Here is a 72,089-nt window from a genome sequence, read left to right as displayed (position 1 = left end):
ATTGATCAGTGAGATCACATGGACACAGGAAGGGGAATATCACACTCTGGGGACTGTTGTGGGGTGGGGGGAGGGGGGAGGGATAGCATGGGGAGATATACCTAATGCTAGATGACGAGTTAGTGGGTGCAGCACACCAGCATGGCACATGTATACATATGTAACTAACCTGCACAATGTGCACATGTACCCTAAAACTTAAAGTATAATAAATAAATAATAATAATAATAATAAAATAAATAAATAAAAAGCACGTAACAGACAGGAATGAAATATCTGCAGCATCTGCAGCAGACAAACAATATCTATACAAATAAAATTGTCAAATGACATGAACCATAAATAAGTGAAAAGGCAATAAACTTAATTTACAGTTTTAAATGCAAATTAACACAATATTATCATTTCAGTGATAATTTTGATAAAAATGAAGTTTTGATAGAATTCCCCATGTTTAACTTCTTGTTCCTGGTGTTTATTGATAATTTGATAATTCTGTATTTCTTGTATGAAAATTTTCTAACTACATTTGGTTTCTTTTAGTAGTTGATTTTGAAAAATTATATTTTTCCTAGGAAATTATCGATTACATCATGTTTTTAAATTTATATGTATGGATTATGCAAATAGTTTTGATAAATTTTTAAAATTCTTTGTTCCGATGGTTATTTTCCTTATTTCATATTTTATATATTTGCGCTTTTTCCCTTTTTTCTTGATACATTTTCCTTGTTTGTCTATTTGATGATTTTAAATGATTTCTATTGAATTATTGGTTCGTTTTTCTTATTTCTAATTAATATATGCCTATGTTTTTATTAATTTCTAACTTCCAATTTCTTTTGTTTTTTTCTTGATTTTCTAACTTAAAATTTGTACCTTTATTCTTCTTTATTCGTTTATTTTTTCATATCATGGTTTGATGCTATTTTTTATTGTGCTCTGCTTTAATTGTACCTGACACATCCTGATTTGTAGCTTTCCATTGTCATTATTTTTAGAACTTTCTTAATTTCACTTTATATCCCCCTTTATTGCTAGACATGTTTAATAAATATTTCAAAATTTTTCTATGGAGGGTTTTCTGTTTGTTTTTATTTTATTATTATGTTAGATTTTTATTGTAGTTTGATCAGTTAACATTTTTGGCATTATTTCTACCTTATTAGAAAATAATTAATAAATTTCAAAATGGTAATTTTGAAAAAATAAGCAATAAAAATAAAACAAAATTTGATTACCTTTTGATCCATGCAGTCTATTCTCATCTTTCTATTACCACTTTATTACATCTCTATAGAAAGATTCACAAAATAAAGATAAAATACTATTCATTGTTTCAGATTTTGTACTTACATTTGTAAATTTGTAAATTTTTTACAAAAAAATTTGTAAATAATTTTTGTTCATCAATCGTTTATTTCATTCTTCTTAATGGTTGTATATTCCAAGGCATAGTTATGTTATATTATGGCTATAACTTCTCCAAGTGTGTTGGGTTACCTAAGTGAGGTATATGCCTATCAGTAGCATTAAAATTCATACAAAAATAACATATGAAAATAACATATAATATATAAAATTCTATATATGTTATATATTTGATTTATATATATAATATATTATAAATAGACCTAAAATATATGTAGGTCTACTTCATTCTTCTTATATTATATAATATATAATATTATATATATACTGACAATGTCCTTAAGGCATGTTAAGAAAGACATTAAAACAAAATCTCAAGAAAACATGTACACAAAAATACATTCAATTTTAACAATATATTTACAAATGTAATCATAAACACACGTAACAGAGATTGGGATTATTCACACCATACTATAATAGAAGTGGGACTGACAGATGTCCGGAAAGAGTAAGGGGAACAACTCTGGACTAAGGTCTAGAACCTCCCCCCTGTAGACCAGATCAATGCTAGAATTTTTCTGAAACCCCATTCTCGCTCAGAGCCTATTTTCCTTCTTCCTTTACGCCTTCTTTACAGCATTTTGTGAAGAGCACACTCAATAAACCATGGGCCCTCAAATCCCTATCTTGGTATTGTTTCTAGGGAAGCTCTCGTTGACTGGTAGGTATTAGTGTAAAGAGACAGGGCTAAAGCACAATATAGACTCAAATATAAGAGAGGCTAAATATGAGACAGATGGAATGTGGTGTGTAGAAGCTGTTTTTACGTGAAATCAAGACATTTCCCCAAAGATGACACTTCATCAAACAGTATCCCTGAAATACGAGAATAAAGTTTGCAAAAAGTACGTAATCACATAGACTGTCAATAATTTTTTTCAAGACTTTGTGATATCTTTTAGGGGATACATTGCTCTTATACTTTATACTACAAAGTCAAATTTTGTTCTAAGGCATGGATTCCAGCAGTCCAAGTTATTATACACATCACCATATTGAAAAGCATTAAACATGAGAAAATAATACTCTTAAATAGCTCATTAAAATAATTAGTTTGCCAGGATGGTGTACTTCTTGTTTCCTCTAAAACATTTTGATATATCTTTATAATAGTCAATTATTTTAATTAAAATGTAAAAGAACAATATGAACACCTCACTAAAACAAATTTTTAGAAAACTTAACAAAACTCAATCAGAGTTGAAAAGACAGTGTAGAAATCCTTTGTTTTTCTGGCTTACCTAGGAATTATTGTATTATATACTTTCACTTTTTTTTTTTTTTTTTTTAAGAAAGAGTCTTGCTCTGTTACCCAGGCCTTAAGTGCAGTGGCATGATCATAGCTCATTACAACCTTTAACTCCTGGGCTCAAGCAATCCTTCTCCCTCAGCCTGGCAAGTAGCTAGGACTATAGGTGAGCACCACCATGATTGGGAACTTTTATTATTATTATTATTATTAATTTGTAGAGACAGGGTCTTGTTTTGTTGCCTAGGCTGGTCTTAAACTCCTGGGCTCAAGTATTCCTCTTGCCTCAGCCTCCCAAATGGCTGGGATTACAGGTGTGAGCCATTGGGCTCAGTTTTGTAATATATTTTTAAAGTCAATGAATGGAAACTTATTTAGCATATTTGTCAGAGGTCAGAAATAACACACACACACACGCAGTCTAATGGAATACACCAAAAAAGTTCTGATTAGATGCTATGATTTTTAAAAATGTATTATTCAATTTTTTAAAACTTTTAGACATCACTAATAAAAGGTGCTTAGTCCTATGAAAGAAGACATTAAAGCAAATTTGCCATCAGAGATTACCTAGCAGAACTATAAATCACAGTCACTTAGTGGTGTATCTATAACTACTTAGCATGACAAAATCGGATAGCGATTAGATGATTTATGAGGTACAGAGAAAGAGAACCCCTCAAGGGGAATATTCAAAGATACCAAAATATTTGAACATAAAAAGAATGTTTTACTTTTCTTAATATCAATTCAGATCTATATGAGGGAGAAAAAAATCTAGTGGGTAATTTAAGCATAATTTTATGGAGTTAAATATGAAAAATAAAAACTGAAAATGGTTCTAAGAAGATGATAAACAATAACAAAAATTCTTACAGTACTATAAATACAGGGTATAAACTTTTTCCCTCTCAAAAAATAAAAAATCTAATCTAGCAGAATATTAAAATCAGTATATTTTAATAGATAAAACATAGGATTGTAATTCTTGTTTAAACTCAAGCTTCATAATCTATTCATTTTTAATCTTTGCAATATTATTTAACTTCTCTGAAAATCAGTTTACTCATTTATAGAGTAGGGATTAAAATACCTATTGCTTAAGGCTGTTTTGAAAATTAAACAAGTTATCAAATATAAATTTGGGAAACAGAGAATATCAACCATGCACATTTGGTTTTTCTATTGAAATGGCTTGAATTTTACCACTTCTGTTTTAAAAAATAAGTGGAGGACTGGGCACAGTGGTTCACACCTGTAATCCCAACAATTTGGGAGGCCGAAGCAGGCGGATCATGTGAGGTCAGGGGTTCGAGAACAGCCAGGCCAACAGGGTGAAACTCTGTCTCTATTAAATATACAAAAAAAATTAGCCAGGTATGGTGGCACGCACCTGTAGTCCCAGCTATTCGGGAGGCCGAGGCACGAGAATTGCTTGAACCCGGGAGGCAGAGGTTGCAGTGAGCCGAGATCACGCCACTGCACTCCAGCCTGGGACACAGAGGGAGACTCTGTCTCAATAAAAATAAAAATAAAAATAAATAAATAAATAAATAAAAGTTAAGTGGAGGTAAGAATATAAGTGTGTTGAGTTACCTAAATGAGGTATATACCTATCAGTAGCAGTGAAATTCATATAACTAGATAGTGGGCTAAACAGCTGATTTTCTGTTCAATACATTGTTTTGTTTCCCTTGGACTCCATTGAAACATAGTGGAATTAAGGCAAGAAAAACTTTCAAACAGCTCTCTGTATAGAAAACTATTGTATAAAGACCTCGATATGGTCAAGAAATCTAGGAAGAGTCTGATTTTAGACAACTCAGCAGTTGTCTCTGGTCTAGTCAAAAACAATGACAAACATTTATTAAGGTCTACATGCCTCACAATATTCAAACTATGTTAAATGCATTGATTAAATTGAATCACTAATAAGATAGTAATCACTTGTAAGATAGTAATATTATTCTAATCACTTATAAGATAGTAATATTATTATCATTTATGGTGGTCAAGATAAAGTTACATGGCTTCTGGATTCATGTCCTGCCAGAGTTAGAAGCAGATGTATTTAAAAACAAACAAACAAACAAATATGAAATAAAAAGTAAATGTATGAATACATAAATATACAAAATAAGATAATCTGATGTATACATTTTAGAAAGGAGCAGAGTTATGTGCTAATGAAGTCTGCTTGGAGCCTGGTAGGGTTCCCCTCTCCCCTTTGAAGCTTTTTAATCAATTTTCCTTCTGGCACTAAGATGTGTTTTCAGGTATCCAACCAGAATGTCTTCCAGGACTCTGGGACAGAAGGAGACTCAGGCAGAAAGAGGCAGCCACAGGCAGTCTCCTCTTGAATAGAAGGAATCAGTTATGGCCCCATGAGGACAATGAACATCTTGTTTTGTTTTGGATGGCTCTAATTTCAACACATTGCTTCTAAATAGTTGACTATAATTCTAAAGCATCTTTCCACCCCTTCCATTCATACTTGTAGAAATGCACTCCTTCTCCAGCCTAGTACTTAGAAAACAAGAGTATCTTCCGAGACAACCAAGCCATGACTTTCCATATCTTGGGGATTTTGAACTGTGAGAAAAGAAGTCTGTATACCTGGGCTAAGATGTGAAAGAAATTAAGATGAACTCTGCCGATTCCTGCTCCTTTTTTTTTCAAAGATTTAAAACTTATTTTATTCAACTCAGTGGAACTTTCTCTTCAATATCAAAAAATAGTGGGTAGGTTTATTTCCATATCCTTTAAGAAGCGTGGTTTTTATCCTTCCTTCAACTCTATTTTAACTACTAAAAACTGACAGTCTCCAAACTTAGCATAGAATTAAAGAATAAGTATTGCTTTTTCACAGAATGTGTGCTATGGCTCCTGATACCATTTACAATAAGTGCAGTAGTACTAACACAGCAGAGTCACTGTGTAAGGCCAGGTTGGTGGCCATTAAAGGACATGGAAAGAATGCCAATATCAAGGAAGATGTGGCATCTTTCTTCGTAAAGTCCTTTAAAAAAAGCAAAATAATAATTTCTAATATATAAAATAACTATAACTGATGGAATGAAGTTTTGATTTTGATGCCGCATGTAGACTTTTTTGAGTTGGAATAATTTTAATTCATTTAAAAATATATTGAAAATATTCATTTCCATGATAATATGGTATTGTTTTAAAATAATCCCTTTAAAGCAAAAAATATTGGTTTAAAGAAAATACAGATACTATTTAGAAAGGGCAATAATTTACAAATCTGAGTATAATCTAGGAAATGTTGGGCTAGACAAATACTATATCCAGGATTGGATTGGAAACTTTAAACTCTGTTCTTTGGAACTGGTTGCTTTTAGGCTGCAAGCAGATAGACTAACCCAACAACTCGTTTCAGATTCAAAGGTCGAAGAGCTGCATTTTAGCTGCTATTTTTCAAACATGCACAGACTTTTACATATTAGTAGCTACAGAGCAATGCCAGTATTCTCATTTAACTCTTCTAATAAATAAATACACAGTCCAAATGTTAGGAATATATTTTTACCTTGTCTCTGCAAACAGAATTTAGCATTTTAGCACTTTATTTGTCTTGATTTTACTCGTGAAAATTTTTGTTTGGGGGAAAGCAAAAACATCCTGGGACGCAGGAAAGGTCTTTATTTTTCATAAGTGGATTCCAGTAGCAGACATTTATCATTTTACCTGCATTAAAATCTCTTCCCCATGTGTGTCCCTGTGGTTTTTGTGGGGCTGAGCCCTTCCACCGTAATCAGCATTACTGGTGGGTGGAGAGGTAGGAATTACCTCAGGTCTGGACAATTCTAGTGCTCCATCTTCTTCATCACCAGGAGTATTTCAGAGATGAATCTAAGTAAGTTATTTAATTTCTCATTTCAATCTACTAACCACCATCATTGAGTTGTGTACAAACTAAATAACTTTAGAAATGAAGTTAAATAACTTTAGAAATGAAGTTAAATATTCAAAATGTTTGGAACAATGCCTGAAACACTTCCTAAGCACCCCATAAATGTTAGCTATTAATATTACTATTTCTAAATTGATAGGACTTGAGTTTTGGTTAGCAGCATTCCCTTATGCCCAACATAAAGAGGACGTTTTGAAACACTGGATTCACACTTATGACAGCCAATTAATTTCTCCTTATGCATTGATTTAAAGATAATACAAATATAGTTCCTTCTCATTAAACTAAAAAGGTCTCCACTCACACACACGCTTAATAATTTGTTTTCATTTTGTACTATGATCCAACAATGTTGTTTAGACATTTTGTTTCTGAACAATGATACTTATTTGAATATTTGGATATATATTAGAACATTATATGAGTCTGTACATATAATATATAAATACAAAATATATACATATATAATTAGCATGTACCAACTGCAGTGATTTTTCTTTGATTATTGTATATTCTAGTAGGAGACACATGCTACATTTTGCTAGATTAAACAATCATTGAGAGTGATTCTTCACATGATCAGAGCGATAAAATAAATTAATATATTTATCTGTAGACAAATACTTGAAGACAACATTAAAAGTGAAAAAATAAACATTTTATGACTAGAGTGGTAGGATTGCAGGTTAATATTTTCCTTTAAAACTAATGTTACATGATAACTTTTGTTATGGCTAACAAAAGTCTGAGGAAAAAAAGTATCATTTGTGGATATGTGCATTTTTCTAAACTACACTTCTATTGGTGATAATATGTTTGCTTAAAATGCCCACTTCTTTCCTCCTTGCTTCTCAAAATACCATTCATCTTTCAGGGCCTGCCTCAAATCCCACTTCAATAAAGATCTCTCTGACTCCTCAACCTGAAATGAATTCTCCTAGCTCTGAGCTCCCCTGAAATTCTTGTCTGCAAAGTGTATTTAGAAATTAATCATGCATTGTCTTGAGGTAGTGAAAAAAGAGCCTGGGCTTCCGAAGCCAGACAGATTCAGGATGAATCCTGACTCTACTACAAACAGCTGCAATGACCTTGGGCAAGTTATTTGTTTTGTAATAAAAACAGTAATGACCTGATCTTTACCACGTGCTAGGTATGGTTTAAAATGCTTTACATGTATTATCTCATTTAATCCACACAGTGACCCAATAAAATAGATGTTGTTATGAATCCCTTTGTGTAAGTAATGGCATTTGACACACAATGTTCTTATCTTTATATCTGTATCTATACAGTAAAGTATCCAAGGCCACATTGTAAGCAAGTAGCACAAACAGGTTTCAAACCCCAGTGACCTCACTGCAGACTCCATGTTCTTATGCAATATACTATATTGCCTCTAAATTTCTGTGCTAGCAGGTCATGATGCTTACTAAACTCATAGGCCTATGAAGTGGGTGAAATTTATATATATATATATATATACAGTGCATGACTCAGAGTAGGTGTATTACAAATGCTATTTACTGTGTCCCCTGCCTTCTTCCCTATTTATTGTTGCTTTGAACTACCACTTATATCTGTAGTGTACATTATAATAAGCCAGTCAAACACAAATTATTTCAACACACTGTGGCAAAATCTGGACGCAAGGACTTAATTGTAACCATGTTAATATTCCCAATATTTTGTACTTTCCACAATAACTGGAACTGTAGGCATTCTGTCAGTGCTTATTGAATTTTTGTGATAATAGACTTTATTATTATTATTTTTTTTTTTTTTTTTTTTTTTTTTTTTTTTTTTTTTTTTTTTTTTTTTTTTGAGACGGAGTCTCGCTCTGTCGCCCAGGCTGGAGTGCAGTGGCGGGATCTCGGCTCACTGCAAGCTCCGCCTCCCGGGTTCACGCCATTCTCCTGCCTCAGCCTCCCAAGTAGCTGGGACTACAGGCGCCCGCCACTACGCCCGGCTAATTTTTTGTATTTTTAGTAGAGACGGGGTTTCACCGTTTTAGCCGGGATGGTCTCGATCTCCTGACCTCGTGATCCGCCCGCCTCGGCCTCCCAAAGTGCTGGGATTACAGGCGTGAGCCACCGCGCCCGGCCAATAGACTTTACTTTTAACGATTTGCTCTAGAGAAAGTTTTTGGGAAAGGGATTCCTAGTAATAGTCTCTTCCAGGAATAATCCAAACATTAGCATTTCCTAACGTGTGTTCTGTACAGCAAGATGCTCTGTGGGGAAAAAAAAGGACCTGGGCCAAATATATTTGGGAACTATAGCATATTTTCACTCTCATTCTAGAGAATCACAGCTTGCATTAGGATATTTATTAAATCAATATTTATTGAGTACCCCACACTTAATATACAGGGGTAACTAAGGTATAAACAATCTAAGCCCTTATGATTTTATGTTTATCCAGTCTCTGAGAAGTCTTGCAATAAAGAAATAGGTTTTACCTTGTTCAGACCAACATATTTCAGTACATTTGATCAAAATTCTTTTTTTACAGACACACATTTTGACAAATAGAGCCCATCAGTGTTACCCAGAATAATGCTTTTTTCCTCTCCTAACGCAAGTTTTTCCCTGTAGTACTTCAGATTTTTATGGTAAATAAATAAGAGAAAAGGACGATTGAATAGCTAACAGTTCATATTATTATTTAATCAAATATTAAAATAGATTACTAGAAATGTTTAAATTGCAATTCTACTTGGTAGATACCTCATATAGTTAAAATCTTATACACTTGATGTTAAGGAACTGATAATAAGGTGAGGCAAAAGCAAAACATCATTGAAAATTCCTCCTAGAGGTAGAAATGAGCAATTTGTAAGCATAAATTTACAGATTTACCATTGCTAAATTAATGTGTGCAGGATTTTATATAATGTTGGGTCAAACTCATACTCCAGCCTTTGTCATGACACTATAACCTAGTTTCTATAACCTAGTCTAAAATCTCTTTCTCAGGCTGAAATGAAAAAATTAGACACATTTAAACAAATCAGTGACCACTTTTCTGTCACATGTAGATATTTATTGAGGCGATGAGGGGAAACTGGCCTAAATTATCTGGTCTGATCAATTGTCTTAATTCTTTTCCATTTACTCTAATGTATTTTTCATAACTACTAGCCACAAAGAAAGTTATTTTATCAGACTGAATTTATCTTGACACTTCACACTTTTAACCACCTGTTTTATATTCACATTTTCTCTCTCTTTGGTATTAGTGGCTTTTAATGTGTTATCTCCATCTACTTCCATGGATATTTATTCTCCTGACCCTCCAATATTACCCCTTTGCTATTCTCACCTTCTCACTGTGGGTATTATCCAGAATTTAATTCGGAGATCTTTTCTGTGTAACATCTCTATACTTATCCCTATATCATCAGGGATTAAATCAGCACCTCAGACACATCAGGTACTTATCATGCACCTATCAATCCTAAATGGAACTCTAGCCTTGTTTGAATTTCTTTCCAAAATATTCATGTTTGCAATAGGGACCATGTCTATTTTATTTACCTTTTTAGTCCTAGAACCTTGAACAGTGCTTAGAGAGCTAATGCACACTCAATAAATATTTGTTAAATCAGCAAATGAAACCAATCAATTGGACTTATTTAGAAGTAAAAATTTATCAATATCTTGCCCCCAGAATTTACTGTTAAGATGGTATACAGAAATATCTGTAATAGTCAATTCATCAAATCACAATCACTGCTCAGCCAAGTTATTGAATTTTATCTTTTTCATGTCTGATTTATTACTCTGATATGCAATTATTTAGGTTAACATTGTAGTAATAATTTGTCATTCTATAACTAAACATAAGAATAGGTTAAATATATGTATTTTGAGGTCCAAATTTCCAGATGAACACGAGATGATTACATATTTTGTTCAGTCATTCTCTATGCATAATATATCTCAAATTTTATTACTATTGAGGTTACATTTTAAAAATTCCTTAAAGATAGGAATAGTGTCACAGCTTAGCATATACAGTATTTAGCTTTTTGCTATTCACATAGTTGATGCCCAATAAATATTTGTTGACCTAATGAATGATCAACATTAGGATTTACTGAGACATTGTAAGTCATTTTGCATTATTTCTCAGCTTGAATCAATTCTAAAATATGACCGAGTCAGTGTTCAGTACTTCTTGACTCTGCTTGCCATGGCGGACTCCTCATTCTTTTTCCTAGTTGTTTAGTAACTATGATTCCAACTCTGAATATGCCACATACCAAAAAAACTAAATTTTCCTTTCTCACTTCCTCTACTAAAAAGTTGCCTATATTATCTCTCGTTTTCTGGAAGCCAGTTCTCTGAAATATGAGAATCATCATGCTCAATTCGCTGCATGGTTCTGTCTTTACCTATCTCCAGGTGCCATAGAGATACTGTGCATTGATATTTTATAAATAAAAATACTTACTAGGCTAAAACACAACTGAAGCACAATTAAGAAGCTAATACATAAGTTATACAATTGTATTAGCTAGCCGAAAGTGTTGAACAGATTGCTTCTCTCTAGAATAATCTTTTCATTATTTAACATGTTATTCCTCTCATGAAGTGAGATTCAGATACAGAAGGATTAACTGGAATGAACAGGAAGAGTTAGGGAAAGAGGAATGGCAAGTTCACATTATGTCAATTGTAAATCATCATTTTTGTCCGAAGAGAACATTGATTTTTGCCAAATAATTGCTTATTACTTTAAAAATAATTATAGATTAATTTATGAGGATTACAAATTCAGTAGTCTAAAACTTAAACATTAAATCCAATTAAAATAAAATTGGATGAGCATATTATAACATGGAATCAATTGAACCAAATATACAGGTGCCTTGTTTATCCAACTGGACATTTGATAATTCAAAAAAAAATTACTTGGCACATCTTTATGTTTAGTTATAAACTACACATTGTGTTTAAAATGCATCAATATTGTATGATAAGTTAGAACTGATCCCTTTTTAGTGTCTTCTCTAGCTTTCTATAAGTTCCTGGATGGATAATAAAATCTCTATTAATACTTTTATAATGAACTCTCACTGTGAGAAAAAACATGTAGCATTTGAAAACTGTCATGCAATGTACAAAATAGGGACTACATTTGTTACCCATTATCTGATGCTTTATAGCTATGAATTTTTCATATCCTTCTAGCTTCATGTCACCTCAGCTGCTCTGGAATATATCTTGGTTCAAATCAGGGCCAGCCAAACATAAATAAATAAATGAAATTGAACAAGTAGTTCTTGGAGGTCCTTTTCCATGATGTATAGAAAAATCCTTATCTTGTTGAAAAATCGTTATCTCATTTTTAGGAAGGTTGTAATCTTGTAGGTATTGGTTAAAGGTGTGGTTCATTAATACTAATAAATAATTCAAAATTGTTATATTTTCAAATAGTTATTGGATATTAGCAGTTGTTGGGCATAAGAAGACCAGAACACTCATAAATTATATGAGTTTCATAGAACAATAGAAGCTAAGTTTTTAGCTATCCATTTTGTTGTACTTTGGACATTATGTCCTGAATTATCAAAGTCATTTTTATTCTCTTGAGAAATATACTAAATTACAGTTCATAAAAGTCTCTCATGACTTCCACATGGAAAAATAATCTTTCTCTTGTAATGTCTCATTATTTATATTTCAAATATATTTTTCCAAAAGATAGGTGAGCTTAGAGGAATCTCTTAAATTGGGATAGTCTAAATTAGAGAATGAGGTATACTAGGTAGTGAGTTGGTTCTGTTTGCACTCTTGTTTTCACCATGACACCAAGTGTAATAATATTTACCTGCAAAACACACTCCCTCAGTGCTCTGTATTTCCCAAGACCATACTCCAGCTAATTCATCAACTTTTCTTATTCAAGAAAAAATATCAAAAAGTAAGGGTAATGATAGTATAAAAATAAATTGGAATGTATTTTTCTTTCTCTGTAAAATATATCACTCACAAATTTTTATATTTTACTTTTTATTAATAATAAACAACTTGGGGGCAGACCTTACATGACATTTTGCCACATGGTTTAAAACTGCTAATGTAATGTATATGTGCTCTAAGTTAGTTGAACTTTTTGAACCTAAAATAACTTACTGTGATATTTGAATCAAAATGGTACCCATGTTAAACTAATGTTTGTGTTGAACACTGATTGGCTCCTGTGTAGAAATGGGCCTGACTCCTTCCTGTTCTATTAAAGATGATCCAAAGTAGTTTCTTACCTCAACAACTAAATCAGAATTATACAAGTTTTCTCACATTTTAATAACTTCCAGATGGTGGAAAAACTAAAATAAAACTAAGAATTCAACAAAAGTGTGGGAAAATATTAGCATAGTACAAAAGACTAAGAACACTAAGGAAGTTATTTTCAAACTAGTTTTTCCTTGCTTTAAAAAATGCCACTGGCAAGAATAATGATGCTTTCATAATGTTACTAGAGTGCTATATTTGTAAAGCAGCATGTAAGCCTCATAAAAGGGTAATGAGTTCCTTAAGTGATAGTAAAATAAGCTTTCATGTAGAGATATGCTGAGGTACTACTGTTCATGGGCAGCAGAGAGTTGCATTACCTATTTTGTATTGCAATTTTCACTAACACAAAAAAAGGAATTGCAGTAATGGTCACATTTTCCTTCCTGTGACATTAAAAAAAGACTCTAGTGGAGCTCAACTAAGTAGAGAAAATGATAAAATCTTATATAAAATTTATGCTTATTTGGCCATTCTTCTTTATATAAGCATGTTATTTGAGTAGACTAGGAGTTCTTTCCTCTAGCTGATCATAGAATTACTTTCAGATAACAGTTTTCAGTTGATTTGCTCTCTTCTAGATTTTTCAATTATTGTAGCTTCATGAAATATGCATCATTCTTTGACATTTATATTAAATAATACTTGTATTCTCCCTTCCATGTTTACATGTAAAATAATAATCAATCAAAGGAATCATTCAGTATTAGTAAATCTTTTTTTTATAAAACACATATAAGAAAGTTCAAAAAGTCCCTCAATCTACCTCTTTCTTTACAACAGAAAAACTTTATCATATAATTGAAACCCCTTAGGAATAAAAATTTCACAGTAACTTCTATTGGCCAATTGCCTACAAAATCAAGAAGTCTATTCTCTCCTTTCTCACTATTCTTAATTGGATTTCTTGCTCTTTAGCAGCAACAGGAAACAGATGCTCACAGAATTCAGAAATCCCCAGTAAGTGACAGGTACATGAAATATCTTAGCATTTTGTTATATTAATTTTGTCAAAGCAACATGTTAGGGTGAGGGGAGAGATTATATCTACGAAGCTTGTGAGAACAATTCTAAAATATTGAAATGGAAATTATGACTTGTGAGGCAGAAATTTAAAAGCAAATATCTTTGGAGGATGGACTGCAAATAAATATGTAGACGACTGTGGTGAAGAAAAGCTCTCCTTCTAAAGTATATATTTCTCAAGAAAAAAGCACAACCCAAAAAACTAGAGAATAGACCTTTCTGAGGTTTCATAAAAAAACTTAGTCCATTAGCTCCAAACTATTGAGGTGACATATATAAACTCTTTGCATGAGTTAAATCAAGACAAATAAGAATGCTAAAATGTTAAATTCTGTTTGCATTGGACAGGGTAAATGTATATTCCTACCATTTAGATTACATACTTTATTTAATAGAAGAGTTAAATGAGAAAATTGGCATTGCTCTGTAGCTACAAAAGTATAAAAGTCTGTGCATGTTTGAAAAATAGCAACATAAAGGCAGCTTTTTAATCCTTGAATCTGAAACTACATGTTGGGCTGGGCTATCCGCTCAGCCTGAGAGCAACTACTTTCTCAGCATAGTCTCAGGCTAGAGGAGCATGTGTAGCATTTTTAAAAAGTTTATATTTTCAATCTTTTGTATAATTAAAAAATTAAAACTTACCAAGGAATTTTCAACTAAATAGCTCTTCCTTTCATAGGAGAAGGGTAGAGAATAAGACACTGACTTTAAGTTCTCCAAATAGACTGGATTTTTAAGGGAAAAAAAACCCTACATTTTGGATGTAATCATAGTTCATAATGATATTCAAAGCAAATTTTAACACCTTCTAGAAAAAAATTGTAAGCCAATTTCTCAATAAATTAAATATTTTAAACATACAATTGATAACAAATATAAAAACAGTTTAAACTAACATTCAAAAACAAAAAATAAATATTGAAATAACAAAAACATTCTATAATGAATAAGACATTATTCTAAACAAAAGGAATTAGTTTTAAAAACAGATATTAAGTTGCAAAAATAAGCCAGTAAGGAATGGTTTGCCTTAGGGAAAAAAATGACTGAATTAATATTTAGCAGTCATTCTGACAATAGAGGGAGCAGATAAAAATGACAAGATTCTTATCACCAATATCACTTTTATTCATTCACTAATTTAATATTCATTTACAAAACTATTATTTGGACAAGAAACCATATACAGAAATATGAAAGTGTTAGTAAAATATTTAAAAATACCATTTGACAATATTTCTTCGTGTAATTTTTGATTACCCTGATTCTTCCCCATAGGAGCAAACTCCTAGATCTCACATATCTATTACCTAAATATGATTTGAAAAATTCTAAGATAGCCTCCATGATCTTCATTCCCTCGTGTTATTCTAATGAGCATGTCACATAGCAAAAAATTTTTTGCAAATATCACTAAGGTTACCATTTAATTACCCTTAAAATAGGGAGGTGATCAGGGTGGGTCTCACCTAATCACCTGAGCTGTGTAAAATCACAGAGCTTTCTCCAGCTGAGAACAAAAGAGGAAGCCAGAGATTGGAAGCATGAGTAAAATTTGGTGAATTGCTGCTGGTTGGGAAATGGAGGGTACTATGTGGAAATAACTTGAAAGAGATTCCTAGAAACTGAGAGCAGCCCTGAGCCACTAGTCAGCAAGGAATCAGGAACTTTAGTTCTACAGTTGCATGAAACTGGATTCTGTAACAATAAGAAAGACTTTGGAAATAGAGTGTTTCCCAGAGCCTCCAAATAAGAACTCAGCCTGGCTGATATCCTGATTTTGACTTTGTGGGATCCCAAACAGAGAATATAGTGGAGCCCACCTTGGCTTCAGACCTATGGAGCTTTGAGCTAATAAACCGGTTTTGGTTTAAGCTGCTAAATTTGTGGTAATTTGTAACACTCAATAAAATAAATTTTAAAAATCACAACATTAGGATAAAGTTGCTATAGTAGAAGCTGAGAAAAGAATTTTAAATTTGGAAACCCTAGACCCTGAGACATCATGGGCCATAACGAATACATAATTAGTCAAGTTTAGGCTTCTAAGCTCCCGATCTTTCCAGGATGAGACCAGATAAAGTTTCTTATGAGCTGGGAAAGGAGGTTCTTAAGAGCAATGGTAATAATAAGTCCCATATCCAACACCTTAGATGGTAATGGGTTACTGAGAAGGAGGTATGGCATCTTTTCCTTCTCTAAGTTTTGCCTGAAAACAGGAGTTTAACAAACACATAGACAGCTTTGGGGATCTGAACTACAGAGAGATTGGTATCATCTTTCCTGGGAAAAATCACACAATAGAGTTAGTTGGTAATAATTATAAATCATGGCAAATAAATATTAACATGTTTAACTATTATGTGTCAGGCACTGATGTAAATTACTTTCATCCATTATTCCATTTAAACCTCATAAAAACTCTATGAAGATAAACCTACAATTTCTGCCTATTTTACAAATAGAAAGTGCAAAGAAAAACAATTTTCAAATCTTCTCAGCAAATAAGTATAGAAAGAAGGATGTGAATCCTAATAGTCTGGCTCCTTGGTTTATGCTTTTATCCACTAACCTAAGACTTCAAGAAAGTAGGAACAAACAAACAAAAAACAAGCAGAGAAATGTGTTTTCATGTTTTTAGGCAGATGATCGCAAGACAGCCTGTCACGCAACTGTTGCCCCCATCACAATACACACATTTCTAAATGGCAGGGGGAAAATACTTCTTGTGTCCAAATGTGTAAGCAGTGAAGGAGTCCAGATGGATGGCCTCGGCATTTTCCCAATATGCCATATACGGCGGGATGAGCAGGATGGCAAGATCATTCTGAAAGGGGCAAAGGCAACAGAGAAGTAGACCAAAAAGTATCTTAAAATCAGGAGAATGGACAAGACAGTCTCCAGATGTTGAGCTTATTCTGCCTCTGTTCCTACTCTGCCAATACAAAGGGTATTCTTTTTTATTTGTATTTTTTTATTTTTTTGAGACAGGGTCTCACTCTGTCACCCAGGCTGCAGTGCATTGGCATGATCTCAGCTCACTGCAACCTGTACCTCCCGGGTTCAAGCGATTCTCCTGCCTCAGTCTCCCTTGTAGCTAGGACTATAGGTGCACCCCGCCACGTCTGGCTAAATTTTTTGTATTTTTAGTAGGGACAGGGTTTCACCATGTCTCACATCTTATACTGAAATTGGAATACAATAGATATTTTACAAATAACAGGATTTCTTTATTGCTTTCATGAGATATTCTTCACAAAGTCAGAGATTTTTTTACTTATATTCATGTTAACTTTCTGAAAATAAGCTTCTGGGATTAAACAATGATAAATTTTACATTATGTATATGGTTCAATTATGTAACTGTGATTGGTTGAATGAGTATCATCAGATTGGTCTAGAATACGGGAAATAATCTGGAAAAGCTAAGTAAGTAACTATCCAAATTTATCAGAATTGCTTTCCTATATAAGTAGAATTTTAATCTACTTACATACATTATGAGTTTTCTAGCTATATATTTATCTATAATTGTATATAATATGTATACTTTTTAACTTTTTACCCTTATTTTGGTATATCTGTCATCACAGAAAACAAACACAAGTTTTTTGTATTGGAAAGACCAAATAGAAAGTTCAAATAGAAAGTGTGTATTACATTTATACTTCTGTTTAAGGGACCAGTTAAAAATGAGAACATCATATATTAACTTCATGTAATGATAAATGACGCCAGAATGTTTCTTACATTTAGTTTTAAAGTGAAACCTAGGAATTTTAGTTAGATCTAAACTTAGCTGTGTCTCCTCAGATTCATCACTTGCTACCATATGCTGTGTTTCTGATTACAATTCTCATAATCTGTGGAGTGGCTACAGATGTCTGCTTTTAAATAAAAACAACGATCAGTTTTCTAAAGAATGGACATGGGCCACATTTCTAATTTCAAGTTAGAAAATTTGTTCCATTTTACAGGTTTATTTTTGCACCTGCAGACTCCTAGCAAGATTTGCAGTCCGTGACTATTCTAGACAATTCTTTTTTATCATTTTTCCAATTTCAAGTAATATTTTTTAAAGATCCATCCTGAGGCTATGTTCTAAAATTTTATGCTGAAGTTACTTTCACTCATTTGAAAAAAATTTGAGCATAATAAGTAAATTTATAATTTATTTCATTTTGACGATGATTAGACATGGGTAATCTGAAAGTATTTTCACTCCCAATTATGTGAATCTATCATTGATTACGAAGAGTAGATTTTTATGTCCTTACATTCATTCTAGACATTCTTGGAAATTTAATCCTACAAATTATCAACTTTTATTGAATAATTCTATGATTGTTATTGAATAATTCATCCAATTTGCAGATAAAGAAACTTAAGTCTCATAAAAATTAAGAGGGTTGAGTCACAGCACTAGTGAGTGGGAGATTTAGAGCTGAATCTAGAAATATGTATGTACTCAACTAAGTCAGTCATCACCTTTCATTGATGAAGAAGTTGTACCTAGGATTTTTAGATAGTGTTATCCAACACAGGCATGTTTTGCATTTTCATTTTCACGTTTCCAAACAGTTTAATTATTTGCCTGGATTTAACCACTTAAAGTTTCATTGGACAGGAAATGGTGCTCTATACTATAAAAATGTGCACACGTGTACGTATATGTGTAGATATTCAGCAGTAAATAATGTTATGAATCTTTCCAAAGCTTAAATCTCAGAGAGTGTGATTCACACACCCATTTAAATATAGAAGTTTAATGAAAGCAATATTTCTGGGTACTGCCATATCCATTTCTAAATACTTCAATTTTACTTCATTTTTTCTGGAATCCTACATGGTAGTTATTTATTAACAATTGATTTAGTACTTCCTTTCCCTCTCTCTCTCTTACTCTATCTATCATTTCTCTATTCTTAATTCATTTCCAAGGAATGTATTTTTCCTGTGGAAATTTCCAATTCATGTATTTTGTATTGTTGAATAAAACAGGCAAATATTGAGTCCAGAGGTAATATATTAACTGCCTCAATGTTCAACTCTAGAGAACACATCTTATATTCCAACTTCATGATAAATTAAGAAATATTTTAAGTAGTATAAATATAATGTGGTTTATTTCCAGTATTATTGATATTCTTTGATAATATCTTAGAAGTATCATACAGCTGAAAATAGAACAAATCCATGACATAGTAAATGTAGGGTTCTCAAAAGCCAAGTTCACATAATTCTTCATCACTTAAATAAAGTACCACTGGTATAGAAAATTGCTAAATTCACTAGATACATGTGCCTTAAACATTTTGTTTTTCATTAATTTATTCCTTCAAAAACCCAAAGGGAGCATTATCTCTGTGCCAAGTTTTTACTCTATGAAAGTTTTGCTGTTACGCATATGGAAGAGCTCTTAGCATGGTGATCATTGTTATATAACCGCATTGTTATTATAATAAATATTACTGCCAGTAGTGCTTTTGTAAGTTTTTCTTACTCTCTTATTGCTCACATGCCTTTCTTCTTTACTTATTTAAAGACATAAAAAGGCACTGAATTTGCAAATCTGTGATAATCATTATTAATTTATCAACTTTTTTTTTTTTGGAGACGAAGTCTAGCTCTGTCACCAGGCTGGAGTGCAGTGGCGTGATCTCGGCTCACTGCAACCTCCGCCTCCTGGGTTCAAGTGATTCTCCTGCCTCAGCCTCCCGAGTAGCTGGGACTACAGGCATGCACCACCACGCTCAGCTAATTTTTGTATTTTTATTAGAGATGGGTTTTCGCCATGTTGGCCAGGATGATCTTGATCTCTTGACCTGATGATCGGCCCGCCTTGGCCTCCCAAAGTACTGGGATTACAGGTGTGATCCACCATGCCCGCCCCTCAACTTCTTAATTAGAACCACATTCATTGTAGGATTTCTTTTCTGTCACAGATTTGTTTTATCAGCTGTTTAGATGGTAGTTTGGAGGAAAAGATAGCATTTCTCTAATTGTGTTTAAAAAGTGATGTGTGAGGTTTTTTGATAAAGCGAGAGGCCATAATGCTCAATACCAGTTATTGGTATTTTCTCCTACTTGGGAGAAAATACCTCCTACTTGGGAGGTTAAGTCTTCAGAATCTTCCTTACAAGGCCTTTCATTTTATTAACATGATAATGACTACGATGATGAAAATAGGCAGATAAATAGATATGATATATATTTAAAATATAAAATTATATAGTTATTTAATATTAAGATATTAATTAATAATAATTAATAATACATGCTTATAGCAAAATTAGAAATATCTCAGGAATGTAAAAATAATTTAACATTAGGAAATATTGTAATATTTTCTTCATGTTAAACAAATTAAAATTATGGAGAAAACATATTCAGTTTGGGAGGCCGAGGTAGGTGGATCACTTGAGGTCAGGAGTTCAAGACCAGCCTCTCCAACATGGTGAAAGCTCATCTCTATTTAAAAATACCAAAAAAATTAGCTGGGCATAGTGGCACAGGCCTGTAATCCCAGCTACTTGGGAGGACGAGGCAGGAGAATTGCTTGAACCTCGGAGGTAGAGGTTGCAGTGAGCCAAGATTGTGTCACTGCACTCCAGCCTGGGTGACAGAGCGAGACTCCATCTCAAAAAAAAAAAAAAAAAAAAAAAAGAAAAAACAGAAAAAGAAAACATATTCAATAAAATTCAATATCCATTCATAATAAAACTCTTAGCAAACTAGCTGTATATGGAAATTTCTTATACTCAAGAAAGTTGTAATTTCAGATATCATTTTTAATTATGGCCTTTTCTTCAAAATTAGAATTAAGAAAAATTAAACTCATTGTAACAGCTTCTATTCAATATTCAAACAAGAAGTCCTAGTGTATAAGTAGAAAGTAAGAAATATACTTCCATATTTGGAACTTATATGAGTGAAATAGATAAATTATAATATTGATCATGGATTTCATCAGTATTTCTGGGAACAAAATCTACATATAAAAGACATTGCATTACTGTAGACCAGCAACAGTTAGAAAATATAATGATAGTAATAACAGTAATTAACAAATAAATTTTTAAAAAAATTATGTTCAGGGATATGGATATGAAAATTCCACAGTTAATTTTCTTAATGCAATATCATAGACTGTCACAATGCAATTGATATAAAAAATATGAGGGTCAAGGTTTCCCTAGATAATTGTGAAGAAGAATAACATGAAAATACTAGTTATCTAACTATGGAAACTATAGCAATTTAAGATAATGTTATTAACACAGGGACAGACAAGCCAATAGATAGAATCAAGAACCCAAAAATTGACCCATTTAATATGAAAAACATATCTATGAAAAATGTGGCATTACATATTGATGGTAAATACTGAGCCCTAACACCGTAAAGCAAAAAACAAAGACTTAGTATCTGTATTGGCCTGATCTGAATGTAACAAAAAGTATTTAAAGTGATTAAAAAGTCTATCTCTTGGCCGGGCACGGTGGCTCATGCCTGTAATCCCAGCACTTTGGGAAGCTGAGGGGGGTGGATCACCTAAGGTCAGAAGTTTGAGACCAGCCTGCCCCAACATGATAAAACCCTATCTCTACTAAAAATACAAAAATTTAGCTGGACATGGTGGCGGGTACCTGTAATCCCAGTTACTCAGGGGCTGAGGCAGGAGAATCGCTAGAACCCAGGAGGCAGAGGTTGCAGCAAGGCGAGATTGCACCACTACACACCAGCCTGGGAGACGAGAGCAAAACTCTGTCTCAAAAAAAAAAGTCTATATCTTTTTTTATTGTTTAAAACAAATACATAGATATTAAAATTACTGGTTTTTTGAAAGTCATTTTAATACTTAATAACAACTCTATGGAACTCATGGCCTTATTTTATGAAAGGAGTCATTACTTTGTAAACACTGATTAAATATGTTTAAGGACTATAGGTACCTTCAGTAATTTTCTTTCTTTTATGCAAATAATATTGTTCTAGGAAAAATATCAATGTAATCAAAATTTTCCATAGTTTTTGAATAAATTTCTAAAATGTTCTATTTTTCTCAGTCTGTGCTTAGGTCACTTTTGTCATTCATAACATTGATTGTGTTTTCTCTAGCTCATCCTAATGTTTTTTCCAGAAGTTTTCTATTTTATTAATTTTATAAAGAACCACATTTTTTGCTTTATGGTTCCTCTTCATTATAGATTTGCTTCTTATTTCTTTACACTCTGTTCCTTTTTTTCTACTGACAACTCTATTGTATTTGAGTTTATTCTGTCATATTCATTTCTTAGTACAATTTTCTAGCTTTATTCTTTAGTATATAATTACTTAAGATTCTAAATTTTCCTTGAAGCCCCACTTTAACTTTCATTCTACAATTTTTATATAAAGTATTTATATTGTTTATTTATATGTTTAGTTAAAATGTATGCTTTAAAATGTATGCTTAAAGGTGCATATTTCCAAATATATAAAATTGTTGAAGTTCTTTTTAAACTAAATGCCAAATTTATATTGTAGTCACAGAGGACTGTGTGATATAGATTTTTAAATTGTTCCTAATACTTATTGTATGCAAGAGCATAGAGTAAAATTTTAGTAATATTCTATGCTTGAAATAATGGCTATCTTGATTACTACATGATATGGTTTGGCTGTGTCCCCACCCAAATCTCATCTTGAATTGTAGTTCCCATTATCCCCATGTGTTGTGGGAGGGACCTGGTAGGAGATAATTAAATCATGGATGTTGTTTCCTCCATACTGTTCTCATGGCAGGGAATAAGTCTCATGAGATCTGATGGTTTTACAGAAGGGATTCCTATTGCTTTGATTTCATTCTCTCTGCCTGCCACCGTGTAAGATGTTCCTTTCACCTTCCATGATGGTTGTGAGTTTTCCTCAGCCACGTGGAACTGTGAGTCTATTAAACCTCTTTTTCTTTATAAATTACCCAGTCCAGGTATGTCTTTATCAGCAATGTAAAAACTGACTAATACAGTTAATTGGTACCGGTAGAGTGAGGTGATGCTGTAAAGATACCTGAAATTGAGGAAGCGACTTTGGAACCGGGTAACGGGCAGAGGTTGAACAGTTTGGAGGACTCAGAAGAAGACAGGAAGATTTGGGAAAGTTTGGAACATCTAGGGACTTGTTGAATGGTTTTGACCAAAATGCTGATAGTAATATGGACAACAAAATCCAGTCGGAGGTGGTCTCAGATGGAGATGAGGAACTTGTTGGGAACTAGAGTAAAGGATAATCTTGCAAAGTTTTAGCAAAGAGACTGTTTTACCTTTCATTTAATGATATTTTTAATCATTAATCAAGTAGAAAACAATTTTTTGTCTCAAAGTACATTTTCTCTGATGGTAATATAAGTGCAATTTTTTAGGTTAGTATTTGCTTGTTGTAGCTTTTTCTGTTCTTTTATTTTCAACTTTACTGTTTTCAAGATTTCTTGCTACATTCTCTTATTGGAAGCAGATATATTGTTTTTTTTTTCTTTTACTTTGTTAGTTTGGGATTTGTAAATGGAACTTTTACATGATATTGATTATGATTTCTAGTAGACTATTTTAATGATCATATTTCAATCTTGCTATATACCATGATTTTTCTATGCTCTTTTTTCTTTTTCTAGGTCTTCTTTGTATTGATTTATCTTAATTTCATTGTTTCCCTATGTTAGTCTGACAGTTAAATAATCTATTTTTGCTCTTTTAGTGGTTATCACTAAAATTTCAAAATACATAATATCCCTTAAAATTAAAAGTAATTAACATATTTGTGGTCCCCTTTCAAACAACACATGGAGCATAGAATCTTTTTATGTATGATCATTCTACTCCACTTTATTATACTTCTGCATTGATTTATGCCAAATCATTATATTCTCTGCAATGTACAAATATCTCTGTTTCCTTCTTATCCACCTTTGAAAGGTGATTCAATGATGTGGGTGAAGCCTATGTGACTAGAATAAGTACCTCTACAAAGGAGATCCTAGGGATCTAGCTAGTCATTTCCACCCTGTGAGGACACAATTAGAAGGCTCTATGAACCAGAAATTAGTCCTTATGAGACATCAAATCTATCAGAGTCTTAATCTTGGAATCCCCAGCCTGTGGAACTGTAAGAAATAAATTTCTGTTGTTTATAAACTGGCCAGTTCAGGGAATGTTTATAGCAGCAAGAACAGACTAAGATGATCTCTAAAACGCTTATGTTTATTATAAAGTTAAGACATATAACATTCCCCTTGTGTTTACTAATTTAATTGCTCATTTTTCTTCTTGTGTTATAGGCTCTTTTTAAGATATCATATTCTTCTTTCTGAAGTATGTCATTAGAAATTCTTTAATTAGGGCTGGCTTATCATAAAGTTTTTGGTTTGTTTTAAAGATTTCTTTATTTCACCTTTATTGGTAAAAGGTAGTTTTGTTGGATATAAAATACTGGGTTGCCAGTCATTGCTTCTCAGATTTTTGAAGCCATTTATATACTTTTATATTTTTACTGTGGCTAAGTGAGTTATCAGTTTCTAATTTTTTTGTTTTAAGAAATTTTTTATTTCACTTTGTTAGTCTTTTTATGTTATAGAGTTTTACTATTATGTAAATAAATGTTTGTTTCTTTTCATTTTTCTTGCTTCAGATTTTCAAAACTTTCTGAACCTGAAAAATTATGCCTTTCAATAATTCTGGAAAATGTTCAGTCATTCCGTTTTCTTCTCATGGCACACTAAATAGACATGTGCCACATTTCATATATGTTAACCACTTTCTAATAGTTTCCATTCTATATTTATTAAATTACATTCAGTGTAATTTCTTCAACTCTAACTTCTAGCTCCTTCTCTCTTTTGCTATGTCTAGCTGTTCATTTGTCTTTTTTATTATTATTTTAATGATGAGTTTCTTTATTTCCATATCTAGATAAAGATTTTTCAAATATATTGTATTTTAGTCCTATTATCTTATTTTCTCAGATGTGTGGTGTCTTTAAACTTTTAAAATACTTCAACAATTTTTATTATAAATTTTGTTCCAATAATTACATTAACTGAAGCTTTTGCCTCTTCCCATGGTGAATTTTTAATTTGACATTTGGATTTGGAACTCAAATCTAAACTCAAATACAAAGCCCTTTGATACAGCTTTATCTTTAAGAACACTGAGACACACAGGTTTAGAATGAGTCCTTTCAGATTCTCAAGAATATCCAATATGTTCATTTTAAATTAATTTTACAGACTGAGGTTTGAAAAAAAAAGCTATTAGTAAAAATTGCATCTTTAAACCCATAATTAAGAATTCCTGGATAGAAAAATTATCCTCCTAACCCATTCTCAGGAATTCAGGCTGAAACAAAATGTTTACTTTTTTTTCTTCTTTTGCTAGTAGTGTAACTTTTTTCCCTGTCCATGCATTTACTAAGATACAGCTCTTTAATTGTTTCTATTAATCTCACTGGAACTCTAAATGTTTACTCTTAAGCCCTTTGGCTATTAAAAGCAAGCCTCTTATTTACTATAACTGGCAAATACCTATAGACCATCTTTAGTTTCAGCTTGAACTTACTGTCATTCTACCCCACTAATATTTCAGGCTGTCAACCCTTGTTTTTTTCAGAACATTTATTGTTTTTCTTATTTACTTCAGAGCTCCATTGATTAGGTTATTGTATAATACTTTTCCTACATATTTTATTTGTTCTATCTTCTTAACACTTGCAGAAAAATTTAGGCATTATTTAGCTTTAAAGTATTAATTTATTTTATTCTAACATATTATGAGGTTAATACTATCATTACACTTATTTTAATTAATAGGAAACTGAGGTACAAATGTTAAAACAACTTATGCAGTATCATACACCTTATAAGTGGCAGAGGTAGCATTAAAACAGGCATTCTAGTTTGAGAATCATTATTCTCAAATTTTAGACTACATTTCTGTGTTAGGCCATTTTTGCATTACTGAAAAGAAGTACCCAAGACTGGATAAGAATTCAATTATTTCTGTTTTTATCTTTTTTTTTTTTTAATTATTCTTTCTTCTGTTTTTATGTCTCTTTAACGGAATCTTGGCTTATTTCTGTCTTTTCTACATTTTCATTATAAAAGAATGCATGACAAAAGACTATGTGTCTCAGAATACATTTGGGCGTATCTAGTAAATGTTGAAAGTAAGATAACTTTCTAAATAGTCTCCTGTTCCTCTTAATATCCTCCTCTGTTTGTGGTTGTCTCAATCCAGTCTCATCAATTTAGGAAGGAATTATTATAAATGATGGATAATTGAAATAAATCCATAGGAACTTCAAAAATTAACTTTTTTCATAATCTTATAGAAAATAAGCTGTAGACTTTCTAGAATAGTCACCGTTTAAAATATTCTGCCGTGCTATCTTACTATATAACTATGCATCTAGATTTTAATTCAAGAAATATATTCACTAATCTTACAGAGCCAATGAAAGATGAACACAGCTCTGGCCCTCAGGCCCTGTCAATAGAGTTTTAAATTCATAAAAATTAAAAGTACTAAAGTACTATTCATTTTTTTGCCTTTCATATATATATATGGAATAATTTGGTTCTAACCAACTTTGTAATGGTTTCCAAACCAGAGCAAATAAAAACTTTTGATGTTAATGACTTTGCTTACTTCATGCTTTTAAAGGAAAATTGAGAAGTATCTGTTCATATCCTTTGCCCACTTTTTGATGGGGTTGTTTGATTTTTTCTTGTAAATTTGTTTAAGTTCTCTGTAGATTCTGGAAAGAAGACATTTATGCAGCCAAAAGACACATGAAAAAATGCTCATCATCACTGACCATCAGAGAAATGCAAATCAAAATCACAATGAGATACCATCTCACACCAGTTAGAATGGCAATCATTAAAAAGTCAGGAAACAACAGGTGCTGGAGAGGATGTGGAGAAATAGGAACACTTTTACACTGTTGGTGGGACTGTAAACTAGTTCAACCATTGTAGAAGTCAGTGTGGCGATTCCTCAGGGATCTAGAACTAGAAATACCATGTGACCCAGCCATCCCATTACTGGGTATATACCCAAAGGACTATAAAGCATGCTGCTATAAAGACACATGCACACGTATGTTTATTGTGGCACTATCCACAATAGCAAAGACTTGGAATCAACCCAAATGTCCATCAATGATAGACTGGATTAAGAAAATGTGGCAGATATACACCATGGAATACTATGCAGGCATAAAAAATGATGAGTTCATGTCCTTTGTAGGGACATGGATGCAATTGGAAATCATCACTCTCAGTAAACTATCGCAAGGACAAAAAACCAAACACCGCATGTTCTCACTCATAGATGGGAATTGAACAATGAGAAAACATGGACACAGGAAGGGGAACATCACACTCTGGGGACTGTGGTGGGGTGGGGGGAGGGGGGAGGGATAGCATGAGGAGATATACCTAATGCTAAATGACGAGTTAATGGGTGCAGCACACCAGCATGGCACATGTATACATATGTAACTAACCTGCACATTGTGCACATGTACCCTAAAACTTAAAGTATAATAAAAAAAAAGTCAGGAAACAACAGGTGCTGGAGAGGATGTGGAGAAGTAGGAATGCTTTTACACTGTTGGTGGGACTGTAAACTAGTTCAACCATTGTGGAAGACAGTGTGGCGATTCCTCATGGATCTAGAACTAGAAATACCATTTGACCCAGCCATCCCATTACGGGGCATATACTCAAAGGATTATAAATCATGCTGCTATAAAGACACATGCACATGTATGTTTATTGCTGCACTATTCACAATAGCAAAGACTTGGAACCAACCCAAATGCCCAACAATGATAGACTGGAATAAGAAAATGTGGCACATATACACCATGGAATGCTATGCAGCCATAAAAAAGGATGAGTTCATGTCCTTTGTAGGGACATGGATGAAGCTAGAAACCATCATTCTGAGCAAACTATTGCAAGGACAGAAAACCAAACATCGCATGTTCTCACTTATAGGTGGAAATTGAATAATGAAAACACTTGGACACAGGGAGAAATATGTCACACACCAGAGACTGTCATGGGGTGGGGGGAGGGGGAATGGATAGCATTAGGAGATATGCCTAATGTAAATGACTAGTTAACGGGTGCAGCGCACCAACATGGCACATGTATACATATGTAACAAATCTGCACATTGTGCACATGTACCCTAGAAGTTAAAGTATAATTAAAAAAAAGGAAAATTAAAATATTAGTCACTCTAAAATTGAACTATTCACAAAGATAAATATTATTAGATTACAAATGAACATTCCATTATAGGTTATTCTACTGATCCTACCCACAAGTATTTGGAAATTTTCTTTATACCTTAGGGTTAGGATATTATTGACATATTCAAGTAGTTCTACAAATCTGTAGCATGCTGATTTCTGCTTGCTAGAATCAGTCTAAGTTTAGCAGAATTTGCCACTTAGGAAGTTAATCCCTTCATACATTAAAATTCTCTGGATAGTGTGATACATTTGGATATCAGATTGGATATTCTCTCATTATGAGCCTTGTTGGACTATGGAGACAACAAATTCATCATGTGGGCGTGCTACTCCAGCCCATTTATGAAATGGCCTAAAAAGCTGCAGTTTTGAGTGGGGCCCAGAACAAGAGAAGGCTCTGCAACAGGTCTAGGCTTCTGTGAAAGCTGTACTGCCCATTGGTCCATATGACTCAGCAGATCCAATGGTGCTTAAAGTAGCAGATAGGGATGCTGTTTGGGATCTATATTATATCCCTATAGGTGAGCCATTGAGCCTTTTAGAATTTTGGAGCAAAACTCTTTCATTCTCTGTATATAACTACTTTCCTTTTGAGAAATAGCTTTTGGACCAGTACTGGGCCTAGTGGAGATTGAATGTTTAACCATGGACAGCCAAGTGACCTGAGCTTTTCATCATGAACTGGGAATTATTTAGCCCACCAAGCAATAAAATTGGGCATACACGGCAGCACTCCATCATCAAATGGAAGTGTTATGTACATGATTAGGTCCAAGCAAGCCCTGAAAACATAAGTAAGTTACATGAAGAAGTGGCTCAAATGTTCATGGTCCTCATTCCTGTTACACTGACTTCTATCTCTCAGCCTGCACCTATGGTCTCATGTGGAGATCCCTATAATCAGTTCATTGTGGATGAGAAGACTTGGGCTTGGTTTACAGATGTTTCTTACAGATGTTTCTTATGCAGGCACCACTCAAAAGTGGCAGCTGCAGTACTATAGCCCCTGTCTAAGACATTCCTGAAGGATGGTGGTGAAAGTAAGTCTTCCCAGTCAGCAGAACTTCAGGAACACTTGGTTGTCCATTTGGCTTGCAAGGAGAAGTAATCAGATATATACTAATTATATACTGATTAACGAGCTATAGCCAATGGTTTGACTGAATGGTCAGGTACTTGGAAGGAACATGATTGAAAAATTGATGACTCTACATGTTCTGCACATGTATCCCAGAAGTGAAAGTAAAATTTAAAAAAAAATGACAAGGAAGTCTGAGCAAGAGGTATGTAGACAGACAACTCTGAATGGACAAAAATTATAGCAATACTTGTGTTCTACGTGAATGCTCACCAAAGTATGACCTCAGCAGAGGAGGATTTTAATAATCAAGTGGATAACATGACCCATTTCATGGATACCAGTCAGCTTTTTTTTTCTTCTAACTACCCCTGTTATTGCCCAATGGGCTCATAAAGTTGCCATGGTGGTAGGAATGGCAATTATGCCTGGGCTCAGCAACATAGATTCCCACTCACCAAGTCAATCTAGATATAGCCACTGCTAAGTGCTCAATATGCCAGCAGTAGAGAACAACACTGAATCCTCAATATGACACAATTCCCTGGGGTGGCAGTTTGGTTGCTTCTATAATAAAAAGGGCAGTGTTTTGTTTTACTAGAATAGACACTTAGGCCAGATGTGGGTTAGCCTGCCCTGCATACTATATTTCTGCCAAACGCGCCATCTGTGGACTTACAGAAGGACTTACTCACCATTATGGTACTCCACACAGCATTGCTTCTGATTGAAAACTCCCTTCACAGCAAATGAAGTATGACAATGAGCCTATACTCATGGTATTCACTGGTCTTACCATGTTTCCCATCATCCTAATGCAGCTTAATGACAGAAAGGTAGAATGTGGAAAAAAGCTTCATTAAAAAGATGCAACCTAACAAGCTGACAGAGGTGGACTTGTGATGGTTAATGTTATGTGCCAACTTGGCTGGGCCATGGTGCCCAGATACTTGGTCAAATATTATTCTGCATGTTTTTGTGAAGGTATTTTTCGGATAAGATTAACATTTAAATCTGTGGATTTTGAGTAAAGCAGAATATCTTCCATCATGTGTGTGGTTTTCATCCAATCAGTTAAAGTCCTCAGTAGAATAAAGAATGACCTCCCCAGAATAAGAAAGAATTTTCTAAGCAGATTGCTTTTGAACTGGAATCTCAACTCTTTGAATCTCCAGCATGCTGGTCTATCTTGCAGATTTTGAATTTATCAAACTTCTGCAATTGTGTGAACAAATTATTTAAAATAACTTTCTCTCTCTCTCCTTCTCCTGCTCCTGATTCTGTAATTCTGCTTCTCTGGAGAACCCCTAACTACTGCAGATTTTCATAATCATAATTAAGAACACATTAGAGTAACCTCTAGAATTAATTTAAAAATCAGATTATTCAATTCAACAGTTTGTTAGTAAGTAAAAAACACAGACAATATTCAATTATTTTATCTGTAAAGCCATAACAGGTGCATATGTAAGCCATGAAAAAAGAAAATGACATCTTAATGCACAAAATTCCAAAAGTATATTCTTCTTAATTGAATCAGCTTCTAATTATTTGAGATGAATAAGAAAAAATGAACCAGAGTTCAGGTACATGCATTTCTCACACGTATAATGCATTTTTAACATCTTTAATTATTCTAAATATTTATTTTTATTCTAATGCTTAAGATAAGAGTTGATTTCTGAAGTTTTAATACAAGGGAAATATCTTTTATGATAGGATGTGACCAACATTTTGCCCGAATACTTATGGTTTTCTTTGAAATGACAGTTAAGAAGATTCAGAAAATAAAATGTATATTACTTTGACTTTATATATATATCACAAAAACAATTTAGAGGTTTTCCTTTTATGAATTCCTTGTATCACAAATATAACTTGTAATTGGTAAAATTTGTATTAACAGAATTTAGTTAGATACATGAGCTGAACTAGAAAACTATCATCAAGAACTGCTTTAGTGATGGGCTAGATGATCTTTGTAGGAAAAACAAGGGGATTATTATCTATAGAACAGAAGACAAGGATTTAGAGATACTAGCTAACTTGTCCAGGTTTTCACACTCTGGAAGTGAAGGAACCACTTAAACTTGTGACTTATTAGGAGGAAACAAAACAACAGCCAACCTTAGGACATACAAGAGAATAAACTATGGTTTCTGTCCACATTAAGCTTATAGTCTACTCTTGCACACAAGATACGTAGTTAGTGCAATTTAATGTAATCTAAAATGGTATCAGTAAAGAAATATCTTTGATACACACATACACACATACAGGCATACTTTGGAGATACCACGAGTTTGGGTCCAGACAACTGCAATAAATATATCAATAAAACAATTAACAAAGTTTTTTTTTGTTTCCCAGTGCATATATAAATTGCATTTACACTACATTATAGTCTATTAAGGGTGCAATAGCATTACATCAAAAAATGTACATACCTTAATTTAAAAATGTTTAAATGCTAAAAAATGCTAACAATTATTTGGACCTTCAGAGGGTCAGAATCTTTTCACTGGTAGAGGGCCTTGCCTCAATGTTGATGGCTACTCACTGATCAGGGTGGAGATTGCTGAAGGTTGGGGTGACTGGGGCAATTTCTTAAAATAAAACAAACAGTGAAGTTTGCTGCATCAACTGACTCTTCCTTTTATGAAACATTTCTCTATAGCATGCAATGCTGTTTGACAGCATTTTACTCACAGTAGAACTTCTTTCAAAATTGGATTCAATCTGCTCAAAACCTGCCATTGCTTTATCAACTAAGTTTATGTAAAATTCTAAATCTTTGTCATTTCAGCAATATTCATAGCATCTTCATCATGAGTAGGTTCCATCTCCAGAAACTATTTTCGTTGTTCATCCATAAGAAGTAACTCCTCATCGATTTAATTTTTACCGTGAGATTGCAGCAGTTCAGTCACATTTGCAGGCTCCACCTCTAGTTCTAGTATTTTTGCTCTTCCTACCACATCTGCAGTACTTCCTCCACTGAAAGGTTGAACCCTTCAAAGTCATACATGAGGGTTGGATCAGTTTCTCCCAAACTCCTGTTAATGCTGATATTTTGACCTCGTCCCACAAATCACAAACCTACTTAATGGCACCTAGAATGATAAACTATTTCCAGAAGGTTTTCAATTTACTTTTTCCAGGTCTACCAGAGGAATCCATATCTATGGCAGCTATAGTCTTATGAAATCTATTTCTTATATAACAAGACTTGAAAGTCAAATTCCTCTTAATCAATGGGCTTCAGAATAAATGTGTTATCAGGCATGAAAACAACACCAACCTCCTTGTACATGTCTATCAGAGCTCTTGGGTCACTGGTTGCAAACTTAATAAGCAGTAATATTTTGAACATAATCTTTTTTTTCTGAGCAGTAATTTTCAACAGTGGGCTTAAAATATTCAGTAAATTATGCTATAAACAGATGTGCTGTCAGCCAGTCTGTGTTCTATCCATGGAGCACAAGTAGAGATTAATCATAATTCTTAAGGGTCCTAAGCTTTTCAGAATGGTAAATGAACATTAGCTTCAACTTAAAATCATGAGCTGCATTAACTCCTAACAAAGCAGTCTTTTTTAGCTTTCAAGCCAGGCATTGACTTCTCCTCTCTCACTATAAAAGTCCTAGATGTCATCTTCTTCCAATAGAAGGCTGCTTCATCTACACTGAAAATCTATTTTTTAGTGTAGCCACCTTCATCAATGATCTTAGCTAGATCTTCTGGATAATTTGCTGCAGCTTCTCCAGCAGGACTTGCTGCTTCACCTTGCACTTTCAGATTGTGGAGATGGCTTCTTTTCTTAAACCTCCTTCTATTTGTCCATTCTTACACTGCTACAAAAAACTACCTGAGACTGGGTAATGTGAAGAAAGGAGGTTTAATTGACTCACAGTTCTGCAGGCTTAGTGGGATGAATAACTGGGAGGCCTCATGAAACTTACTATCATGGCAGAAAGTGAAGGGGAAGCAAGGACCTGCCTCACATGGCAGCAGGAAAGAGAGAGAGAGAGCAAAGAGGAAAGTGCCATATATTTTCAACTGGATCTCTTGAGAACTCACTCACTATTATGAGAACTCTGATATGGTTTGGCTCTGTGTCTCCACCCAAATCTCATCTCGAATTCTAATCCCCACATGTCAAGGAAGGGACCTGTTGGGAGGTGACTGGATCACGGGGACAGTTTGCCCTATGGTGTTCGCATGATAGTGAGGGAGCTCTCACAAGATCTGATGGTTTAAAATTTGCAGTTTTCCTCAAACTTTCTATCTCTCCTGTTGCCTTGTGTAGAAGGTGCCTGCTTTTCTTTCACCTTCCATCATTATTGTAAGTTTCCTGAGGCCTCCCCAGCCATGCAGACCTGTGAGTCAATTAAACCTCTTTTGTTTATAAATTACCCAGTCTCAGGTACTATCTTTATAGCAGTGTGAAAATGGACTAATACAAATAGCAAGGGGAAATTCTGCCCCCATGATCCAATCACCTACCTCATGGCCCCTCCTCCAATTCAACATGAGATTTGGGCAGGAACACACATCCAAACCACATCACTCATGAACCATATCCTCTGCAATGGACTGAATGTTTACAATTTCTCTTTAAACTTTTCTTCTAGTTTTCGTCTTTTCTTCTACAGCTTCCTCACTTCTCTCAGCCTTCATAAATTGAAAGGATATAGGCTCTTGCTCTGGATTAGGCTTTGGCTTAAGGAAATGTTGTGGCTGTTTTGATCTTCTATTCAGATCAGTTAAACTTTCTCCATAGCAGCTTTAAAACTATTTTATTTTCTCATCATTTGTGTGTTCACTGGAGTATCATTTTCAATTTCCTTCAAAAACTTTTCCTTTGCATTCGCAACCTGGCTGTTTGGTGCAAGAGGTCTAGCTTTCAGCCTGTCTCAGTTTTCAACATACTTTCTTCACTAAGATTAATCATTTTTAGCTTTTGACTGAAAGTGAGAGGCATGTGACTCTTCATTTTACTTGACCTCTCAGAAGCCATTGTAGGGTCATTAATTGGCTTAATTTCAATATTGTCGTGTCTCAGGGAATAGGGAGATCTGAGGAGATGGAGAGTGGTGGGGAAACGGCTGGTCAGTGGAGCAGTCTGAACACATACATTTATTTATTGATTAAGCTCATCATCTTATATGGGTGCTGTTTGTGGTACCCGTAAGAATTATAATAGCCACACCAAAGATCACTGAACACAGATCACCATAACAGATATAATAGTAATAATGTTTGAAATAATTTTGAGAATTACCAAAACGTAACACAGAGAGATGAAGTAAACACATGCTGTTGGAAAAACAGCACCAACAGACTTATTTCATGCAGGGTTGTCACAATCTTCAATTTGTAAAAAACACAAATTTGTGTGTGCAAGAAATCTGTGAAGTGCAATAAAGAGAAGTGAAATAAAATGAGGTATGCTTTCATATAGCCTTTCTGAGAGATTCTAGGAAAGGTAAAAAATCAGCAACAAGGTAAAGAAAAGAAATAACAAATAACTTCAAGGTTACCATACCTGGGAAATGTGAAAACACAAGTCATGTTTTAATTCATTAATTGAGACAGAGTCTCACTTTTTCATCAAGGCTGGAGTGCAAAGGCATGATCACAGCACACTGCAGCCCCAACTTCCTGGGCTCAATTGATCCTCCCACCTCAGCCTCCTGAGCAGCTGGGACTACAGGCAAGTGCCACCATGCCCAGCTGGGTTTGTGTGTGTTTATGTGTGTGTGTGTGTGTGTGTGTGTGTGTGTGTGTATAATTATATGTAATATATATATAAATAATATATATTATATATACACTATATATTATATATATAGTATATATACACACATATATACATACACGTACATATATATATAATATAAATACATGTGTGTTTATATGTGTGTGCATGTGTGTATATATATATATGCACACACACACGCATATGTATATACATATGTATATATTGTTTTGTAGAGATAGTGTTTCTCCATGTTACCCAGGCTGGTCTCAAACTTTTGGGTTCAAGCTGTCTGCCTGCCTCAGCCTCCTAAATTTCTGGGATTACAGGCATGAGCCACTGTGCCCGGCAAGTCATTTTTTTTTAACAGGTACTTTGAAGCATGAGGGAAAATATTAGCTCTAATATTTGATGTCTTGGAACATCAGCTCTAAGAAAAAAAAAAGATAGTGAATTAAATGACGGAATTATAGAATAGTATGTTTCTTCTGAAGATCTGTATGAAATCAAAATTACGTACAATGAGTATCCATTTTATAATCAGGGAAAATAAATACTTATTTTAAAAATAAAAGATATGAACTTGGGACTTCTGCTTCCAGCTATGGCAATGCTAATGGTACTGGACTTTCCCTCTTTCTATAAATAACTAGAAACTGGACAAAATATATAATACCACTGCTTTATGACTTTATACAATAGACAGTGATGGACTATGAGCTCCAAGAGAAGGAAACAAAAAAGATGTTATATATAGTTTCATCAACTTTTTCTCTGGTGGCATGTTTTGGACTGCTGTGCCCAGAGAAGAAAGAAAAGTAGAACACTATGTTCAAATAGTTGATAATCTAGACATCGGAGATTGAGAAAGCTGAGGGGGCCTGATTTTGTTAGTCAGACCAGCGCAGACAAGTGAGCTATGCAAGAAAAAAGACCCATTAAGTCTACTGATCTGCTTTTGATTCTGGCTGAATAATAAGGAATACATTTGTAAGGTGAAACTCCATGACTCTGGGCACAGAACACCTTCTGGAGACATGTCTGCAGAATAATTCTCAGGAATAACTCAGAGCTGGGAAACATACATGATCTGACACAATGAGTGGAGCAAGCTTGATGAAGACCAGAGATTTCACTAGAGATCCCTGCAAGGCCAAGCTTCAATAGTAGAACTAAATTAGCCCTAACGTAAATGTGATTCTAGATCAACCTTACAATGACTAAGACCAATGCTTAAAAGTATAAAGAAGATACATAGTAATTTAACTGCCTGCAAAATAGAATGTAAACATAAAACCAAGCAAAAATATTAGTCAATAGAAACAGGCCCCAAAATCTCAGAGGTTATAAAATTTGCAAAGAGTTTATAAAACAGCTACTGTAAGTATTCTTTAAGATTAAAAGTAAAAAAAAAAAAAAAGTTACTAAATAAGGAGAGAAATAGATGACTCAACAACAACAACAACAAAACACAATGAAACCTATAAAACTAAAAATCTGTAATATATTAAAATTCACTGGAGGGGAAAAACAGAAGACTAAACACTACAGAAGAGAAGATCAGTGAAGATAAACACATTGTGTTAAAAACTACCTAAAATAAAGCCCAGAGAGAGAGAGAGGGAGAGAAAAACGCTAAATAAGACATAAAGAGAGTTCAGTGACCAGTGAGGTAATACCAGTCAGTCTATATATCTGTAATTGAATCCCCAAAAGAGAAAATGAGAAGAGTAGGGAAAATACTTAAAGAATTTAAAGTATTTCAAAGCTTATAAAAATGATAAATCCACAGATCCAAGATACTCAAATGAACCCAGCATGATAGAAAACAAACAAACAAAACATGTCCAGAAACATCAATTTCTGGATTGATTTGAATTGTTGAAAACCTTTAACAAAGTTAACATCTTAAAAGAAGCCAGAAAAAAAATACACAGGTACACAATGCATATATACTTTTGAAAGATTCCTATTTTAAATATAAAGTTGGATAATTGATATGGTTTGGCTGTGTCCTCACCCAAATCTCACCTTGAACTGTAGTTCCTATAATCCCCATGTGTCCTGGGAGAGACATGATGGTAGGTAATTGAATCATGGAGGCAGCTACCTCCATGCTCTTCTCATGATAGCAAGTAAGTTCACATGAGATCTGATGATTTTACAAGGGGTGTTTGCTACTCTTCACTCTGGATGGCTCCTTGCTGCTACCATGTGAAGAAGGACATGTTTGCTTCCCCTTCTGCCATGATTGTAAGTTTCCTGAGGCCTCCCCAGCCCTGCAGAACTGTAAGTCAATTAAACTCTTTATCTTTATATCTTTATAAATTATCCTGTCTCAGGTATTTTTTCATAGCAGCGGGAGAATGGACTAATACAATGAAACTATTTGAATAAAGACTATGAAAAGATACAATATGAAAAGATGGAAAATAATATGGCACATATTAAAACCCTACAGCAATCACTGAATTATATTAGACATAGCTCTAATAAGTGAACATAGGATATAAAGTGAAGAATTTTTTAAAAAATCTGAAAGAAGAAAGCGAGAAGGAAAAACATAAAAAGAAAAAAGATAGGAGATGAATGGAAAACAACTAGAAAAAATGGTAGATTTGAGCCCAAGCATATTAGTAACTACTGTAAATATAAATCATCGAATTAATTAAACGTTAGGGATTCTTAGATTGGATAAAAGGGAATGCTCAACTGTATGCTGTCTTTAAGGAACAGACTACAGTCACAAATACAAAAAAATGGTTAAAGTGAAACTTTTGAAAAACACACACCACGCAGATACAAATATCAAGAAAGAGTAGCTATATTAACGTACAAAATTGACTTTAGCATAAGAAATAATTCTGGGTTTAAAGAAGAAAATATCATAATAAGGAATCAATTAATTAAGATCACATAGCAAAACTAAATACTTACATAGGTAAAAAGAGAAATTGAAATATGTTTGTAATATATATCATCAGTGTGTATAGAACTAAAGAAATAGATAATTTTATGATAATAATAGAAATTATATCTTTTTTACTCAGTAATTGATACTAAAAGTGAATCAAAAAATTTCAATAAGGATATAGAGAAGTGGAATTTTAAAAATTTGTAAAACAAAGAATTTATAAAGCACTACACTCAATAACAGCAGAATGTACATTATGTGTTACTGTACTTAAAATATTCATCAACATAGAACATGTGCTGAGTCACAAAATAATTCAGTGAATTTGAACAGATTGAAATTATTATAAAGATCTTCTCTGATCACTATCAAATTATGTGAGAAATAAACAAAGTAACAACATCAAAAGTCCCTCAGTTTGGAAATTAAGCAGTATATATCAAAATACTCATGATGGAGAAATCACAATCAATATTAGAAAATATTTTTAAAAGTGATTATGAAAGCACAACATATAAAAATTTGTAGGATGAAGCTAAAATAATGATTAAAGGAAAATTTTAGCTTCCAATGATTGCATTAAAAATAAATAAATGTATAAGATTAATAATGTAAGCTTCCACCTTAAAAATCATGGGGCTAGATAAAAAATTAATCACAAAGTAGGTAGAAAGACACAAATAATGGTGATCAGAACAGAAAGCAATGGACTAGACAGTGGGACAAATAGAAAAAAAATCAATAAAACTGAAAGTTAGTTATTTGAAAAGAACAGTAATTGTTTAGTCTTTAAACTGAGCAAGAAAAGAGAAGACACAAATTACAAACATAGGGCTGAAAAAAGTGCCATCCTATAGAATCTGTAACTGTTACAATGATATAGGAGAAATATTACGGATAATTAATACTAATAAATTCAACAATGTGAATGGAAGGGACAAATTCCTGGAGAGAAAAAATTACTAAAATTGGCATGAGAATAAATAGAAAGTATAAATACTGTTGCTGCTATTAAAGAAATTGAATTCGTAATTTAAAAACTTTCTCACAAATGAAACTCAGGACCATATGATTTCACTGGTCATCAAATATTCTATCAAATGTGAAAGTAAGTAATTATTCCAAGTGTACACAAACTCTTTCAGAAAATAGAGCAGAAAAAAGATATTTCAAGTCAATTATGGAGAACAGCATTATTACCTTGAAAAAAAATCAGAAAAGGACGTCCTTGATGCAAAAATCAGGCAATTACCTTACAAGGAAAGGCAACTACAGACTTTATAAATATAGATTCCAAAGTCCACAGAAAAATGTTTGCAAATTGAACCTAGAAAAATATTACAAATATATATATACACATACACACACACACACACACACACACACACACATATATATATATATATGAAATTTCCAAAAGGGTTTTATCCCAGGATCTTCACATTGAAAATTACAAAACATTGCTGAGAGAAACTAAAAAAGACCAGCAATTTCACTCCTCGGCCCCTACCCAACATTTTTAAAAACACATATCTATGTAAAGCTTCATGCATGAGTACAGCATTATGAATTATTCTTCACATTATTATGAATAATAGCAGCATTATTCATAATAGCTGCACAGTAAAAACAAATTAAATTTTCATCAACAGGATAATGGATGAATTTTGGTATAACAATAATCCAACATTAATCAGAAATAAAAGGAAAAATGCCATTGATAAATGGAACAATTTGGATATCTCTCAAAAACATCATTTGGAGCATAAAAAGCTCAGGCCAAAATAAAAACAAACTGCATGATTTTGTTTATATGAAATTATTGAACAACCATAACTACTCTACAGAACAGAAATCAGATCAGTGGTTGCCTAACTCCATGAGTTGGGGAGATTGGTAGAGTAACAAGGATACACTTTGAGGTGATAAAAAGTTACATATCTTGATTGTGGTGGTGGTTGCACATTGATATATACATTTGTCAAACTTCATCAAACAGTACACTTAAGTGTATTTTTAAGTGACCTATACATCAATTAATTTCATAATAAAAAATAAAAATAATAAAATTAATTCATTTGTTTTCTTTATTTTGGTAAATTGTTAGAAAATATTTAAGGCAAATTTGTTGAGTAGAGAACTTGTCTATAAGAAAACTCTCTTTAAATAAATCATGCAATGGAAAATTGTTTACTATGATTTACATAAACAAAATTCTTTAAGATATAATGACTAATAATGAAAAACTGGCTAATTAAATATGAATAAATTTTATGTTCCAAGTTCCTTAATAAGCTGTTTTCTCCCTCAGTTTTGAGCTTTTGCTTTTACATTTGAGAATGCTGAACAACCGTAACTACTTTTACATTTGAGAATGTAAAAGAAAAAGCTCAAAACTGAGGGAGAAAACAGGGCCTAGATGAAGTAGCTTTCCAAAGGCTATCATCATGAATCTCAATGTTTATAAACCCTGACTAGACCCGACTGGACAAACACCTGTAAGCAAAATGATCATAAATAATTGTCACTTACAGGGCAATATTTAGAAAAAAAAATAATTTTTAAATTTATTTAGACCCTGAATGGCTTTAGGGAACACTAATCTAGTTTACAGACTACTATTTTAGAAATCAAACATTTAGATGTTTTCTGTAGACATGATATGTTCTAGAAAAGCATATTGATGTTTTCTTCTGAAGTTTATCTAAGCCTATTCAATACACAAATTAAGCTTTAATATTAAATGCCTGATTTAATGTATTATTATGAAATTACCAGTAATATATATTTAAATATATATTTACATGTAAAATACAATATATTTAAATACACAAAAATAACATCAAACTGTGAGCATCATTAAAACATTTAATATAGTTATTCTGAGGAATAGAACCATAAGTTAGATCTTGTTATCTTTAGGTGTAAAAATATGCAGTATGTATCTAGTCAGGCAATGCATTTTAAATAAACCTTCTGAGAGATTTCAAATATAATGAACTTAATGAAAATTAACACAATGTGAAACAGCAGAAATGGAATCATGACCAGCACAAATTGATCTTCAGTCTAGAAATTCTAAAAAGATCATATTATAATTTTGAAAACAATTATCTTAAGAGGTTTTAATAACAGAAAAGCAATAAAGCTATTATGGTCACTCTCAGGAGTGTTCCCCTTCACCTTATTATTGAACTGTTAAAATAAAACACCAAAACTATGCTGTAAGCTCAGTGACCTCTCCATCAGTTAACACAAATGCTTTGTGTTCTGAGGCAAGGTCAAAACATCAAGTCAACCAAAGATCAAAAAGGTTTTGTGGCATAAATAACATATATTATGTAATTCCAAAGAGGTTGTGACCTGACTCAATTATAAGCAAGATATAAAAATGGATTTTTATTTGACTTCAAAATATTATGGATTAATTTAAATATAGTGACTGTAATCTCTTTTCCCATACATTGTTCCCAACCCATCTCAAGTCTCAAAATCTTTATTAGAAAACACTGGCTTCACATAAACAAAATAGTACCTCCAGTCTAGTGTGCATATACTTAATAAAAGCCTTTCAATTGCAAATGAACATTTTTATTTAACTTTGGATGATTGATACTTATGTTCTATATTTCTACAGATAGCACATCTGCTGACTTCAAAAGTGTCACACATTTGCTGAGAAAAAAGGTCTTAGCTATTCAGAGTTCATGTACTTACCAGTCTTACTTATTTCAAGTGGCTTATAAAGAAAAATGATATACTTGCTCTTTTCCTCTGCATGAGATGTGTATCTTAGTAACTTTATGCAAAATTTATTACTCTTCATACTCAGTTTAAGAAAAAACCTCCACAATATTTGTTTTTGAGCAATCGGACACCAATACAATTTCTTTTCAAGAATACAATACTCACTTTTGTTTTTATACTTCTATTAGGAATTATTTATGAAAATGCAGTCTCATTTATGAAATGATGTTTAAGATGTTAGATGAATGAGCAAACATGAACAAATTGTGCCTAAGGGGTGCTCTTTCATACTCTGCAGGAAAATTAGCTAAATTTAGATTTCATAAAACTCACCTTTATAAATATTAATATTGTATTTTTCAAGAGCACTATTTTGCTTCCCTTTCTCAGATGTATCACACATATTATCATAATAATAATCTAAAAATAGAGTGAAAATTGGCTGGTAAAATTGCCTGTAGGCTAACATTATTGTGAAACCATCAAGAATGAAATGCTGAATCAGGGGATATGGGATAGTGTCTTCTAGAAATTAATTCCAGTTGAGACTTTGTGAAACCTTAATCACATAATCCTGACTTACCAAAAATCATTCTTAAAAAAATTTAGTGTTCAGGATAACTTCTGGGAATAAAATTTTATGATAATCTGTAAGAAAGGCAAAGGCAACATAAGATGCACAGACTTCGCTTTCTGTGAGCCTCAAAAACTTTAATGATGACTCTGAGGACTGAAAAATTAATTTGATTTCTTTATCCACTCAGTTTGAGGCCTCTGTTGAAACTGCTGGTTAATAGCAATTGATGGTCTTTTCCTCTTACCCATTTTGTTCACTGAGAAGTGAACTGGCAGAACCAATTACTTCTTATTGTTAACCACAAAGCCTGGAGTCTCCATTTAGTTGGAAGACTGGATGGTATAAAGTGACCATAGGCCATGATAACATATTCTACCTATGCTTGCTATGTTATTCTAATACTCAATTTTTGTTTGGGAAAAATAATCATACAAGATACTAAGCCTATGCATGCAAACAAGTGATCAATTCAATAAAAATGAAAACAGTAAAACTATCTAATATTAATATGAGACATGAAAGGTTTTTCTGTCTCACATACGGTTTGAACTATAGTATTAAATATCAATTACCTCAATTTAACAATTTTACTCACATAATTTCACTTAACAATTACCATTCAGTGGTTTGATTGACTTCCACAGTTGTTTGAGAATTTTCAAAGTGGCTGTCACTTTGGAAGATTTTAATATTTTTTTTTCTCAGGGTAGGTTAGTTGTGTAAAGAAAGTGTGAATAAAAATTCTTTATTATACAATAGGATGTTCAACTGGAATGACTAAAGGGTGAGAAACTCATCTTACATCTTACATATTTGAATATTTTTAAATGTCTAGCATAGAATCTGGCATATACAGGGTACGCAATGTTTACTGACTTAATTCAATTCACTTTTGGGAGAATATTTTGCCTGACATATAATGCAGTGAAATCTAGTTCTAGCTTTTGTTAAAGAACATGGTAGGAAGTACTTTGAAGTCAGCTACTCATGGAGAGTGTTTTCTGGTTAGAGTTGCAATGCTACTGAAATACAGTTTTGTGCCTAGTTTGCCTTGTTTTATGCAATAATAATCATTATTCTTACATACTTTGACCTTATTTTTTATGGAGCGGATTCCTTATTTTCTCGTTTAATAGAAGCTCTTCCTAATTCTCGGTACAGAAATCTTTGAAATTTTTTAGTATATATATTTACATTTTGAGTGAGAAGAGAAATATAAAGAAATAAATTAATATTTATAAGCATATGTATATGCATATAATATCCATATCAAGAACACAAGAATAACTTTAAATATGCAAGTAGAAATATTTTTTAAAATACAGAGAATTTATAAAATACATGCATAGTTATTTATAAAACTGTATATAACTTTGGCACATAGAGTCTCAAAATTTTTAGTTTTAGTAACTTTCATGCACTGCTAATATAATTAATTATAAAAAACATATAAAATAAAAATATCCCATTTACATTTTTCTTTATCTAACTTTGACCGGGATAACATTTCAGAACAAAAGTATACCTACATCTTCACAAGGAAAAAATATAAAAAGAATGTGTATATGTCTTCATAACAAAGAGAAAAAAATTCAGAATTCTTTTTCTCTAAACATCTTTTGAAAATCGGATTATAATCTAACCAATCTGCAGTGTAAGGTAAATACAGTTCTGCACTATTTGAAGCACCAGACTTCAAACTTAACTATATCTAACTAGGAAAGTGTATATTTATACACATACATTCACACCATAATAAATATACAACATGTATATTTATGTACATACATGTGTATGTACATACATTCACAAGAACATTAATACTGTTACAACTAAAATTTATTTGTAGTACAATTCTACAAGCACATAAAATATTTTTAAACTCAGTCAAGACATAGTGTTTTACTGGCTACTATTTATGTCTTTTCGTATGATTTTAACAACTAAATGTTCACGAGAATGGGATAGTCAGGAACGATTTACCTTCAACCTTTAGTCAATATTTATTTTTTTATTGCTTTCAATATTTGAAATTGCCATTTTATGGAGTTACATTTTTACTATAAGTTCTTCTTATCATCCTATGTCTAGGTGTCAAAAAAAGGCTAGACGTCTAATACTCAATCATAGGTTTGTCTCAGATAAAAATACCTTCTTTTACTAAAACATATAAATCATTTTTGGGGCTATTTTATATAAGGAAATATAATAATATAAAGGACCTCACTATCCAGAATTGTCAATCCAACACTTTTTACAAACAAATGACTCTTCTAAAACTTATAAGCAAAAACAATTTCTAAGATTCTCATTGAATTAAGAGAAAAAAGAGGAAACAATGTAAAATATTCTATCTAATGTTAACACTCTTTTATATATTCTATCATATATTATAATTCTTGGATTTTTTAATAATTTTAATAATAAAGTATGTTAGTATATTTCGTGGCTTCACAATAAAATGGTCTACTCTTTATCAATCTGTTTGCTTTTTGTATGGAATTAGGGATAATCAAATGCCTGATTTATTGCCCAAAAATGCCCACAAAACATAGAGTAGTTGCAGATAGTACCCACACTTTCATAAGTATTTGAACTGTCACTTACTTTCCATTCTTTATAAAATTAAAATTACGTGCCTAATTATATTCACTTTTACCAATATATATTTAATTGATCAAGAACACTTATAATATCCAATTACCATACTAACACAGGAATAATATCCTTGGGAAATCATTTGGAAAACTCCAGGTCACCCACTTATATTGAACTAGACCACAGCACCAAATTTCAGTGCAAAAGTAGGATTTTATTCTGTAGTTTTTCTTTTCCAATGAGAAGGGGATGAAACATCCTAAACATAAATTCAATGTTCTCTTAACCTTCTCTCAGGATATATTATAATGCAATTATAATATATATTCCCTCAAATACAAAAGGAAAATATCATGAAGAGGTTTTTAAAAATTATGAATCCTGAAAGATAATAATAAGGCACTAATGTAGCAGATTATTTACTGTGAGAAAGAGAAATATGATGCTAGCATATTAGACAAGTGTCCTTACCCAGGCAGTGATCTCATCCTATAATGTTCCTTACTTTACTGCAAAGTTTAAATGTTTCCTCTGGAGTGTTAATACTATTGTGGCATCAATTTCTAACAAATATAAAGTACCCTACCTTTAAAAAAATGGATTAATATAAGGCATAATGCTGAAGTATGTGTCAAGTGTAACCTTTATAACTTTGCTTGTCAGGTTTTTCCATTAGAGACCTCATAAGCAGCCCCTGCATATCAGTCACAGTGTTCCCTGACAGGTTTAACCTTCCCAAGTGGCTGAATACACCATCTTCACTGCAGCCTATTGACCAAGGCAATAAGCCATTCTATATAGTGTATTAAAGTCATTTTCCACATGCTACCTCAGCACGACCCATTGTTCATGCCAGCTCCTGCTGACCATGGAAAACCTGCACTCCACACTAAATTGCTACACTTTACACCGTTACACCAGTTAAGCAATAAGCCCCCAACTGAATTGTTTTTTTCCTTCATAGTCTAAAAAGCACAGCGATTATCACAAGTGCTCAAGATGCAATTTTAGACTGTCAAAAATCCCTGCAAATAATTTAAACACTTAAAATATACGCTGACTGTGGAAACTTTATTTTTGTTATAATTCACCAATTCTTTGTTCCTGGATGCCTAAGGGTGGCAGGCCATCTGTGCAACTCTGAGCAGCCCTGGGCACTTGGTGTCAAAGGTTGTGTTTCAGCCCCATGAAATTCACCCCATCTCTGCTGAAATCAGCTTTGTTGCTAGACCCTGTGACAAATGAGTCCAATCTAGGCTGGGTGCCCTTGACTTGACCCTAGCCAAGGCAAACAATAGGGCAGACTCAGCCAGTGGAAAAGATGTTCTGCACTAATGAACCCAGCGGTGGCCACAGGTCAGTTAAAAAAGAGGGGATAATGTTCAGTCTTTTCAGGTGCACATTTATAATGAGCGAAGCACACAATCTCTTTCAGGATGGAGCACATAACACAAAGAACGTATTTGTACACTCATCAAGGCTAATGGACCCTGAGGGTGCAATAGGAATATGTTTTTAATTTAATCTTTATTGAATGACCTTACACACTTCATTTTCTCTGCATGGCACCATGAAATGGACACACTCTTATCAAGTTGAGAACTGAAAACAGATGAATATATAAATGACTGATACCTGCTGGGTATGTAGATGAATTTTCTTCCCTTATTTTCACCTCTGTCCATCCTGCTGCTGGCTCTCAGTACCTCCTAGGGATAGTTACCCTTAAACTCTTGTCTAGATTAGCCAGTCATGTAAACAAGAGAACAGCCCCTCAAAACCTGGCTAGACTAAACTTGAAAATGTTAACTGGTGAAGAACTAAACAGCTGTGTTCATTATGCTAAAAGAAAATGTCTTCTTATTTCTTCTAGAGCAAAGCCTGAATGCAAGTAAGTCCTGGCGGTAGAGGGAGAATTGTACATAGTGAGTCCAAAGTACATTACAGTAACTTCTCTTCACGATTAGAAATTGTTTTTTAGCCTAACAACCAAGAGATCGATTAAACTTCCTCAAGAATCTGGTTTTTCAATATATTGTGCAATTCTTTAGATGAACAGCACAAAAGTAAAACAAATTTTATCTACCTTTTACAATAATAGCAATCACTTCCTTCTGTTATCTGATGCCGGCAACTTTGGTATAAAACCCTGGTATTCTATAACATTACCTTGCAAAATCAGGCAAGAGTTTAAATGCAAACATAATCTCATCTTTACAATACTCAACTCATGGAAATATTTAGAATTGTGTGCTATGGATGCCAATGTCATTTTAGAATATCAATACACCTTCACCCTAATTTTTGTATAGCTGATATAAATTTTTAAAGAAAGTGAAGCCAATCCTTTAACAATGAAACAGGGAATGTAAAAGGCTTTATAGGCTTTTATTCTTCATCTCCTTAGCTCCTGCTGTTAAAACCCCATTTATGGGATGCATTATATTTCAAAGACACAATTAGAAAATTCTCTTCAGTGATGCAGAAGGCAGTACAGGTGGGTAGGCAGGTGTGGGAAAGTAAAGTTTGTGAGCTTTTTTCTTATTAAAATTATTCCTATTATTTATGGTCTTCATCAATCTTATGACATGTTTCATTCGTATTAAACACTCAGGCCTTGGCAAATGGTTAATTGCTAGCCCAAGGCAAGTGACTTCAAGCTAGCTAGGCATACAGAAGTTCAGTTTACCCTGTTAAGAAACTAATGGGTAAGTTGTAAATCATGGTCAGAGTTATTTGCATCCTATTCCTTTTAGCTCAACTGCTAGTTGATGATAAACTTTAATAGGCTTGTCTGAAAAAGTGGTTTGATTTCACTTGCGTTCAGAAGGAATTCATATACAGCGTTAGAGAAACATTAGGTAAAGTTTACAATTATTTTCTTATTTTTAAAATATGTTAGATCTAATTTGTTATGGGATGAAATAAAATTGAAGCTATTTAAAAATGTCATAGACTTAATACTTGGGATTAATGTGAGAGAAATTCATATATGTCCATTTTGAGTAATATCTAGTGTTGGCCATTGGCTATTGGGATTACTAATCTCTAAAAGGAAGATTAGCTAATTTTTTTTCACTTAAATTTGTAAGGGCAGACATCTTTATCCTTACACACTATATAACTAAGTGACTATTACTGTTGGAAAATTAAAGTCACATATTAGAAAGAGAAAGTGTTAACTGAAACTGGAAAGCAAAACCACTTTTTAGTTACAATTATTTGGTTTTCTGCAATTAGAAAATTTATGTATATTTGATCTCTAATTCCTCAGCTTTTCCACAGCACTCTGTATGTGTATTTGTGGACTTTTTGGTCTCTAATATGAAGACAAAAATTTTGGGACTGGTGGCCAATGAATTCTAGCCTAAATAGATGTATTCTCTAGCACAGAGTGAAGTGTCTCTTTTCTTAACGAGACTACTGTATACAGATATGAAATTCTCCCAGTCTGAATGGCTTGCTCATATATACACTGTAAATTGTGAATGGCTTCAGGAACTACAAAAAGAGTGCTTCTTCTGGTGTAAGATGAGCTGACCTACTCCTGTTGACTTCGAAGGCCCTTGTTTTCTTTAGTGAGAAATAAGGAATTCTGGTGACATAAGTGGCTACCTCACAACAGGTAGCCGTATTGCCTCTGGATTTGGCCTAATGCAGAAGAAATGAGCTTTGGTCAGGTATACATACTTCCTGTTCTGCCAGAACTGAAACTTCCTTTTATCAATTCAGTTATTAAAACAACCCAAGCAGTCTCCCTCTCACAGCAATTTTCCTACCACCTACTTTTCTGAGAAAATGAAAGTCAATAGCCACTCACTGTTCAATCTATATTTTATGGTTTCTATCTGCACTGTTCTACGGAAACAGCTCTCACCTGAGTCCCTAATGACCTCCTTGATATTAAATCAAGCATAATTTTCATAGCTGTAGTAAAAAGGAGGGACTTTCAGAGTGCAAATGCTTGATGCTACACGTACTAGCTGTGTGACCTTGGGAACTTGCTTCACCTTTCTGCTCCTCTGTACTCTTAAATGCAAAATTGTGAGAATATTAGTATTCATCTTTTAAGGTTGCTGTAAGTATTAAATAAACTAATCTATATAAGGTGCTAAGGAAGTACTTGGCAACTTGTAAGCATTAAATTGGAGTTAGTTCTTTTTAATTGTTGATGTATTGATTTTATCAGCATTCTGTACCAATCACTCTGCGTCTTAAAACACCCTTTTTTCCTTACTTCATATCAAGTCAATTCAATATCACAAAAGTCTCCTGAATTCTTTCCATATATATATGCACTCAGTGAAGTGCAGACTACCATTATCTTTGGCATGGTTATTACAGGCCTATATGTGTTTATCCACACAGCTGTACCATTTAGACAAAGTCCTCTTGCTGTCATGCAAATCTGATTATTCATTGCTTTATTTAAAACTATTCAATGTTTTTCTACTGGTTTTTCAATAATGCAAAATTTCTTAAAGTGGCCCCAAATGATCAGACCCAAATCTCTATGTATTCAGCCTCTTTTCATAGCCAGCTTACTCCTTTCTCTCATCTCTAGTCACAGTAAACACTCTTTTAGTCCTTTTTGATGACCATCTCTCCTCCTACCAATATGCCTGAAATGCTTTTATCTCCCTTCTTTGACTAAAAAATCCTTACTCATCCTTCAGACCTTAACTCAATGACCTGACTAAAAAATCCTTACTCATCCTTCAGACCTTAACTCAATGATGACAGTTTTAGAAAGGTTTTCTGTGACCTTCCTGTCTATTCCAAATTCTACCATTAAATGCACTGAGGAAAACATGTGTTTTTCTTTCTTATTAGCTATTATATTTGCAAGCTTATATTTTATTTGTGTGATTTTTTTAAAAGTAATATTTGCTTATCTGCATGAGATTATAAGTCCCATGGGAGCAGAGTGGTGTTGAATTTTGATCTTTACTATATGCTTGAGCCTAGCACCATGGTGAATTAATGCATTTATTGTGCCCTTTGTCATTGAATTTACTAGATAATAGGCTGAATTCAGCAAATGTTAGATCATTTCCTTTTATACATTTGTCATATTCTACCTTGCAGAAACTCCATGTACACCCAGCTTATTTCCTATGCCAAATGTAAACTCTTTGAAGGCAAATATTGTGTTTTTTTGTTCAACATTTGTGCCATGTATTAATTTCTTACTGGTGGTATAACAAAATGCCATAAATTTTGTGGCTTAAAAACACAAATATCTTATATTTCTTGAGGTCAGAAGTCAGAAATGGGTTCCACTGGGCTGAAATAAAGGATTGTCAGGATTATGTTCCTTCTGAAAGCTGTAGGGGAGAATCCTCTTCCTTGCCTTTTCCAACTTCTAGAGGCTGCCTAGTTCCTTGCCTTGTGGCTCCCTTCCAACCTCTTCCAACCTGCTGTTCAAAAGACAGCAACAGCCATTTGAAATTTTCTGACATTGTATCACTCTGATTCTCATGGGTCTGCCTGTTCTTTCACTTATCAGGCCCTTGTGATTAGATTGAGCTCACCTGGATCATCCAGCTGACCCTTCCGATCTCAAAGTCAATTGATTAGCAATCTTAATTTCATCTGCAACCTTAATTCCCTCTTATCATAAGTTCAGGGAATCATGGTGGGTCATTTGTGGGCTATTATTCCATCTGCCACAGACCTCAATATCACCTTACATAGTGTTTTACGTAGAGTACATGATCCAGAAATTTTTCACATAAAATGTAATCTACAAGGAAACTTGAAATCATATAATTATTAAGTCATGTAACATTGAGGCTTAGAATGTAGCTTAGCGGCTAAATAGATCTTCATCTTATATATAAGGGAAGACGGGAGACTTGAGAAAGTACTCTATGTCACATGTTTCATTAATGGCAAAAGCGAGATGCCACATTAAACTTTTAGTCCCTAGCCTAGGAGTCTTTCATATAGTTTATTAATGAAAGTTGGGAAGAATATGTGACAACTCATTGTAGCTCATAAATTTTGACTTCAAGCTCAATTACCTTTAAATTTTTCTATGAAATAGAATAATATTTTTCTTACAGGCCACGTTGCTGGACAGGAAAAGAAGAAAAAACAGATTTAACTTATAATCAAAGGAATTTAAGTGACATGTAATAATTATCCTCTTAAGACCTTTTGATACACAGACTGAGGGATTTATTACACAACATTTTTTGTAAAAGTATTTCAAGGATTATTAGAATTTTTAAAATATTTTAAATTATTCTATGTAAATACGTATTCACAAAGACTTTAGACAACCAGATACAACTTTTATATTTGCTAACAGGCAGAATAATTATTTAGAATTGATGTCAAATACAAAACAAAATTGGATGTTTTTTAAAGAGGAATAGGAGAGCATTGTATAAATAAAATGGAACTAGATCTTGATGATAATCATTTCAGCCACCTAACCACCATTTATTCAACTCTGCATTGGACATAAAATTATCTGCTTCAAAGAATGTTATGCTTATGAAATGGATTGTTGTACATGGAAACAGCAATGAAATGCTTAGCTTATGTAAGTCACCAAAAAATTTTTTTTTAGTTTCCCTTCTTTCTCTTTCCACATCTAAAGATAAATAATGGGTAATTCAAATCAGTATAAATTATGGAGGATTTTAAAATGTAATTACATCTTTGATGTATAATATGTATTTTTCACTTTTGTCTCTTTTAACTTCCAAATGATGAAGTAATATGAAGTAATGGAATCAGACAAATCTGGATTTGTATCCTGGCTCCTTCATTTTCTACTCAAATAGTTCAGTTTCTATATCTCATTTGGAAAATTTCTCATGGAAGTTATTGTGAAAATTAAACAAAATAATCCATACATAGTCCTTAGTTCTCTCTTATTTTTATCCTACACTACCTGGCATCTTCCCACTCTTCTGCTTTTCTATTCTTGCTGTTCTAATTAATCTGCTTTCTCCTAAATGATTTTGAGAGTTTCCCAAAGGACTGCTTCTACTTCTGATTGTCCCTCCCTCCAATCATACTGAGGTTGGATGTATGTTCTCCAAGCATAGCCCTGGCCATGTGATTGCTCTGTCCTCAAATATTTTATACTCCCACTATCAACGAAATACATTTGTAGATGTTTTTTGAAGTGTCAGCCCAGCTCCACCATCATCTCAGAGAAATTCTCCCATAGAAATGAACCTAGGCATAGAACACTCACCCAAGTTGAAACTATAAAATTTCCTCCTAATGGAGTTTGACAGTGAGATGGAAGCACACTGGTCATGCTCTTATGCTAGAGATGAGAGATTAAAACATTGACGAGCAGAACCAGTGGTTTGTGAGGTACACCTGCAAATTGATAACAAATTCCCTCTTTTGCTTATGATAATGGGGTGCACTTTAGTTACTTCAAACTGAAAATGACTAAGACAATAATAAACCAGATACTGAAATCTTACCGATCTTTTTTCATACTTTGTTTGTGTCAATCAGATGTTTCATTTTTAGGCCTTTTGCTTCCTTGTTTCTGTACTTTGGCAAATATATTTCAATTGTAGTTCCTTGTCCAGAATGTTCTTTTTTGGTTCCAAATTTCTCTGAATATAAATATAATTTCTTTTTAACCATGCTCTAACACAATAAAATGTTTTTCAAGTGAGAGAACATACCTTCTTCTTTTGAGCCTCCATAACCTATGTTTTTATTACTCTATATTATTCTGATCTTTATTTTTGGTTCTCCCCAAGTTTTTCACATTTATCTTTATAAGACAACTTAACCCTTTTTTGTTCTGAAAAGAAACACAAAAATAAATTACTTAATGATAGCCTTATATTACTAAAATTTTATATCATTTTATATGACTTGGTTGACTATGAATTCCTTGAATATATATTCCACATATTATTCATTATTTGATATTGTCAAATGATGCCTAGAATAGGCATTATAGACATTTAGAAAGTTTGCTAAACTGTTCATTTAAATAATATCCATAAGAACCTTTATGGTTTTGAAATGCAAATATAAATTATTTCATTAAATTTATGACTAATGTATAAAAGATGTGAATTTTCTACTCTAAAGTTATTAGATTCAGACATAAATAATTTTATACAAATTCATATCATTCTATATTGACTTCCTAGGAAGCTCTCATGCTTGGTGCTTTAGTGACAATGGCTAGTTCTTAAAGAGATGTGACAATGAAAATATAACTTCCCCTAAGGCTTCTGTATTAGTCACGGTTCTCCAGAGAGACAGAACCAACAGGAGATAGATTAGATAGATAGATAGATAGATAGATAGATAGATAGATAGATAGATAGATAAAGAGGGGATTTGTTAGGGTAATTGATTCACACAATTATGGAGGCTAAGCAGTCACACAATAGACTGTCTGAAAGCTGGAGATCCTGGGATGCTGATAGCATAGCTCACTTCAAGTCTGAAGTCCTTGGGAAGTCAATGGTGTAACACTCAATCTGAGGTCAAAAGTCTGAAAACTCGGGGGCCACTGGTGTAAGTTCTAAAATCCAATGGCCAGAGAGCCTGGAGTTCTGAGAAACAAGGGCAGGAGAAGACAGGTGTCCCAGCTTGAAGGAGAAGACAAAAGAGCAAATTCTCCTTTCCTTTGCCTTTTTGATTTATCCAGGTCTCAACCTATTGGATGTTGCCTCCTCACATCTGGTGGGCGTAGTTCTTACTCAGTCCACTAATTCAAATGCCAGTGTCTTCCAGAAACATTCTCACAGACACACCTAGAAATAATGCTTTACCGATTATCTGGGTATCCCTTAACCTAGACAAGTTAACATTGAAAATTAACAATCACATCTCTCTTTCTCATCTAGTATCTCTCTATTTGAAGGAAAACTATTATTCTTATTAATATCTGTTGGATGAATAAAAAGAATATATAATTACAAAAATGGAGTTATCTTCTGTCTTAGATATTCATATGTGATAATATAATAATTTCTTGTTATATCTTCTTTCCACTCCTTACGATCCTATCCTATGGGATAGTCTCACTTATTTATTGATCTCCTTAAAAGAGTATGATATCATAGCTAATTTTTATCCTCATAGAAAGAACAATTTATTAAAATTGGGATGTTTTAAGAAAAAGAACCTAAAAATGTCTAACAGTTTTGTCATTACGTTTGTTTATTACTGGCATATGACTTTTTGTGTGAGTACTATAAAAGTTCAACTAAAGAGTTTGTAACAAATTGTTTTAGTTATTTATTTCTGTGTCGCCAAGTATCTCAAAATATACTGGCTTAAACCAATGACTATTTCAATATTTCTTGATGGGCACTGCTCAGCTGGGCAATTCTTCTGGTCTTGTGGTGTTGACTAAAGTCACTGGTCATACTCAACTGGCAGATGGGCTTGTCTAGAGGGTTTGGCATCTGATGAGGATCACTGAGAGGCTAACTTTAGCACCAGAGGCTTCTCCAGTACGGTAGTGTCAAGAACTGTGAAGGCTCTGGGATTTTACACAAACTGTAAGCAACTAGCCTATGTCAGTTCAGTGGATGTTAGTAGAAGACATTAAACTTGTAGATCACAAATAAATGACTTCCTTACTCAAAACACAAGAAATAACATCAGCATAAGCATATTTGTATCCATTTCCCATGCCTCCGAGTCCCACAGGGTAAGGCAGACGGTCCTAGGTGGATACCAGCACACACAGTGGGTTGTATTTCAGAAAAGAAATCCCAAGCTTAGGTAACCTGAATATTTTACAATGGTTGGTAATCATGCCTGCCCTCTGCTCTGAAGGGAGATACTTTCTGTATCTTTCAAGCAATAATGGATCAACATTTTCCAAAATGTGATGAGAAAACATGAACAGAAGAAATTCAAATTAAACCATACCTAGTAACATCATAGCAAAAACTGCTGCAAATAAAAGATAAAATAAAAATCTTAAAAATAGTAAAAGAAAAAACATGCATTGTATTCATAAAAACAATATGATGTAAATGATGTATGATATAAATTATGGCTGAATTCTTATAAAAATAATTTTGGCCAGAATAAAATGTAATGACATTTTTGAATAAAGAAAAATGTGCCATAAAATTTTATATCCAGTGAAAATACCCATCCAAAATGAGTTGAAATGAACATATTTTCAGATGAAAAATAGTTGAGAGAATTCATTCCCAGAAGACCTAAACTATATGAAATTCAAAAGGGGGTTCTTGAAGCTTATGGAAAATTACAGCAGGTGGAAATTCAGAATGATTGGAACTAAATGAACATCACTGGGAATGGCAAATACGTGTGTAAATGTAGAAAACTACGCAATCAATATAGACTGACACATCAAGGAAACATATTGTAATATCAGCAATCATGAAAAAATAATAAAGATAGAAATAGGAAGAGAAAATAAAGTCATTAAAATGAAACACTAAAACTTACTAGGTTTATCTAAATAAAAGCAGGAATGAGGGACAGAAGAAAAGAGAAAGATTAAATTAGTTTTAAAACACACTGAAAAAAATAGCTGACTTAAATCCAAACACATAATTAATGATAGGTGTCTACGGACAAAACATTCATATTAAAAGCAGATAGTTTTAGAATTTATTTGAAAACAAAATATGATTAAAGGCAGTCTATAACTGATATAATTAAACATACAGATGAGAAGTAGACTAAATGTAAGGGATTGAAAACGTATTATGCCACCTTTATGAAGGAGAAAACTAAGGTGACTTTATTAATATTAAACAAATTAAAGAAAAGGGTTTCACTAGAGGTAAAAGGATTGATTTTATAATGAGAAATGAACAATGTACCCAGAATACATAAAATAATATATTTGTATAAATGTAATAATAATTTATATAGCAATGTTATACAGGTGCTGTATAGCAATGTTTATATAGCAATGTTATACCTGTGTTATAAAATGCAACATAGAAGACAAATTATTTTCAAATATATATGAAATGTTCACAAAAATAGCCCATATGTTGGGTCATATAATTGGTCTCAATAAATTTCAAAATTACATTAAAACCAGTAATAATAAAATATTTAAAAATACAGAAATAATTTAAAATTAATTTACATTTTCTAAATTGCTGATGGGTCAAAGAAGTCAGAAGAGAAATTAGAAAATATTTTGAACTAAATTAATAACTAAATGCAACATATCCAGATATATGTGACGTGGCTAATGAAATGCTAAAATGGAAGTTATTAGCTTCAATTGTTGATATTACAAAAGAAGAAAGGCTTAAAATCAATAATAACATTTTCCAATTTAAGAAGATAGCAAGTCGAATAAAGGAAATGGTAAATATGACAGTAGAAATTAATGGAATAGAAGAAGGCAAGAAGCATACAAAATCAATAAAGCAAAAAGTTGGCTATGTGCTAAGATAGTAAAATTGGTAAACCCCTAGAAATAATGAACCAAAAGATGGAAAAGAGAAATTACTACTAGAAATATAAACAGTCTTATACCAATAAACAACTTTATGCTCAAATTATTTCTCTGCTGAATTTTATGAAATATTTAAGAGATGAATAATACCAATCTTGCACAATCTACTTAATCAAAAAGGAGGGAAAACTTCTTCTGAACTTGTTATACGGTGAGCATAAGCCTGTTGCCAAAGCCATACAAAGATATTACAAGAAAAAAAATTCTAGTATCTTTTAGAAACATTATCATAAACATCTTAAGTGAATAAAAGCAATTCAAATTTAGCAAAATGTAAAATAATACATTATAACCAAGTGATGCTTATCATAAGAATATTTTAAGAATATTTTGATGTTTCTAGCATTGTTTTATGTTCAAGATTATATTAGCTATTTAGAGTCTTTAGCAATTGCATGCAAATTTTAGTATTGTTTCTTCTATTTCTGTGAAAGATGCTGTTGGAATTTTGATAGAAATTGCATTGAATCTGTAGATTGCATTGAGTGGCATAAACATTTGACAATATTCATCCTTCTGACCCATGAACATAGAATATGTTGCCATTTGTGTCTTCAATTTTATTTGTCAGTCCTTTACAGTTTTTAGTGTACACATTTTTCTCCACTTCGGTTACATTTATTCCAAGCATTTTATTCTTTTTCATGCTATTGTAAATAAAAATATTTTCTTAATTTTTTTGGATAGTTCATTGTTAGCATATGGAAACACAACTGATTTTTGTGTGTTGATTTTGTATCTTGCAACATTACTGAATTCACTTATTAATTTTAACAGATTTTTGGTAGTCTCAGCATTTCTGTATATAAGATAAGGTCATATGGAACAGAGATCATTTTACTTCTTTTCCAATTTGGATGGTTTTTTCCTTGCCTGGTTGCTCTGGCTATGACTTCCAGTGCTATGCTGAAGAGAAGTGGCAAGAGTGGGCATTTGTGACTTGTTCCCGATCTTAGAGGAAAAGTTATCACCTTTTCACTATTTAGCATGATGTTAGCTGCGGACTTGCAATAGCTGGCCTTTATTTTATTGAAGTACATTCCTTCTATACTTAATTTGTTAGGAGTTTTTATTATGAAAGTATGTTGAATTTACTAAGTGCTTTTTTTTGTAGCTATTGAGATGATCATGATTTTTGTTCTTCGTTCTCTTAAAGTGGTATATCACATTTATTGACTTGCATATGTTAAACCATTCTAGGATCCTAGGGATAAATCTCACTTGATCACGGTGTCTGATCCTTTGAATATCCTGTTGAATTCCTGATTTCAAATTATATTAATATAGTAATCAAAACAGTATGATACTGTCATGAACACAGACACAGACTGATGGAATAAAATAGAAAGCAAAGAAATAAACCCTGTGTATACAGTCAACTAATTTTTGACAAAATTGTCTATAATACACAAAGGACAGTCTTGATAAATGGTGTTAAGAAAATTGGATATCCACATGCAAATAAATGAAATTGAATACTTACCTTACATCATAGGCAAAAATCAACACAAAAATGGTTTAAATATTTAAATATAAGACCTGACACCACAAAACTCCTAGAAGAAAACGTTGGGCAAAGTTTCATGAAGTTGGTCTTAGCAATTATTTTTTGGATATGACCCCACAGCATAGACAATAAAAGCAAAAACAAATAAGTGGGACCATATTAAACTAAAATGTTTCCGCACAGCAAGGAAAACAATCAACACAATGAAAGGGCAACCCATGAAATGGGAGACAATATTTCTAAACCGTATGTCTGATAAGGAGTTAATATCCAAAATATCTAAGAAACTCAAACAAGTAAATAGCAAAAAAAAAAGCAAAATAACTCAATTAAAAAATGACTAAAGGACCTGAGCAGACATTTTTCTAAAGAAAACATAAAAATGGTTACTAGGATATGAAAATATGCTAAACATTATAAATTATCAAAGAAAGGCAAATCAAAATGTATTACCCTCATTTAATCATTCCACAATGTATTATATATAGAGAAATATTACATTATATCCTATAAATATATGCAATTATGATTTGTCAATTAAAACTAAAATAAAATATTTTTAAAAATATTACCTCACACCTATTAGAATAATTATTATCAAAAAGTCAAAAGATAACAAGCTTTGATGAGGATATAAAGAAAACGGAACACTTACGCATTGCTGGTGAAAAGGTAAATTAGTAGAACTCATATACATGTATATACATACATACATAAAAGGGAATATCATTCAGCCTTGAAAAAGGAGGTCGCGACATTTGCAAAAGCATAGATAAACCCATAGGTCCAAGGAAACATGCATGTGCTCACATATATATGGAATTTTAAAAAGTCAAACTCATAGAAAGAGTAGAATGGTGGTTACAAGAAGTTGGGAGTTGGGGGATATGAGGAGATGTTGGTCAAAGGGTATGAACTTTCAGTTATAAGGTGAATAAGTTCTAGAGATCTGAAAAGACCAATAAGTTCTGAAATTAAAGGAGTAATACATAGTCTACCAACCAAAAATATCTCAAGACCAGACAGATTCACAGCTGAATTCTACCAGATGTACAAAGATGAACTGGTAGCATTCCTACTGAAACAATTCCAAAAAATTGAGGAGGAGGGACTCCTCTCTAACTCATTCTACGAGGCCAGCAACAGCCTGATACCAAAACCTGGCAGTGATACAACAAATAAAGAAAACTTCAGGCCAATATCCTTCATGAACATTGATGCAAAAATCAACAAAATACCTGCAAACTGAATCCAGCAGCATATCAAAAGCCTTATTCAACATGATCAAGTAGGCTTCATCCCCAGGATGCAAGGTTGGTCCAATATATGCCAATCAATAAATGTGATTCGTCACATAAGCAGAACTAAAGACAAAACCCACAGGATTATCTCAATAGATGCAGAAAAGGCTTTTGATAAAATTCAGCATCCATTCATGTTAAAAACTCTCAATAAACTTGGTACTGAAGGAACATGCCTCAAAATAATAACAGCCATATGTAACAAACTCACAATCAACAGCATACTGAATGGGCCAAACCCAGAAACGTTCTTCTTGAAAACTGGCACAAGACAAGGATGCCCTCTGTCATCACTTCTATTCAACATAGTATTGGAAGTTCTGGCCAGTGCAATCAAGCAAGAGAAGTAAATAAAGGCCATCCAAACAGTAAGAGAGGAAGTCAAATTATCCGTGTTTGCAGATGACATGATCCTATATCTGGAAAACTCCATAGTCTCTGTACAAAAGCTTCTTAAGCTGGTGAACAATTTCAGCAAAGTTTTGGTACACAAAATCAATGTGCAAAAATCCCTAGCATTTCTATACACCAACAGCCAAGCTGAGAGCCAAATCAGGAACAAACTCCCATTCACAACTAACACAAAAAGAATAAAATATGTAAGAATACAGCTAACTAGGGAGGTAAAAGATTTCTACGAGGAGAACTACAAACCACTGTTCAAAGAAATCACAGGAGACACAAACAAATGAAAAAACATCCATGTTCATGGATAGGAAGAATCAATATCATTAAAATGGCCATACTGCCCAAAGCAATTAACAAATTGAATGCTATTCCTATTAAACTAACATTGACATTCTTCACAGAACTAGAGAAAGCTATTTTAAAATTCAAATGGAACCAAAATAGAGCCCCAAGAGCCAAAGCAATCCTAAACAAAAATAACAAAGCTAGTGGCATCACCCTATTTAACTTCAACCTCTAGTACAGGGCTACAGTAACCAAAACAGCCTGGTACTGGTACAAAAACAGATATATGGACCAATAAAACAGAACAGAGAACCCAGAAATAAGACCACACACCTACCACTATCTGATCTTCAACAAACCTGACAAAAACCTTTCTCAATAAATGGTGCTGGGATAACTGGCTAGCCATATGCAGGAGGTTGAAACTAGACCCTTCCTTACACCAATACAAAAATTAAAATAAGATGGATTAAAGTTAATATGCAACGCAAAACTATAATATAAAAAACTCTGGAAGACAACATAGGCAATACCATTTAGGACATAGACACAGACAAAGATTTCATGAAGAAGACACCCAAAGCAATTGCAACAAAAGCAAAAATTGACAAATGGGATCTAATTAAATGAAAGAGCTTCTGCACAGTGAAAAAACCTGTCAACAGAGTAGACAGACAACCTAGAGAATGGGAGAAAAATCTTGCAAACTATGAATCCAACAAAGGTCTAACATCAAGCATCTATAAGGAACTTAAGCAAATTTACAAGAAAAAAACAATCCCATAAATAAGTAGGCAAAGAACATGAACAGACACTTGGCAAAAGAAGACATACATGCATCCAGCAATCATTTGTAAACAAAAAAAAAAAAGACCTCAACATCACTGATCATTAGAGAAATGCAAATCAAAACCACAATGAGATACCATCTAACACCAGTCAGAATGGCTATTACTAAAAAGTTAAAAAACAACAGATACTGGTAAGGTTGTGGAGAAAAGGGAACACTTATACACTGTTAGTGGGAGTGTAAATTAGTGTAGCCATTGTGGATGACAGTGTGGCAATTCCTCAAAGACCTAAAGACAGAAATAGCATTCTACTCAGCAACCACATTATTAGGTATATATCCAAAGGAATATAAATCATTCTGTTATAAAGACACATGCACACATATGTTCATTGCAGCACTATTCACAATAGAAAAGACATGGAATTAACATAAATGCGCATCAATGATAGACTGCACAAAGAAAATGTGGTACATATACACCATGGAGTACTATAGCCATAAAGAGAGCGAGATCACGTCCTTTGTAGGGATATGGGTGGAACTGGAGGCCATTACCCTTAGCACACTAACACAGGAACAGAAAACCAGATACCGCATGTTCTCACTTATAAGTGAGAGCTAAATGATGAGAACACATGGACACATAGAAGTGAAAAATACACACTGGGGCTTTCAGAGGTCGGAGGTTGAGAGGAGGGAGAGGACTGGGAAAAATAACCAGTAGGTACTAGGCTTAATACCTATATGACGAAGTAATCTGTACAACAAATCATGACACAAGTTTACCTATGTAGCAAACCTGCATTTGTACCCCTGAACCTAAAACTTAAAAAATTTTTAAAAATAAAGATGGTTGTAAGGATAGAAAAAATAAATAAATAAGTTCTGTACAGCATGGGGAATTTAGTTAATAATAATGTATGGTACATTTGAAATTTGCTGAGAGAGTAGATCTTAAATATTCTGATCCCACCCACCCACATCCCTACACACTGACACACACACAGAGCTAATTGTGTAAGGTAATTAGCATGATTGCAGGAATGATTTCACAATGTATATGTGTACCAAAACATCAAAGTGTCTAGCTTTCATATATAGAACTTGATTTGCAATCATACCTCAATAAAAATAAAAAAAAATGTAAGGATATTTTAATATTTGAAATTGAGTCGTGTAATTCACCATATTAACAGAATAAAGGAAGAAATTAGCCATCTTAATAGATACAGAGAAAGCACTTGATAACATGTAGTACCCACTCTTGATAATAAAATAGAATACAAGAAATCTTCCTCAATTTGCAATGGGCATAAACCAAAAAATTTACGGCTAACTTTGTACTTAATAATGAAATACTATACTTGTTCTCCCTAAGAGCCAAAACAATGAATAGATGTGTACTCTCAACATCTCCATTTTTATCAATATTTTATTAGAGGTTTTACCAGTGACATAGGTCAAGGAAAACAAATACATTTTGGAATAGAAGAAATAAAATTGCTTCAATTTATAGAGGAAATAATATTCTAGGAAAAAAAGAAACCCAAGGAATCTACAAAGCAAATACAAGAACTAATGGTGGGTTTAGGAAAGTTACAGTGTATAAGACTCCTAAACAAACGTCAGTTGTATTTCTATTTACTTGCAGCAAACAAATAAAAATGAAAATAAAAATAAAAAAGCAATTCCATTCATGTGTCAAAAATCATACAAACAATAGCAAACTGCTGAGAGAAGATCAACAATAAATAAATGAAGATATATACCACATACATATGCCAATTCTTCCCAAATTGATCTATAGATCCAACTCAATTTCAATAGGATATACATATATGTATATCTGCATGTGCATGTGTGTATATATGTACATATATGTATAGACATAGATACACATGTATACATATATACATATATACATATACAGATACAGATCTGTATACATGTGTGCATATATACATGTATTCATATTTTTAGTTATTTGCTTATTTTTTGAAACAGTGTGTCTTGTTCCATTGTCCAGGCTGGGGTGCAGTGGCATGATTTGGCTCACTGCAGCCTTGACCTCTTGGGCTTAAGTAGCTGGAACTAGAGGGGCACACCACCATGCCCACTTAATTTTTGCCTTTTTGTAGAGATGAGTACTTTCTATGTTGTCCAGGCTGGTCTCAAATTCCTGACCCCAAGCGATCCTCCCGCTTCAGCCTCCCAGTGTTGGGATTACAGGTGTGACCCACTGCACCTGGCCCATATGTTTATATATTGAGAGAAAGAAAAAGACATAGATTGTTTCTAAAATGAATATAATTATATAAAGGCCAAAAAATAATTTTTTTCTAATTTAATTTAATTTTTTATTATGCTTTAAGTTCTGGATTACATGTGCAGAACATGCAGGTTTGTGGGTATACATTGGTATACATGTGCCATGGTGGTTTTCTGCACCCATAGTTATACTACCTAATTTCAAGATTTATTGTATAGCTACAGTAATGAAGAGAGTAAAATATTGGCATAAAGATGGACAAACAGATAAGGGGAAGAGAATAGACAGTACAGAAAAGACCCATATTTATACTATGAATTCCTTTTTAATAAAGACATCAAAGCATTTTAATGGAGGAACGAAGTATTTTCAACAAAGGGTGGAACAACTTGATATCCGTTGGGAAAAAAAAAATAACCCACAACCCTCATCTCACAAATATATTTGATAAATACGTTTGTCAAAATTCATGAAACTCAAAACTCAAAAACTCATACCACCCACAAAACATTAATAAGTCACAATTTCCATTTCACGCCATTTGTAAAATTTAACTAGACATGAATCATAGATATAAATGCATAAGTTACAGCATAGGAAAAGAAATTTAAGGAGAATATCTTTACAAACTAGGGGAAAGCAGAGATCTCTTTGAGAGGGTATATAGATAGCATTAGCCATAGAAATTAATAAATTAGACAACATCAAAGTTAAAATGTCTGCTTGTCAATAGACACCATTAAGAAAATAAAAGATGACATACAGTAAGTGAAACTATTCTCAGATCTAAACTCACAAAGGACTCATATTTAAAATAGAGACAGAAATTCTATAACTCAGGAGTTAAATGATAAGCAGCCAAATAAAAAGTAGCCCAAAATAATATATTAATTTCACAAAGATAGATATATGAATGGTCAATTAATACATGAAAAATACTCAATATTATTGGTAATGAAGAAAATTTAAATTACATTAAGATATCATTACATACATATTAAAATGTCTAAAATTTTACAAACTAAAAATTTCAAATGTTGGCAAGGAGGTAGAGCTAGTAGAATGTTCTTACTCTGATGGTGGAATTTTAAGATGGTTCAATCACTTTGGAAAACCACTTAGCAGCTAAGCCTACACTGACCCGAGGATCTGACAATTCTACTCTTGCAAATTTATGTAATAAAAATATATCTATGCCAAAATATTTGTATGCACATTTTACAGCAACTTTATTAATAACTGTTAAAAACTGTAAATCACTCAATGCCTGTCACCAGAAGAATGGATAAGTGAATTATAGTATATTTATATTAAGAAGTACTATTTATCAATAAAAAGATACACTACTAATTCATGCAATAACATCAATGCTTCTCCTACATTCAATATGTATGATGTTACATGTGTATGATTTTATATGTGACGTTCAAGAACAAGTGAAACTAGCCTGTGACCATAGAAATCAGAACAGTGGTTGCCTAACATAAGGGAACAGGAATTAACTGGTGAGATGCACAGGTAATATATCTTGATTGAAGCGCTGGCTACAAGGATTTGTTACATTAGTTAAAATTCACCGAACTGCCTATTTAAAAACAGTGCATTTCAAAGTATTTACATTTTACTTCAAAACGTAAAATTTTACAACAGAAAAGAACCCTTCATTGATCACTGATTCAGAAATTCAGCATAAATATCTATGTTAAATACTAATAGTAATTGAACATATTTGTTGTTGTATGTAACTGTTACCATGAAATAAGTATTTCTTGACCTGCATATTTTATCTAGATATTCATGATATCAAAATAGTTAACAAAAGTATTTTTAATATATGTTGGCCAAGAGGGCAGTTGGCTGATAAAAACATTTTCTTCCATTATCCTTTCCTTTCTTATATATTTCAAAGAAATTCTCTCTGGAACGCTTATAATTCCAACCTCTGGCTCTGGCAACATAAGAGCAAAACGTAAAAATATTCAATACAAATACATATTCATTAAAGACATGATTTTGTTCTCAAAAAGTTGTTTCATAAAAATCACTGGAAGATAAAACCTGTCAACTTTTTTCACAAGTTAGCCAAAAGAGTTTTTAAGAAGTACTTTAAGTACTTCTGGAGGGGAAAAAAATGGGACACGACCCAGGACAGAATTATTTTCCTATCTGTAGAGACTTCTGGCTTCAATGTGCAAGGAAAAAGCACCAGTTGTTCTGACTCATGCTGTACATTTTAAAGTCAATAGATTTAAATATAGAGCCATATCAACATTTGAAATTATTTTTGTCCAATTGGTGTATGTGATGCCAATTTCATTTAAGAAAGGAATTTTCAAATCTTAATTGTAGAAGTCATTCTCCTGGGCCATTGTGTTCATTAAGCTGACATGATCTTATTTTCAAATCTTAGTTTTCAGCAGAAGTCACAGAACTTTAATAGTTGATATTCTTTTAGAGCAATGCAAACAAAACACCTGTCTCTCTCATATATTCATTAGCATATAGGTTTACTGAGATATTTTATAAATGTTAATAGAATTCAGTGAAGTCACTCAACTTCCTGTGAAGGGGATATTTTTGTCTGTCATTCTAAAACTGTAAGCTATTGGAATTTTGAGAAGACTTCAAAAAGAATGGCTAGATGTTTGCATACCAATCTCACAATTTAAAGAGATAGTTTTATTTTTTCAGGTCTTTTTACAGTATAAACTCAGATAAAGAGAGTAAAATAACTTGGAAATCTGAATTATGAAGACAATTAAAAAAAAGTCACCACGTTTGTTTTACTTGGTTTTTAAGATAAGTGCTTAATAATCTTACTTTCTACTTTTGTAAATAACTATGTTTGTTTTTATATTATTTTGCTACAGTACACAGTATATAAATAAAATTTAAAATCCTCACTTCCACATAGACAGGAACCAAGGAATATGATCACTAGGATTTTTACATGTATAATAACAGATATTTTGGTTTATATAGATTCATTTATATTTTAAATACTTTTTTGTTTGTTTAGAGTTTTTGTTTTCTTTTGTCTTTATCATTAAGATCTTTTAATTTTCTATTTTAAGTCTTTGTCTCATATCTTGACTTGGAAATTTTCCCATTCTAAGATTGCAAACATTTTTCCACATATATATTTTTAATCTTACAAAAATATGTTTATATATGTTAAGAATGGTTAGACTTCCTTATAGACTAATAAATAGCTGCATTTATTTACTTTGTTATTTTTTTCTATTAGGAAAATTATTATGAAAGGATAACAGAGTCACACAGTTTCAGGACTACAGGCAATTATTTGTTGACAGGAATGGTACAAATTTGTTGAATTATCTCCTTTATATTTTCGGTATCATTTGTACCTTATACAATTGATACAGCACAACGTGAAGTGATCCTCATCACAACAAATCTCCTATCAATGGTTCATTTCCTGAATTGTATTTCCTCTCTTCATCTGCTCTACTGAGAGAAATGAAGATGACGCTACAACTATGCAGGGAGACATCAACAAATTTTGGAGTACATCTACTTAGAAAGCAGGCTTTAGGACATATGAGAATAAGGGAGAAAATAAATGTACAATTGTGGTCTTCAAGTGGCATGAGGTATGTTACAAACTAAATTGTTTTTTAGTGCAAGTGTTCAATGAACTATTTTAAAAACACAACATAATATTAGCTACAATGCTATAAAATTTCTAAACAGAGTAAAGCTGCATATTGGGTTTTTTAGAAAACAAAGAAGTGTACTGTAAATATTCTTTATTGTAAGCATTAAATGAAGCTATTTTCATAATATGAAAGACATTTAAAATCAATAAAATGACATTTGTAATAATTTTTAAAATTATATATTGTAAACATTAATACATTTGTGGACACAAATGCAAGTTTTCTAAATCTTACAGGACAAAACCAATTGTTACCATATTATAAAGTTCAATTTTCCTAAACAATTTTTAAATTTTTTCATTTGTTTTGGTCTGCTTGGCTTTGGGGGGCATTATATGTATTTAATTACTAACTAGTTCCAGTGAACCACCTGCCAACTAGATACTGGTATTTCTCTAATTAAAACTGTGTAATTAAATTTGTGAGAAAATATAATTAACCTAAAATTTAGGCCAGATTAGAACCTTCCACTTTTCCTAGATGCCCCAATGAATTTAAAGAGTCACACAAAATTCTAAAAATTAATACACATGGCTCTTGTTTTTCTCTAGGTAACTTATACTCTATGAGTTAAAGATCTACTAAAAAAAAACTATGGTTTTTTGTTTATTTTGTTTTGCTTTCTTTCTAAAATATTATCTGATCATCTCCACTTGCCTGTAGTCTAGCTGAAGGCAAACTTCTCTCAGTAAGAATTCTCCATGTACCCTACATATTTATGCCAATGAAAGATAAGATTCTTTTACGAGTAGAAAAATAAATAGTTGGAGTCCTTTGGATAAATTATACATATGGGCAACTAGTATAGAGAGAAAATATGTTTAATGCTACACAACTTACCTTAATTTGGTGAAATCTCATACCTGTGTGGAACTCTTCTTTGGCTGGATTAACAATTGAGGACTGATGGTGAGGAACCATTTCGAGGTATACCTGTGTCTGCCTGGAAAGTTAAAAATCTCATAACATTTAGAACACATTTATTAATCTGCTTTGTCATGACTTTACAAAAACACTTTAAAAACTATATTTAATATTTACATGATCAGGTACTTTTATCTTTTTTTAAGAGTAACAGCTGCCTATTAAAATACAAGAATATAAACATACTGACAGCCCCAGGAAAAAGTAAGTGAAAAAAAAAAAACATATAAAGAGTTTGATAGTATGACTAAAGAAAGAAGGAAAATGTATACCTCATTTTAAGAAAAAAACCTTTAAGTAAGAAAATTTTTAAAGCTAAGAATTAAAATGGATGAGTATACTCTATGCTTTAAGTTTAAACTGAGACTTTAAAAACACTATACACATATAGGCCGGACCCATGTCTTAGCTTTCTCAAATGAACTCTGATGAACTTGTGGCTTATTGAAGAATGTTAAATAAGATATATAATGATCTGGATCTAAAACAGATATTTCATAACAGAAGTATTATGGACCACTATGTGAGGAGACCCACAAACCTCACTCGCAGACCTCATCTGTCATTCTGGACCAAAGAGTGCTTGTCCAATGTGGAAAGAAAGCGTTAAGAAGAGCCATGTGAAATGTCCCAGACTTCTCCTTACTTATCCTGTACCTCTTGGGTACTTGAACCCTTGATTCCTAAGTAAGATATCAAATTCTTCTAAGTTGATTTGAACAATCTGAACCTCTTGCTTAATTCAACCCTAACAAATCCTTGTCCTTATTTCTCTTTCCCTCCCCTTTTAATATAAAGTTAACAAATATCTATTGAATAAATTAATGTATTTTGCTTTATTTATGGTATAAAAATATCATCTGCCATTTATTAATATTTTTAAATTAATGAGCACAAGAAGGCAAATTTTTCAAAATATTTTCCAAATGTGTTTACATTTGATCCAGCTCACATATTTTTAAAATGCTTTACATGTTCAAAGATTTCAGGACTCTCTTAATAAATTGATTCCTTTATTCAACTTCTAAGCCTTTAAAGGATATTTATGGGAAGAATAAAATATTCAGTAACAAATACATGATGTAATTCAAGAATCTGAAACTATAATCAAGTTCTCCCATATTCAGAGGTTAATTGAATCAAACAGTTCTCATGATTCCAAAATGGGATTTCTCTTCTCTCTCTCAGATTTGAGTACCATACTGCTTAAGATGACTTTTTGTAGGTTTGTGGAAAAACAGAGTGCACTAGTATGGGCTAAGACAAAAGTAAATGCATCATTCTTCTGTGGAGCTCCACAGCTTTACATTTTAAAACTGGCTCTAACCCTTCCTTTATAGACTATTCGGTAAAGCTTAAAGGCAAGTTAAAATTCTCCATTCTTCACACTGATGTTGCTAAAAATGATGGAACCTCAAGAAAAAAGTGTCAAAAGAGGTCCCTTTGCACCCTAGCACAATATGTACAGTTCATTTGCCCCTGGCATTGCAAGGAGTGCCTGAGGCACATGAAAAAAGAGAAGTGATAGCTTAGAAAAGTAAGTGAAGCAATGAGAAAAATGTGGATAATATTTTATTAAACTAATATAAAGTCATAAAAATCTCAGCATCTCAGGACTAGAAGGAAGTTTCAAGCCAAAATTATCCAATCTACCATCAAAGCTTAAATCCCTTTTGTACCATCCTTTCTCAGTGGCTATCCAGAGCATATTTATCCAGAAATTAGTTGTGATGATGCATTTATTTCATTCATATTAACTCTTTATCTCTTTGAACAATTTTATTAGAAATTATTCCTTTAATTATATACATTCCTCAATCCTCCACTAATGAAAGTGTGATTGTTACACTAGGATTTCTGAAATCCCTCTCTGGACTCAAACACTGGTTCTTCTGCTGTCTGTCTCGCTAAGCATCATTGAGCAAGTTACCAATGAGTGAAATGGGAAAATAATAGCATTTACGCCTTAGAGACCTTACTTTTCTTCTCTTTAAATGGAGATAATAATACCTTCTTTATAGGACTGTAGGGAGGAATGGATAAACTTGATAGAGTATGCATTACAAGTTTATACTCAATATGACACCTATTTTTATTATCAAAGTATTTCATTATATTATCTTCATTTTTCTGATTTCATTCTAGTTTATCCTTCTAATGAGTGTGCTGAGCATTGGACACAAATCTTCATGTATTGACAGATCATACCAGTGCAAAGTAAAACAAAATTATATCACTCTCTTTATGTGAAATATAAAAATTATATTAACACCCACAAATTTATATTTGTTGCTTGGGTTGTTATTTATACCATTATCACATTTCTTGCTGAATACTGTTTTGAAGACTTCAAGTAAACCTTTTATTTGATGTGTCATTTGTCCACCCTCTGATGAAGTCTCACACATCTTCCAAAATATCTATTATGACCCAGCAAACTTTGTGAAACACATGACTGGAAACAAGAACTAAAAACAGAGCTGATGTCCAATCTACCAGAATTTCAGATGTTCACAAAGATTTCCATTAATTATGAACAAAATATAATTCATATATGTTTGGACCAACTGAACAGAAATAGAAATATCCTTTCTCCCTGCCTCAACATCCTTTGGTTTAGAAGTACAAAATAATTCTCAACCAGAATACAATGTCTCTATCATATTCTCGCAATGTTTTTTTGAAAAAAAAACTGCTGACTGTTACTCATAGTCTAAATTCTACAATGTCCCTTTAGTAGAGGTATCTCTATTTCTATATAAGTTTGAAGATTGGGACACATGAATATTATTAGATCCAATATGGATACTTGTACTGGTGGTATCATAAGAAGTGTTACCCACTCAGGTAAAGATAGATAAGCACTGTGCACAGTAGTCAGACTTGGGATTGTAGCCATTTTATTACCAGTGTTTCCCATTGGCAGGGAGAAATTGCCTAGCAAAACATTACCTGATGAAAGCCTGTTAGAAGCTGGAATTGAACACGAAACTTCTAATCAAACTGACAGAGAAAAGGCCCAAGAAAAAATTATTATATTACCCTGTGCTTATTTGAGGGTGAATACAGATGAAAAAGTGGTTATGCAGCCCACATTAAGAAAAACACAACTTTCAGAAAAAGGAAAAAAGAAGACTCCATGAAAGATAAATTTTTGAAGACTTATAGGAACTGAAAGAAAATTTAGAAAATTATTTTGCATTGTCAGTAGGATGAGGAAAGCATGACCACTTTGAAATGGAAGCAAAAATCCATTAGGAGATATAAGATTAAGAAGAAAATGCAATAGGATATTATTTTTAAAAGAGAGAGATAAAATATAAAAGAATTTTAAAAAATAAAAATTTTAAAACACAACCAAGATTTACAAATGACTCTGCAAAGAATTAAATCAGTACTGCATATGAAAACTATCCATCTTCTCAGAATGCAAAGGAAAAGCAATAATGACTAAACAATAACCAAGAAATAGGTCAGATCTGGAGGATCAATAATAGAAATACAATTTAAAAATTATTCCCCTTCTGAAAAGAATTTAAATATTATAGAAGATAATATTCCTGAACTGCAACTATATATATTTAATGGAATTTCTGAATGATAGCCAAAATTAATGAAGAATACTTCATTCTATGAATCCTACTGGTAATCTAGCTTGAAGTACAAAAATAAAGGAGAATCTATCGCACATTCAGGAAACAATAGTAGTCCTAAGTTTCAAGCATGTGAATAAAATCTGTCCGGTATTAGATTTGTCTCTTGCAGTATCAAATTCCAGAAGTCAATTAAGAATTGACTTCTTAATGTCTACAATGAATTTTGAAATGATTTTCATAAAGATTGGGAACTAAGAATTTTACTCCATCAAAATTTTATTCCATGTGTGTTGTTCACAGAAATACCAACAACCAGAAAAATGTAACATACATGAAAAAAATGTTGACAGATGATGTAATTTTCCCAGAATACAGAAGTTAAAATTGAGAACCTGATGCTTCATAAGTTATATTATAAAAGTAATATTAAGAATAAAATATTTTATCAATTAAACAATACTCAAGTACCATAAAAATATTAAAAATTACCATTAGTTCAGCAAACCACATCTTACTGACTATTCTAATGTACTTATAGAAATTCAGAGAACATTATATCTTTTCTAATGGTACTTCTCTGTTGTTAAAAAAACAATTATTATCCCTTATTATGGAAGCTAATATTCAATAATTCTACTGATGAAATTCTCCTGTAAGCATACATAAACATTCAGAGTTTAGTATTGTTCAGTATCACACACAGTATTCCTCTGGAGAACTATATATATATATCTATATACACACACAGACATATATATAAAATATTATAAAAATTATATTATAATTTAATTCCTCAGGGGAACTATATGTATATATAATTTATATTATAATAATTATATGATTATATATACTATAATATCATATATGACATATATCATATAATTGTTACAATATATAATGAAATATATGATTATTTAATATTCATTATATT

The 72,089-nt window shown here is 32.6% G+C and overlaps 1 annotated feature.

The window, feature by feature from the left end:
• Nucleotides 44,959–47,052: an enhancer, noted in NCBI's record as "VISTA enhancer hs952". NCBI's record gives its function as "enhancer in: neural tube[11/12] | hindbrain (rhombencephalon)[9/12] | midbrain (mesencephalon)[12/12] | dorsal root ganglion[12/12] | forebrain[9/12] | eye[12/12] | trigeminal V (ganglion, cranial)[11/12] | facial mesenchyme[12/12]" and the evidence as "EXISTENCE:transgenic organism evidence [ECO:0001131][PMID:17130149]".

The sequence above is a fragment of the Homo sapiens genome, chromosome 5 (genome assembly GCF_000001405.40).
Source record: "Homo sapiens chromosome 5, GRCh38.p14 Primary Assembly".
Taxonomy (NCBI): domain Eukaryota; kingdom Metazoa; phylum Chordata; class Mammalia; order Primates; family Hominidae; genus Homo; species Homo sapiens.
The sequence above is the reverse complement of the archived record's forward strand: the minus strand, read 5'-3'. Positions and strand labels throughout refer to the sequence as shown.